The 54,876-nt window shown below is 51.6% G+C and overlaps 2 protein-coding genes across 3 annotated transcripts; both read right to left on the bottom strand.

Annotated features, from left to right (window-relative positions):
• Positions 1–6,492: 6,492 nt before the first annotated feature.
• On the bottom strand, positions 6,493–23,017 carry LOC142089545 (uncharacterized). 2 transcript variants are annotated; one of them, XM_075166138.1, is made up of 13 exons: positions 22,984–23,017; positions 21,761–21,829; positions 20,910–21,050; positions 19,604–19,769; positions 18,777–18,883; positions 16,977–17,204; positions 15,771–15,915; positions 15,343–15,489; positions 14,929–15,159; positions 8,616–8,741; positions 7,732–7,893; positions 7,283–7,372; positions 6,493–6,915 (listed from the first exon to the last, which is right to left on the bottom strand). In XM_075166138.1, the coding sequence occupies exons 6-13, from the start codon at positions 17,174–17,176 to the stop codon at positions 6,772–6,774; spliced, it is 1,245 nt and encodes a 414-aa protein (XP_075022239.1). In that variant the 5' UTR covers positions 17,177–17,204; positions 18,777–18,883; positions 19,604–19,769; positions 20,910–21,050; positions 21,761–21,829; positions 22,984–23,017; the 3' UTR covers positions 6,493–6,771. The 2 variants fall into 2 exon arrangements, with proteins under 2 accessions (XP_075022239.1, XP_075022241.1); XM_075166140.1 differs by lacking the exons at positions 8,616–8,741; positions 22,984–23,017 and having other exon boundaries at positions 21,761–22,020.
• Positions 23,018–31,261: 8,244 nt separating this feature from the next.
• Positions 31,262–53,582, bottom strand: LOC142089908 (uncharacterized). The gene is made up of 10 exons (XM_075167051.1): positions 52,473–53,582; positions 51,167–51,332; positions 50,340–50,446; positions 48,540–48,767; positions 47,334–47,478; positions 46,906–47,052; positions 46,492–46,722; positions 35,460–36,498; positions 31,899–31,958; positions 31,262–31,404 (listed from the first exon to the last, which is right to left on the bottom strand). The coding sequence occupies exons 4-10, from the start codon at positions 48,737–48,739 to the stop codon at positions 31,262–31,264; spliced, it is 1,965 nt and encodes a 654-aa protein (XP_075023152.1). The 5' UTR covers positions 48,740–48,767; positions 50,340–50,446; positions 51,167–51,332; positions 52,473–53,582.
• Positions 53,583–54,876: the final 1,294 nt, after the last annotated feature.

Here is a 54,876-nt window from a genome sequence, read left to right on the forward strand (position 1 = left end):
GCAGGAGAAGCAGATTGGGCCTGATGTTGAAAAACACTCCATACTGCAACTAGTTCCCCTACTTGAGCACTACCTTCCCCTTCAGTAATTATTTGTTCATTAATGTCTACACGGAGTGCCACGGCTCGATATTTCCAGGTTTTTCCTTCCCGCTTGGAAGACGCATCAGTAAACCAAACATTCTGTAACTGCCCGGAAAATGGAGGGGCCACTTGTATTACGGGAGGGAACTCACTCATTTCCCTATCCGGGCCCATCTCCTCCTGAATGGTTAACATCTTTGTGGCTCCCTCAGATACCGTGAAGATGTCGCAGTAATGTTCTATCTGGGCATACCATTTTCGAACAGAAGCTCTCTGGGCCACCCCGTCAGGGGGTGGAGTTCCTGCCAAAACTGTTTTAATCACTTTAAATGGGCCTCTGAGCACTATTGGTTGTTGTCGGATAGTTCGTTCAGCCTCTCTCAAGGCTAAACTGACCACAAACAAACCCTTTTCCCAAGCTGTATATCTTTTTTCAGCATCTTTAAAACTGCGAGAATAGAATCCAATAGGTCGAGTGGGTCCTTTGGGGCCCTTTTGCCACAAATGTATCGATAGCCCAGTTTTGGCAAATCCCCATTCGATATGGACTGGGTCTGTAGGGTGAATAGGACCCAGAGCTTGATGGGCAGTTGCTTCAAACACCAACAACTGCAATGCCTCTTCATGAGGCCCAGTCCATTCCCACTGTGCCCCTTTTCGCAATAAGTCATGCAGGGGTCTTGCAATAATTGAAAAATCAGGAATGTGTTTTCTCCAAAACACAAGCAGCCCCAGCACATGCTGTAAGTCCTTTTTTGACTCTGGCATCTTAATCTGATCTAGCGAGGAGAGGGTGTCAGGTGGGATACATGTCATTCCTCCCTTCCACCAGATCCCTAAAAACTTTACTTCACTCGAGGGCGTTTGTGTTTTCTCAGGCGGAATCTTCAGTCCCAAACTTTCCAGATGGGAAATTATATTATCTTGGGTTGTCTGAACCCTTTCTACCTTATCCCCTCCCACAAGTATATCATCGATATATTGGTAAACACTGACCTCCTCCTCTACCTGGATTTTTTCCAGCTCCTGCGCCAATGCATGGTGGGCTAATGTTGGGGAATGCTTGTATCCCTGTGGGAGTCGGGTGAAAGTGAATTGCTGACCTTCCCAAGTAAAAGCAAAACGGTCTTGGTCCTCAGATTGTAGGGGGACCATGAAAAACATGTCCTTAACATCCACCGTCGCCATGATCGGGTGGGCTCGTTCCTGGATTGTAGCTATAAGCTCAGCAATATTCGGTACTGCGGCTGTCAATGGACCGGTGTTTGCATTAAGTCTACGATAATCCACAGTTAGTCTCCACTTGCCATTGGGTTTTCGTACTGGCCACACTGGGGAGTTAAAAGGGGAGTGGGTCGGAACCACGATGCCCTGTCCCTTTAAGTCCTCTAACACAGGTGTTATTCCCTCTCTGGCCCCCAAGGGTATCGGGTAAGGTTTAACATTCGTAAGCTTCGAAGGGGGAAGTGGCGGCGCAGCTTGTAGCAGTCGAATGTCTATTGTTGGAGAGCCAAACGACCACTGTCTCCCTTTATTATCAATCCAGGTCCTCCCTTTCAGGACATCAAGCCCCAGGAGGTTGAGTGGAAAATCTCCCACAACCATTGTTACTGTGGTAGCAATATCTTCTCCCGGCAATCGTAGGCTGACCATTGCTAACGCCTGTGGTTGAACTTTGCCAAATGCATCTGCTACAAACAGTCTCTGTTTAGAAAATTTAACCCCACAGCTAGTAGCATCTTTTGTTTTAATAGCCGAAATTTGAGCCCCAGTATCTACCAAAAACGTGACCGGGACTTGTTTTGGACCCACAACACCTGTAATTAGTAAATCACCCTGGCCGTTCTCGGTGAGCTGTCTGATGTACATCCAGCCTTCGCCCCCCCGCTCACCATCAGAGGACGAAGCATCTAGTTTCCCGCCGAATATCGGGGGACATTTGTTTCTGATAAGTCAATTAAAGAGGGTGCACTCGGGGTTATATTTTTAGAACCCGTGTCTTTATCTGCCGATTTATCGGGCCATTCAGACACCAGTTTTTCTAACTTGTCAGTCGGCAATCCATCCATTAAGTCACGCGGGATCCCCTTTTGCCATCCCCTTGCCCACAGACTGCTGCGCTTATTTGGGATGTCCCTCCCTCCAGGTGGTTTAGAGAGGGGTGTTTTTCCATCGCCCTCAGGGCGTGGAACCATTTTTACTCCAGTTCGCCTCAGGCCTCTAGAGTCTGTTTTAGTGGCTGGAAGGTTTACAGGGCCATACTTGCGCCCATAATTGATCAATTCTTGGGCGACCTCCCCCCAAGTCCACATCTTCCTATCCGGGGACCGGCAGTGCCGGTCGGGTGTAAGTCCTTCTAAAGCAGCTGCAACTCTTTCGCCCTGAGGTATTGCTTGTATTTTCCCCTGTAACTGTATACCAATCGGCTTTAAGGAATCGGGAAGTCCCCTTATAAGGGGAGTCATTCGCTCAGGATCTACAGGCATCATCATCGGGGACTCCTGCCTAGGCTCCAACTTCCGATCATACATCATCTGCAAGCAAGCTGCCTTATGCACACTTTCCACCAACTGATCAACAGTCCCCGTGATTGCAAGGGGATCCCCCCTCTCCAAGGGGTTCAATCCCCCCGCCCAATAGGCTGCCCGCTGGGTTAAAGACCAAGGGGCGCGGTAATTCCCGGTAGTTAAAAATACTCCCGGTCCCCAATACCCCTCCGCCTCCTTTTCACTTAACAAAATCTGATCCCCCCCAGATAACGACACTCTCCACACATACTCCGTCTCCGACTCCCTAGGGGTTCGGCCAAAATCCTTTTTTAGCTTTGCCAATTCAGTGGCAGTATAGGGGACCTCCTTGGTTGTAACCTGGGGGAACTGATCCTCCTCATCATCATAAATATACTCGGTCTTAACCAAGGGTCGCAGCGAGGGCGGTTCCAATTTCTCTACTTTCTCTCTTGCTGCCTGCAAGTCGTTAAAAGGATAACCAGTTTCCGATCTTGGGGGTATTTCCTCATGGGCAGTGCCCGCAAGGAGTTGCTCCTTAAGAGCAATCTGCAGATATTTCACCTGGTCTCTCTCTCCTTCAAGCTGTTCCTTTAATTCCGCCACTTGCCCCTGAAGGGACCGAACGAGGTTTTGGAGGGATTCAACAATTAGGGATTCCTCAACGCGACAACGTTCTCTCGCCTCTACAGCAGCGGCTAAACTGGCACCAAGAACAGCACAAACAATCGCTTTTCCTCTTCCAGATCTCACTCTCGCATCCTTTTGCAAAGCACTCGTCCGATCAACCACACTCTGCAAATTATACCAATTTCCCTGAGCCCAATCCATTCCGGGTACAGAGGGTCGTGCATTATGTTTCTCCAAAAACTCAAACAAAACTTCTCTCCCCGAAGGGACAGTTTTAGTATCACTCATCTTTATACAAAGCGGGGAAGCGGTCATCTCAGGAAGGCAGCGCGCAAGTTTCAAACACAAACCCGCCCCCCTTCACTCTCCTGAGAGGTTTCACGTATTTGCAAAACAAAGCGGGGAAGCAGTCTTCTCAGGAAGGCAGCACGTAAGTTACAAACACAGCCCTGCACCCCTTTACTCTCCCGAGAGGTCTCACGTATTTTAGAAAACAAAACAGCACGTAAGTTTTAAACACAGACAAAGCGGGGAAGCGGTCGTCTCAGGAAGGCAGCACGTAAATTTCAAACACAGCAAACACAGACCCGCACCCCTTACTTTCCTGAGAGGTCTCACGTATTTGGGAAATAGTACGGCACTCTCGTCTCAAGGGATCCTGTCCGTGACGCCAATTTAATGTCCCGATCCGATGTCGGGAATGTCCCGATCCGAAGTCGGGGGAGGTTTCGATATGATCCCAAGAGCGAGATTAAGACACAAAACGAGATCAAATGCCGTATACCCAAAACAGCAACTTTTAATATCAAAAGTAGAAAATTAGTAGCGATAGGATAGAATAGAGTAAAAAGACAGAAGTCAAGCAGGTATTCAGGATAGATTTGCAAGAATAGTCACCGCCATGGATCCGTGGCGTCCCGGGGGTCCAAGTCTCTCGGTGTTCCGGCGGTGGGCGGTCGCTCCGGGGTCCGCGGTGTTTCGGCGGGGTCGGCAATCGCGCCGGGGTCCTCTTGGCAGTCCCTTTTATTCTCGTTCGAGGGCTGCAGTTTCCATGGCAACGACATGTCTCCGCATTCCTGAGTCTTGACTGTCCAAGCACGTGCCAGCCGGAGATCTTTCACACCTTACTAGCCGGAGATCTCTGTGGCCTTGCAGCCATTCTTATCATATTCAGCAGCCAAAGGAATCCTCGCCCAGATCTTTCACGCCTTGCAGCTGATCTTATCATATTCAGCAGCCAAAGGAACCCTCGCCCAGATCTTTCACACCTTGCAGCTGATCTTATCATATTCAGCAGCCAAAGGAACCCTCGCCCAGATAAGCAGTCTTTGAGACAAAAGTTCTATAATTCAGTCTTTCACACACGGTCGCCACAATCTCTCGAGCCACCAGTCTAATTTTGTCCCGGCGATTCGCAGGAGAAGGGTCCAAAGGCTCTGCCCCTCTGGCACTGGCAAACAACCTTCCGCTGACCTCACGGGGAGCCCTCCTTAAGACACGGACGGACGGATCCAGCGCCTTCACCCGCTCCAGCACTTCCTGGACCACGGTCTCAGCCATCTCTTTAAGCTCCTCGTCTTCTGCCAGCGTAGCCCGCAGCAGCGTAGGTTGTATGCTGTTAGGCGCTTCTTCTCTGGCACACGTTGGAGACTAAAAGGAGGAGCAGCTGATGAGTGAATGTGTTCCTTCACCTCGGTTTGCTTTCCTCTTCCTCCTCACAAGACCCCTGCCCAGACGAGTCCCTAGCAAGTCAAGCTTGAAAAACTCTGGTTCCTCTGTAGGCCACCTGGCAGGCAGAGGTTTCTGGTCTCCCGTGGCCCGGAGCCAAGGGTTGTGGGCACTTCTCAGAACCAAGCAGGTGCTGTTTTGCTTAGAGCAAAGGGCACTGTAGCCCCCCTGGACCTCAGCACGGTGAACCAGGTGCCACGGGCCCCGAACTGGAAGCTAGCGGCTGCCTGGGTAGCACTGATCATGGCCGGAGGACAGGCCCCAGGGCACAGCGGGCCCCCGCAGAGGCTGGTACCTCCAACGGGCTCGTTGGCTCCCGCCGCGGGAGGCGCTGGGCAGAGTTGAATAGCGGAGGGAAAGCCGTGGAAGGTACTGGAGCGGGCTCTTCGCTCCAGTCTCCTCTGCCACGGGTCCCAGCCGCTCTCGGGGCACTGCTGCCCTGTATCAGGGTGGCCCGTTTGCCCCTCTTCGAGGCAAAATACCAAGAATGGTTGTTTTGAGAGCAGAAGAGGAAACGATCCTTTTTCTTGCGGCACCTGGCTGTCGTCTGCCAGCCCAAGGAAATGTCCTTGGGACAGGAGGCAGTCTGAAAGTCCACCGTGGGCTGCCAGTCTCGTGCAAAGCGGGGGAGAAGTTGCAAGTCAAGAACAGAGCCAGGCAGCAGCCTGAAATTGTCCTCTCCCGTCATTTGCTCTTTTGCAGCTTGACAGCCTGACTGCCACGGCAGAAGGAGCTCAACCCTTCGCCCTGGCATAGGTGCCACCCCACACTATCCGGAAACGCTTCCCGAGAGGCTGTTGCAGGGGATGGAGCCGGGCAACGTTTAACGGGCCCCCCCGCTAATGAGAGTCAGGCAACAGCCGGCTCTCCGCTAACCTAATTGAAGACCTCCTTGAAGAGAAAACCAACCCACGAATGGCCAAGCACCGGCACTGTCAGGTTCAGGGACGCTGCATCTTTGGATGCAGAAGTCGTTGGATGAAAACCAGAGTTTTTCAACCAGACGCAAAACCAGCACCATGGACCGTGCGGCCATTTAGAGCAGCTCACACTTTCGTGCTAAATGTGCGAGTCTGTGCGTGGAAGTGGCCGCTGAGAGTGCCCAGGCACACTTCTGCATCAGAAAGGGCTAGTGCCTCGTGTCCGAGAGACGCAGGAAGGAAAGCGCTCGTTTCTTGGTCTCTGACAGACACCCTCAAACGAGGACACGTCGCACACCAGCCAGGCACCACCTCCTCAGCAACCAAGCACCGCTCGCAAGCCCCGAGCAGCTGTTGTCTGTGGCAGCACCCTCTCCCGAGGCCTGAGTACCAACACACTACCGCACAGCAGAGGCGGCCCCCAGCATCCACCCGGCTCCTACTCACCGGCCCCCCTTCGAGAGCGGACTTTTTGGAGCTGCTCTGGGTGCCTGGCTGTCTCCTCTTTTCCAGCTGCTGCTGCTGTTGGCACTCGGCCTGCTGGAGGAGGCGTTGCTCTTTGTCAAGAGCCTCCAGTCTTTTAATCCGCTTCTTGATCACAGTGAGATGCCTGTCAAGAGAAACGAAGGCAGCTGAGAGGGAGCTGCTCTGTCCATCTTGCCCAGGCCATTTTCCGCTCAGCCACTCCCATCATCCTGCTCCGGGCTGCTTTGCTCCAGTCGTCCCCACAGCAGCTTCCAGCTGCCTGTCCAAGGCTCCAAACACAGACCGTGCCAACGTGTTCGCAGACAGCTCCGGCTCCTTCCACGGCTAGGCTTTGTTTGTTTACTGGAACATGAGGCTCCAGGACTTCTCTTGGGCACCACGGGTCCCCTTCAAGAGCAAGCGTTACTTGGCCTTTTCTTACCTCTGCCGCCTCTTCCTCTCTCCCACTGGCAAACTCTTTGTTTGCTCCTGCAGCAGCCACTCTCGCAGGCGAGAAATGTCACTCCCTCCCGGCAGTTCGGAGGCATCCTCTAATTTGGCCAGGTCACGCCAAAGCTTTTTCTGAAAGGTGACACCAGGTTGTGGCTTGCTGCTGCCTGGACAAGCGCTCACGCCCCTGCGTGCTGAGGCGTCCCGCGGGCCCAGGACAGCGCCCTGCTTCAGCCACGCGACTGGAGCAGCAGAGAAATGCTTCCCTTGGGACTCTGCATGCTTGCAGGTGACTTTCCTGCCCGTGCCCACCCATGCACCCTGCGCTAGCTCAGCTCGCAGCCCAATAGTCCTTTCCCTGCCACAACGCCTGGCCCAGCAGCACAGCCCTCGCCTCTTCTGCACTGACCGCCTCCCCTCCCCAAGATGCCGCAAGTAAAGCCCCAGCCCTCGGCACCCTGCCGCTGACAGGTGTCCACGAACGCTCCGCTTTGCCCACCTCCTCTCGCATGAACATTTTCTCTGCCTCCACCTTGAGCGTGGTCAGATACTGCCTGTACTCATTCAGCTCCTTCAGGGTGCAAACCACCTATGGAGAGACGAGGGGAGAAATCCCCCAAGAACTGTCAAGCCAGCTACATAGACTGCCTTCCACAAAACAGCCCAAACCCAGCGGGCCCCTGACTCCCCCCCAGACAGTGCTGAGCGGTGCTCCTCGCCCCGGCGCCAGGCCTCGCACCGGCTGCCTCCTCAACACTCGGGCAGCGCGGGGCAGCCCGAGAGGAGCTGGAGTGGGAAGTGCCAGAGGGACGCTGGCGCTGCTTCTGCTCCCAGGGAAACCAGCCCCACAGCCCTGTGCCCTCCGCCAGCAACAGGCGGCTTACAGCAAGCGCTCTGGGAACCCCGCGTGATGAGGGCTGGTTTTATCAGCCCGACGTCCAAACCTACTTTGCCGTCACTGGTGATGTAACCCTCCCTCTTCAGCCTCTGCAGGTTGTCCTTGCGTTTGTGGTAGGCCTGCAGATGCGGGTCGTGCAGGCTGTTGTATTCTGTGCTCAGTAGGCGGCAGTACGGATCTCCCAGATTGAAATAACCAGAGGGCTGGTGAAGCTGTAAGAGAGATTTTCCAGAGTATGAAGGAGGCAGGAGAGAGCAGCAAAGAGGTGCCAAGCGGTACTTGGGAAAAGGTAAAGGTAGTTTGAAGAGCAACACTCTTCTCCATCCTTCTGAAGGCACAGAGAACACCACAGCCGGACTGCAGGGCCAGGCTGGACTGGGCTAGGCTGTGATGGGCTGGGCTGGGGGAGAGAAGACAAACCCCACCAGCAAAGTAGGCATCTTAGGCCACGGGGAAGAACTGCAGACCTTGCAGAAAACAACAGAAATGAACCTTCAGAGTGAAAAGTTCAAGCCCGACAGTTCAAACGCAGCAAATGGATAATGCACTGAAAACAGTCTCCTCAGGGTTAGGCAGGCCTAAGGGGTGTGTCATCTAACTCTGCCTCCAGGAGGTCTCTGCCTTGGCAAAAACGCACGGCAAGCTGGAGTAGAAGGAGGACACTGCGTGCATTCCCCAAGCAGAGAAGCCCGAGCTTTTCCAAATACGCCAACAAGGCAAGCAGGAGAAGGCTGGACTCTCCCTCAAGAGAAACCGGACAAGTCCTCCTTTTTGTCTCCGTGCCAGGGAGCCAGGAGGTTCCCTCTACTCCCCAGCGCTGCCAGATTGAAGGGCTGCAGCCCCCACTGTAGAGCAGGTGGCCACAAGGACTTCTTTGAATGACGGGGACCCCGTAAGAGAGGAGAGCTTTTCTACCCCTTTCCACTTCCTTTACCTTTTCCCCCAGCTTTGTCCTGCAGAAGACAGGCTTGGAGCCCGGCAGCAGAGGGATCTTCACCCCAAGTGGGAGGTCCAGCAGCCCAGTACCTCCTTCTGCCAGTGGCTGTCTCCTGTTCCCCAGCTAGAAAGAGGGAGACACTCATGGGCACTCAGGCACTATCTGCATAAGCCTCCTGCACGGGGCACTTGCTAGAAAGTCCCTCGGAAGACTCCAACCAAGAGGAGCGCCAAGAGTGGCGCAGTCAAAAGTTGCTCTCTCTTCCTCACCCCCGTCCCCACAACTCCCATCCCTTCCTCAACCCACGTCCGCGTCCTTTCGCAGCAACCCCTCCCACCTGCTTAGCCGTGAGCCAGGCTGGGCGGAGAGGCAGGACTCCCTGCAAACTCTCCCCGGCCCAACCACCTTTGGGTCCCTCCCAGCTCCCCGGGCACATCCCGAGGCCCCAGAGCAGCCCTGCAGTCCCAGGCTCCCGGGCTGAGCCCTCTCCATCGGCCCGTTGCTCACCTCTCCCCTCTTCCCCACTGCGCTCAGCAGCGCCTCCGCATTTCGGACGCCAGCAGTGAGACGGGGCTCCATGGCTCCTTCCAAGAGCTCTCCTGGAGCTGCGACCCTGCGCTGGCACCTCTCGCTCCAGAGGCGCCCAGCAGCGGCCACCACAGCCGGTCTCCCAGCGAGCGGCTTCATAGAGCAATCGCACATTGTTGCGTCATCGCGTTGCTGCGCCACCACATTGTTGCATCGTCACGTTGCTGCGCCACCACATTGTTGCATCGTCACGTTGCTGCGCCACCACATTGTTGCATCGTCACGTTGCTGCGCCACTGCACTGCTGCATCTCCGTGTTGCCACGCCACTGCCCGGCTGCTGCTAGGCCGCCCCGGGGCCCGCCTGGAGGCCCGTCTGGACATGCACGTGGGCCACCCGCTCTCGCTGACCCCACTTTGAGCAAGGGGCCTCGACTCGGTGCTGACCTGCTGCCCCTTCCTCCTCCTTGTACCTCTTTTTCCCAGCTTTGCGCCACAGCAGGGTAGCGAGTTCCCGTTAGAGAGCGGATTGCTCCCATGGCTCCCCTTTTGCTGAGCCCTGGAACAGGCTGCTTGGACCTGCTCACGTGCACGATTCTGGGCCTCCACAGTATGGCCGTCTCCCTGCTCCAGACAGACCAGACCCAAACGACATGTGGCAGAGCGGTCTCCAGGTGGAGACGCCACTGTCTATCCCAGGAGCAGCGAGAACAAGTACTCGTGCCGAGCTTCTTGGTCTAAGGAGAAAGAGCCCTGAAAAAAGGACCTCAACACGAAGACTGCCATTGTGCTCTGCACATTGGGAAAACCAGGATTCACAGGATGCACCCCCTAACGGTAAAGGTGCACCATGCAGCGAAAGCTGTGTTAACTCAGAGGGGTCATTCCTTATTTACCCCTCAACGTGTGCATCGTTATGAATTGATACTACTAACCGAAACAAATATGACCTTAGAACAGTGTGGCGAGTTAAATCAAACCGCTAACATCTACATAGACTCCAAATCTGCTCTGGGTGTAGCGTTTGCAACCGGACGGATCTGGAAAGAAAGAGGGTTTCTAACGTCAGCGAGACATAAAATAGCACAACGAGAACAAATTTTGGATCTTCTACACGCTCTAGAAAAAACAAAACAGGTAGCACTGTTATACCATGAAGCCCTCCAGCGAGATACTTCTGCTCTGACTGAAGGAAACAATCTTGCCGACGGTGCGGCTAAGGCTGCAGCCTTACAACCCTTACGGTCCAACCAAAAATACAGGAAGAAATGCTAATGACCGTATCTGAAGTAGACTTAAAAAAGGAACATGAACCTTTCCTCACAGAAGAAACTGAAAAATGGACACATTGACGAGCAAAACGAGTAAATGGAACCCGGACATTAGAAGGAAAACCTTTTCTCCCCAGGACTATGTTGATACCGTCGGTCAGAGAACTTCACCATCGGACGCGTGGAGGAGCACCTTATCTAGGAAATCAAGTCTCTCCACCACGGGTGGCACCTGGATTGACCCTGGCAATATTACAGGTCACAGAAGGATGTTTGATATGTGCAGAATATAATGCAAAGTCCAAGACAGAGGAAAAAATCAAAAGGCCCCACCCTTGGGCCTAGATGCCGTCCCAGAAACTACAAATTGACTTTGCAGATATGCCTCCAAAAGACTGACTAAAACACCTATAATGGATCAATTACCCCGTTGGGTAGAGGCATTCCCTACTCGAAAAGCAACTGCTCAAGTGGTTGTTAAAGCTTTACGGAAAGATCTCATACCGTGTTTCGGAGTGGCTGAAGAAATAGACGCGGATAAAGGATCACGTTTGACAGCTGAAATATTAGAAAACCTGTATAAAGCTTTCAGCATTCGACCAAGACTGCATGCACCTTACCACCCCCAATCCTCAGCTCAGGGAGAGAGAATGAACTGCACTTAAATATTACACTGGCAAAAATTTGTAGAGAAACTCAATTAAAATGGACAGAAGCTTTACCATTAGCACTGTGGGAATTAAGGCAATGCCCAAACCCACGCCATAAATGAACTCCTTTTGAGATCTTATTCGGAAGACCAGACTGAATTCCAGGATCCTTTGCTCCAGCACACACAAGCCTTTTGGCAGAGGATGAAGCAGTTACCCAATATGTCTGATATCTACAAGATAGTTTTAAAAAGAAACGGTCTGAAGCGGTAATTACACAAGCTTTCCCTTTAGGAAACTCTTGCATCCGTATCGACCCGGGAGATTATGTGACGATAAAGGTCTGTAAGACTAAGGATGCATCACAAGCCAAGCGCGAGGGTCCTGTGCAAGTGCTGTTATGTACTTATTCTGCTCTTAAAGTTGCAGCTAAAGACGCATGGATCCACCACTCTCAGGAGAAAGCTGCACCGAACTCCCGGTCATGACCCTCCTTTAGCTGCTGTTCAGACCATCATGAGGTCTTGAGGGGACGAGAGAATAAATGCACAGAACAAGGCGCAGCCTTCAACAGCACCTACATATGGGACTCGCATAAGGCGTGAGTATAGCTTTACAGAGCTGGACCAGCCCCTCCAACAGCCCGGCCGCCAAGCCTTCTAAACAGGGCAAAAACGTTGGCTACTTTTCTCTTCCCTACTTAAGACTCCCTGTAAAACTGGGTCTTAGCCTGACCCAGGCTGTAGGAGGGAGGAAGACGAGGGAAAACATTGCAGGGAAAATGCCCAGGCACAGTACGGCCTGGCGTGAATAAGTGTAGGCACAAGCAAGGCCTCGGGAACAAACTCTTTATTCTCTGCCTGGGGGAGCTCCCCGGTGGCTCTGCGGCCCTGGAGCCGCACACCTCCTCAGGACACCCTCCACAAGGCTCCCAGCTACCGCCCTCTTTAATCACTCGGGCTGCACGGGCTCCTCCAGGAAAAGGAGGCTCCCAGGCTGAGAGAGGCCATTGGCCCGTTGCTCACCTCTCCCCTCTTCCCCACTGCACTCAGCAGTACAACATCTGGCAAGAATAGTTGCTACAGCCCAATAATTGACAAAACATAATTCAGCTGGATCAAATAAGAGAAGCTGGAGCTCAGAAGAAGCAGCAGCTCTCAAGAAACAGACTGAGTGAAAATGGTGTTAGCAACCTTGCTAACAACACATTCTGGAGTGGTAAAGCGTAAAAGTCAAGCAGTATGACAAACAATCTATAAAACATCATTTGTACAGCTCTGCAAGTTCAGGAGTCTTCTAAGAAACACCTAAGAGGAGGTCAAACATCTCTATACCTTGGGTTGTTTTTTGGGATTTTTTTGGAAAAGCAGAACTTGTCGCATTTGATCTTAGAAACCCGATACAGCAGGACAGAGTCTTGCTCCTTCCCTGTATAACTTCTCCATGACATGTGTCTCTAAACAGCATGCGGTAAGGAGTACAGAACCCAGACATCAATGATGGGCAAGAATTCCTGAAGACTGGCGAGAATTCAGAAGAGTTTTCCCTGCTGCTGGTGTAAGCAACTCTAGGTCCTCACCATAGGGAACAAGAGTTAGCTTAGAAACAGAAGGATTTTCAAGATTTTCAGCATGAGCCTCTAGCTTCACCCTAAATGGCAGTGTCCTACTCACAATATCTGCATGTAATAGCCTTAAATTCCGAAGATCCAAACTACTTGGTAAGGAAAGATCTATGTTCAAATGCACAGAACAAGGAACCAAAACCAGAGAGAAACTTCAGGCTTCACTAAACATCTGCATGGTTTAATTATTACTCAATGCACAGCCAAGGTACCAATACTGAGGAATTATATTGGCTTGCTTTGGACTTCACAGGAATGTGCAAGGGGGCATAAACATGAGCCCAAGGCTCACGAGAGCTTTGCTAGCTTTAGCTGTCAGAAAAATAACATTCAAATCATGGTATACTGTTGGGTTTTTTTTGCTCGAGATTCGTCCATTTTCTGTCCATGGACAACGAAAGCATCTGAAAAGCACACAGGATGCAATAAATCCTCGTGTAATGATTACCACCTTTATAATTGCAGATGTTAAATAATGTCCTGCCTAGGGTCTCCTCCCTGCCTTTACCTCGCCTCTGCCAGCTGTTCTGAAAGACCTTGTCTGTCCCGCTCCATGGCTGCCAGTCGCACCTCTAGGGCAGCCTTCTCATGCACCAGGAATTCCTTCTCTTTGGACACCTTGGCCAGTGTATGCCCTTGGCAAGAGGACCCCTGGCGCAACTGCTCTAGACCACTGCTAGCTGAACTCTTGCTGGCGGTAAACCTGAAAGTGGGACAAAATACAGTTAGAGTCCTTTCTGTGCAGAGCCAGCCAATGTCACTTCTGAATCAGCTAGAGGAGAAAGAGATCCTGTACGGTGGGCTGAAAGTTTAAGGGCACCTGCTGTATACTGCACTAGTACCCTGGGCTGCCAAAAGGCACTGGGACTGTTAACTTGGAAGTGATGTGTAAGGCTCTACTGGGTTGCCTGGGGCCAGACAGCTCCTTCAGGACAAACGTATGTACCCCAGACTACATGTTTTCATGCAAAAGTACTGCATTTTCCAGAACTGCCACCTTGCAAACTAGAATTCTATCAGAATCTATTCCAGTGCTGGAAATTTTCAGGAAAGTTTGAGCAAAAGCAACTTTGCTCGCTGAAGAAAGTGAAAATACATGTGGTTTCTCCTTTTAGAAGAAAAAAAAAAATATCGAAGTGTCACCTACTTCAGTGTGTAAAGCAGTTGGATGCAATGAGGTGACACTTGGCAGGGAACAGCCCTTGTGGTAAGCACTGTCATATGAAAGTCTGGCTGATGTGGCCAAAGAGATGTTAGACTCTATTTGTACAGTACTTCATGTCAACAACACTGTTTACTTGTCTTATACAAAGAAGTTGCCTAACATACCTTGCTGGTATTCAAGCTTGAAGATTAACCATGATTTTTTAGCTTTTTTCTTCAGTATAACACCTCTGCTGGGTATTTGCCAAACATACCACCTACTCCAAAACTAAGACTGTCTAACAGAGAACAGACCATCAGAAACAAACAATGTTCCTCTCAAAGTTATCCCATAATACCCAAGATTGTACATGATGAAACTGACGCTTAAATGATGGCAGACTCCCTAGTCTCCTCCAGTGATATGATTCTTGCAAGCTCTTTTTCGACTGTACCAAAATCAGTTAGTCCAGAGTAAACCGTCTTGCGTGACCACCTATTTCTCATCTTCTTCCTCAAAGCCTAAAGAAGGTCAGGCAATTCAAAGCTGCATGTATGTCTTAAAATACAATTTCAACAATTTCAAGATGTCATTCCCATTCTTAGCAGTACAAGACAGAAGACATTGACTTGCAGCTTTGTCCCGCTCTCTAGGCTCGAACAAATGCAGTTTTGAAAGTTGCAGACTTCACAACAAAAAGTATAAATAGAAACATGCACCCCTGGTTTTTTTTGCCTCAGAAAAAGGGTGAAGAGCTACGCTCTTTGCTTCTTTTGCCACATGTGAGAGTAGTAGCCTTATTCAGATCCATGGGCAAGACAAATCATCTCTCTGCAGCTTAGCAAAAGCCAAAAAAGAGGCCAACACAGACAGGTGGATTAAAGCAATCTGTAGAAGCAGAGAACAACTCAGAGAATTGCAGAACATCTCTGCAAGCCATCAACACATTTCCAAAAAGAAGTAAACAAAGCCTTCTGACCTCCAGGACTACCAAGTGTCTCCTTGACAAAAACACTGCAGAATCCAACAGATGCAGCTTCACTGAGCTAAGTAGCCAAAAGTCCACCCAGAAAGCACCAGGTTTTTGGTCTCACCTCATCGAGTTTCTCTTGGGTTTCTGCCTTCTCCTCTACCAGTATCCTCAGCTCTACCTGCAGCCCTTCCTGTTGCTCCTCTGCTTTCTTCAGCAGCTGCTCCAGGTGGCCTTTCTCTGTGCAGAGCTCTTCATTTGTTCTTTCACACAAGTTCAGCTTCTCCTGGTCAGAGATCTTTGCTCTCTCCATCTTGTCCACTTTAGCTGACAGAACATCATTCTCTTGCTCCAGCTACAATCACAGAAACACAGAGGAAATAAAAGACAGTAAGATTTACTATGTAGAAGGTTTGGCTTGGACAGAAAAAGGAACATTTCCATATTCAGACAGTCACACTGTCTGAAGGCAAGAGATCTGAAAAGAAGCAGCAGCTGGAGACGAACACCTCGCAAGATCTTTGGCAACTCTGCTCACCTGCAACACAAGTTTCTTCAGTTGCACTTTATCCAACACAAGGGCTTCGTTAATACTGCTCATCTTCACTGTTGCAACATGTAGATCAGCTACTTCAGCACTCCGCTTATTCGGAGCCCCTGCCAACTCTGCTACTGACTGCTCTGCCTGAAGAGACAAAAGAACAACATGAAAACAAAGACAGGAAAATCCCTGACTTTAAGCAGCAACTCCAGATCCCCTTCTGTGTCTCTGACATACTCCCAGTTCAGTGTTCCCGATAAGCACGTGGGACCTAACTACACCAAAGAGCCTATGTGATCTGATCACCATTTTGCAGGAAGGAGAACTGTCTCCCTGTCTTCTACTGCCAGAAACAGCGTCTGTGGTGGTCCTGCTATCACAACTCCCTCTCCCCTAAGTGCTGCCTAGGAATAAGGTGACCATACCTTTTCCAGTGCCCTTGTAAGCTCATGTTTCTCTTGCTTCAGCAGATCCCTCTGAAGGTGCGATTCCTCCAGTGTCTCTCTTGCGACTACCAACTCACTCTGTAACAATGAACGTTTTCCTTCAAGTGCAGCTAAGTCCTTCAGTCTATGAGAAGGGGAAAGACAAACAAGTTTTTAATGTAAAAACAGTCTCATTTCCGAAACCAAGAGTATAGAATCATAGAATCCTTTAGGCTAGAAAAGACCTTTAAGAGCATCGAGTCCAACCGTTACCCTAACACTGCCAAGTCCACCACTAAACCATGTCCCTAAGCACCACATCTACACTTCTTTTAAATACCTCCAGGGATGGTGACTCAACCACTTCCCTGGGCAGCCTGTTCCAATGCTTGAGAACCCTTGCGGTGAAGAAATATTTCACGATATCCAATCTAAACCTCCCCTGGCGCAACTTGAGGCCATTTGCTCTCGTCCTATCGCTTGTTACTTGGGAGAAGAGACCGACACCCACCTCACTACAACCTCCTTTCAGGTAGCTAACAACTTCCTGCCTGCTAGTTCTCTCTCTCCTCTTTCATACGTTGGATATAAGGCTTTCCAAAGTTCTTCCTTAGGTAAGACAGACTTTTAAAGTCCAGATTACTATTCCCACAATTACTTTTGCCTTTCAGCAGTGAATTAATGAAAGAGCTTGCAATCTGTTTGGGGAGATGTGTATGAATTTCCAATCCAATAATCATAGGACCACAGGATGATTCAGGTTAATGAGAGTGATGTGGCAAAATAGCACTTCTTGCCCCAAAGGCCTTCTGCACTCAGTCTTGCAAGGAAACATCAGTACAGAGGTCTATATGACAGTCCTGTGCAAATTCCTCCCAACTCCCTTTAGCACAGCCCTGGGTAGCAAAAGGGCTGTACAAGAGACAGAGCTCTCTTTACGCTGGTCTCAATTTCTCACCAAGAATCAGTTAGTAGCAAAAACATTGAAATATGCAATCTCTTTTCCAGTCTTGTCCTACTCAGAAGAGCTTCTGTCAGTCAGATGTTTTTTTCTATCCGTTCTGTTGAAGGCAATAGTTTGACTAGGGACAGAAACAAGGCTGTGCAGAATGGGTGTGTTTTAAACATGAACACAGCCAATCTACGAATCCAAGAAACAACCACAAAAGATATCGTTGGTAATAGCAAAGTTTAAAACACCTTTACCTGTCCTGAAGCTCCTTCTTCTCCAGGTCCCCCTTGACCTGTAAGCACATCACTTCCCAAGTCTTCCAGCTTATTTCCTGTTCCACTTGCTGCTGTGCCTGATCCTTTAGGACAGGTCTACCCAGAGTGACGGACTCCCAGAGCTGTATCCCAGAGTTTAGGGGGGAGCAGTTTACAAGTATAGATCCAGAAAGCCTCATTTGCTCTGCCTTCAGCTCTTACAAATCTCTGAAGAATAATAAAGAAAGAGATAATGTTCACACCACCATCTTTACCAGCTGACTCACTTTGAAGCACGTAATTGCACAACAGTAAAACCTGGCAGGAAAGATGGCATCTTCGTTGGGGACAAATCATTCATCTGACATTTTGGGATCAGGACACATCTTGATAGTTGAGCAATAGGTCTGTTTGATGGTTGAGGAATGAGTCTATTTTCTCCTCAGAGATAAGAAGAAATGTATAGAACAGCCAGAAGGCTTCAAGAATTAACTAGTAGGTCAGGCATACTCTACACATTAAGGAAACCTTATAATCAAATAAGGTACATGGCTGACAGTAACCCAGGGTTTGAAACTGCGTGCTGATACCATGTCCTGGTTTTGGCTGGGATAGAGTTAAATTTTTTTCCTAGTGCTGTGTTTTGGATTTAGCATGAGAAGAATGTTTATGACACATTGACGTTTTTAGTTGTTGCTAAGTAGTCGACTAGTCAAGGACTTTTCAGCTTCCCTGCTCTGCCAGGTGCACAAGAAGCTGGGAGGGAGCATAGCCAGGACAGCTAACCCAACTGGCCAATGGGGTATTCCATACCATATGACATCATGCTCAATATATAAATCGGGGGTGTGATCCAGGAAGTAGCGATCATGTTTTGGGTATCGGTCATTGGGTGGTGAGCAATTGCATTGTGCATCACTCATTTTGTATATTCCATCATCATTATTAATTATTATTACTATTATTATTCCCTTCCTTTTCTGTTCTATTAAATTGTCTTTATCTCAATCCACGAATTTTACTTTTCTTTTCTGATTCTCTCCCCGATCCCACTGTGGGAGGTGGGGGAGTGAGCAAGCAGCTGTGTGGTGTCCGGCTGCCTGCCGGGTTAAACCATAACACACCAGAAGAAGGTACTATTACGGCTACCTATTTTTGTTTGCATAGAAGGCAACTGTGAGAAAGGAACCTCAGAAAGCCCAAGAACAAGAAAACAATCATAAAAAGGAGGTATCAAACTAAGCAAAATAAATTTGATAAATGCAGTAACAGCATAGAGAAGCTATTCTTTCACCAATGTTGGTACAGGAATAAGTGGATGCAAATGGACCAGAATAAATGTAAGCTGGAAATAAGAAAAAAAAACACCCATATATTCATGAATGATCTTTCCATCAGGAGCAGTGGGAAAAGAAAGCCAGTGAGATTTAAGGCAGATTTTAATCACTCTGTAAAAGGGACTGCTCTACATGCCGCGTGCATAGCTTTGGTGAGTCTCTTCCAACGTGTCCACATATGCCTGTGTCTGTGTTAATATGCCCAAAGATCAACACAGTCAAGTTCATCTGTTCAGGGCCTCTGCATTGCTTATAGTCCGAGCCCCTCAGTTTTATCTGAAAACCAGCATCGAACAAAATGATTCTGAAAATAGCCTAAAGCACGCTTAATGGCATTGCTTCAGACTACCAAAGGAAAAATCATATCCTTAGCCGCAACTAAAGTAACATCAAGGCTCAAAAAGCAGGTGTGAAGGGAAGCTACATTTTTTCTGCAAGAGATCTAGCCTTAACCTCTACTCACCGGTCAGTGGCAGTCTTCATTTGCAGGAAATGACAGCGGAAGTTTACCACCTGACACCATAGGCTGAGGAGATGGTTATGTTCATCCCTTAAATAGCTGTCATAAAGCTAAACATGCAAAACCAAAAAGAAATGCCAATTCAGTCTTTGCTGTCACTGTACAAGTCTTTCAGATAGGAGAGAGTACAACCATCACCACCAGGTCTCCTTTAATAACAATTCCAACAGGGGCATCAAGGACTGAAGAAGCACCACAGAAACATCCTCAGTGACCTGCCACCTGACTTCAAAGAAGGGAACATCCACGCTTCTCCTGCAGGAGTGATATCAGCAAAGCAAACTGATCACGATTCATCATCTCGCCTTGCAGAGGTGTCTAACAGTCTTGGTGGAGGAAGACAAAAACAAGCCCTTCCAAGACCAGGGTCAGATTTGCTTACAACAGGCTGTTGGTAAGGGAGGCCTGTCTTGATCTTCTGTTGCCTACTCCGAATCTGAAAACACACAGACCTCTCTGGTCTCCACTGCTGTAGAGAGATATTTAGGAACTCTTGAAAAGACAAGCGTTCATGTGACTGCCCTACAGTGCCCAGCAACAGAAAGCATTGGCCTTTAAGACCAAGCAGTATGGTCACAGCAGGTGGGTATCGGCTATCACCACAATTTGCTGACACTCCTCCATCTCACACCCCTGTCTTCTGCTAGTCAACACCAATACATCCTCAATGTAGCCACAACTTTCACACAGCAAGTCCTCTATGCCAGAAATAAAATGCATTCTCGTTCCACTCTGGCATCACGTCTGACATTCCCGTAGCCTATCCTTACCTCACGTTCATTGTGCCATTCACCCTCCTTCAATTCCAGCTCCTCCTGGGCCCTCATCCAATCCACCATCAGTTTTTCAACACCTTCTCTCAGGGCTAAATTAACCTCATTCGCTTTATCTAGGTGCTCCCGCAGGACAGCGTTCACTGCTGCCAGATTCTCACACCTTGGAAAAGGAGAAACAGCAATAAGAGGTCAGTGAACAATTGCTATCCACAAGCAGCATCCCCGTGATTTTCCAACTTCTTCAACACTGACTTTGTTGTCAAACTGAGAGGTAGTAAAAGTGCTTTCTAAGATTCAGTAAGATCTCTCTGTAATGGCAAATTCATTTGCTTCTCCTTGCTTTGAGCCTTCAATTTCCATCTACAATTTCAGTTGTCCCTTCCTCTTCATCTTTGATGATGCCCACAGTTAACGTCTTGCCTCCCCTTCGTGCTGTCTGATCACTGGATGCATCACCTTTCTCTATCATTGTCCTGATATCCTCTTCCTCCACACTTCTAAGTTTCCACGTCCTTTTCCCTTGCAATGTTGAACCCACTGCTGCCCTCACCTTCTTGTTAAGCTTCTCCCTGTCTTTGTCCTATACACTGTGTAAGACCTGTAGCAAAGACCCCCACCTTGTCGATCCAGTAAACTGCACACCACAAAGACAGCACCATATACGTAGGGGAAATAGCTTTATACGAAACTTTCAACTGAAAACTGAAAGGTCAAGCACTGCAGGTTAATGACTTTGGGGCCACAGACGAATATTTCACCCAGGAAACATTTAATGAACAAAATTTCAAGAACTTCTGCCCTCCTGAAACTCAGTTTCTGGACGAAAACAGGAGTTGCGCTACTCCCACCTTAGCTTGCAACATAAGTAACACAGCACACAGATGCCTTCTACACCACACACAATTACCTCTTGGGCAGAGGAAAAAAGAAAAGCAGAGAAAGAAATATGGCAGAAGATGCCTGTGGTGCCAAGTACTCTACTGGAAGACTCCGACACAAGCACAGGATATGCTACTCAGATAAAACCAAACAGGAAAACTCCTGCGCTGTGAAATGTTCAGGATGTCAGGGCTTGATTCTCAACCTAAAATGGGGCTCTGCTGAGTAGCTCACCTACTGAATCATAGAATAATTTAGGCTGTAAAGAGACCTTTGGAGGTCACCCAGAACAACCCCCAGCTCAAAACAGAGCCATTCAGCACACACCACTATTACTGCACCACAGAACAGATTGTGGACCTTTCTCCTTTCAAAACAGCTTGCCCAACTTCTTCCCTTGGGGAGACTAGGTAGCACTAACAGGTTTTCCCTCACTTCCATGAGCGTCCAGGATACTAAGGATGAGGTAACACGTCTTCCTTTGATGCTCCTCTTCCAACTGAAGCAATGCTTTCTCCAGGCTGGGGTCTTCTGTGGCTTCCCATCTGCCTGGAAGGGATCCCTTAAGAAGAAAGGAAATGTTTAGTCAAATTCTTGGTTCCCTTCACTACTGTTAGCATCCATCGCTTTCCCCTCCATTTGTTTGGTATCTCAGGAGCTCGTGGGCTCCTTCCAGACATAACAGTGTCGTGACCACACGAAGGAAGGGAGGGGAAGAGTCTTACTCCATGTGAGTAGCTCTCCTCAGTCTCCCAATGTTGCACTCTCCCAGCTGGATAGCCTCAGCTCATGACCGCAAGTGCTCACTTCCACTTGAAGCCTGGGAATATTCTCCTACCCTTCGTTTCCTAGATTTACTTTAGCCATGAAGCAGAAAGAAAAGCACAGAGCCAGGTCTGTATGTTGAATGCCAGCATTCTTGCCTTCCAAAATGCTATGTTTCAACCAATTCTTTTTCAGAGACAGCCATATAATTTAACAGGCAGTACAGCCCTCTCCTGAGACCTAGGACAAATGTTACTCCAGCAATAAAGCACTCTTTCACAAAATTAAAATCCTTCTTGATAGGGTTTTCTGGACTGGCATTTCTGGGACTACTGGCTGCTCTAAGAATGGCAACTGGACGAAACACTGACGGGCAAACTTTACAGTGCTTCTTTAAATCCTCAGGTAGCAAAATCTTGTTTTCCTCTGTCATTGCTTTGGGGAGCTTTTTGTCTGCATTAACGAATGCTACGTACACTGTCTTTAGATAGCAACCTGCACACTCACCCCTCCTGCTTCCGGCTGCTGCTCCAACTCTCGACATCAAGTTCGGTACTGCAGTACCTAGATGGATACCTAGGATGAAGATGAGCGAATGCAGCTTATGACAGACTTGGCTTCTCCTGCATTAGCTTTTCTATTTAGCAAGTAAAGCTAGTTCTGACCACAGTCCTGCTGCAGAACACAGATTTCTGTTCAGCTGCAGAAGGCGAGCACCGGTGTCGTGGTTTAACCCCAGCCAGCAAATAAACCCCATGCAGCTGCTCGCTCACCCCCCCCCCCCCCCTCCGGTGGGATGGGGGAGACAATCGGGAGGGCACAAGTAGGAAAGCTCCCGGGTTGAGATAAAAACAGTTTAATAATTGAAATAAAACAAAGTAGAACAGTAATAGTAACAATGAGAACAACAACAACAATAACAGAATAAACAAAGCAGGCAATGCACAATGCAACTGCTCGCCGACCGCGTGTCACGAACGGGGGGGGGGGGGAGGGGGGCCGAGCCCTCCCCCCGCCCCCCCACCTGGTTTTTATACGGAGCATAACGTCACATGGTATAGAACACCCCATTGGCCAGCTGGGTCCACCACCCCGGCTGTGCTCCTCCCGGTGCAAGCACCGCCCAGCAACAGCCAAAGCATCAATGGGCCATCAACGCTCCTTTCACACTAAACCCAAAACACAGCACACCCCCCAAGCTACTGGGAAGAAAGTTAACTCTGTCCCAGCCGGAACCAGGACAACAGGCCAGAAAAGCAGGAGGACCTCACAGCAGCGCCGTGCCCACCGTCGGGCACCGGGCCGGGCAGGGCGCGGCCTGCCCCGACCCCCCGCCCGGCTCTGGCACCCTCCTCGTTGCCGCCGCTCCTGCGCCCCGCGCGAACCCGGCCAGAGCTGCCCGCCTCTGCCCGGGGACGCCCAAAAGCGGCCCCGCCGACTCGACCCCTGCCGCGGGACAGCCCCCTGCTAGCGGGGCCGGAGAAAGGGTTCGCAAGCCAGGCATCTTTCTCCAAGTACGGAAACGACCCAGCGAGAGGCGCGGCAGGGCCACAGCGGCAGCGCCCGGCGCCCAGCGCGCCTGGGCGGGCCGGGCCGGGCCGGGCTCGGCGCCGTCCCGCCCGCGGCAGCGCCGGGGAGGGCCCCGGGGAGGGCCCCGCTGGGGCCGCGCGTTGGCCCCTCTCAGCGCGGCCCCGGGCAGCTCCCCCCGGGCCGGCGCCCCCGCTCCTCACCTTCGCCTGCAGCTTCCGCACCAGCACCGCTTGGGTCCGCGCCGCCATGCCCCCGCTCGCCAGCCGGGCCCGCCACCCGCGGGGCTCCGGGGCGGGAGAGCCGGGTTCGCTCGGGGCCGCTCTGTGGCAGCCGTTCCCTTCTCGCTCCTCGCTGACGGTGCCGCGCCGGGCTGCGGTTTTGCCGCGGGGGAGAGGCCGCGCGGCAGCGGCTTGCTCCAACGAGTTCTGCTCAGAGACGGTGAACGGCCCCGGAGAACGCAGCTAAAGACGCATGCATCCACCACTCTCAGGAGAAAGCTGCACCGAACTCCCGGTCATGACCCTCCTTTAGCTGCTGTTCAGCATGATCGGAGGCATTCCACTCCAACACCTAACTCCGAGTTTCAGCTGGTGGCTGTTATTACCAAAGACTGCCTTAAATGATTCACCCTGCAGGCCTACCTATAATTACATACCCAAAAATGCAGCCAGGGGCCCGTGCACACTTGGAAGACTCACAGTCTCCCCGCTAAAAAGAAATGCCTCAGCCAAATATAACACAAAAAGAAGGAGAAGGAGCCTATCTCCGGCTCTACCACCAGATTGTGACTCAAATGTAAATCTGTTGAGCAAAGCGGACGCAGTAGCATTGAGCCTGTCGTTAGTGGGAGTCCCTGCACTAGCACTAGGTGCCGACCTCCAACTGACAGAGGTGGCCTGTACGCTAGCAAAAACTCTGAATGCCACCTCCACTTTGATTGCATTACTACAAGAGGAACAACATTTGAACAGGGAAGCAATCCTACAAAATAGAGCAGCTATAGATTACTTGTTACTTAGGGCCAACCATGGGTGTGAAGATTTGGAAGGACTTTGTTGTTTCAGTCTCACAGATAACAATAAACCAATAGAAGCCCAACTGAAAAAAGCTTTAGTACAAAACGTAAGACAGGACTCAAAAGGAATAGAATCGTGGAACTGGTTGTCAAATCTATTTCCTTCTATCACCCCAATACTGAAACCATTTATCAGTTTGGTATTAACGATTATTAGGAGCTTTACTTATTGTAGAGATCAGAGTCTTCTGTTTTGCTCAAGCGTGCCCAACCCGATTTGCTCAAATTTGTGGATACAAATGCTATTCTGCTCCAATTTAAAGTGTGCAGGTATGCGCAAAGCAAAAGGAGGGAACGTTACTTAAGACGGGCCCGCCTGGAGGCCCGCCTGGAGACGCACATGGGCCACCCGCTCTCGCTGACCCTGCTTTGAGCAAGGGGCCTCGACTCGGTGCTGACCTGCTGCCCCTTCTTCCTCCTTGTACCCCTTTTTCCCAGCTTTGGCCCTCAGAGGGCAGGGCTGGAGCTGGGCTGCCCGCAGGCTGCTGCTGCTGCTGCTGCACTGGCTTTGGTAGACCATTTTTAGACCATTGCCCTGTCACGGGCAAAGCAGCCTCAACTCGAGAAACTGCACTGACTTGGCCACCCCACGCCCAAACCGCCATTTGTGCCCCGTTCCTCCCCCAGCTTTCACTTGTAGGGGACAGGGTGGGAGGCCACTCCAGCCAGTCTTGAGGGGAAAAGGGGATAAAAGGGGTTCCCGGGGCATCGAGAAAGGCAGAGGGAGGGCTCTGGGTAGCACCCAGTGGCACACAGAGGGCCGTGGTGGGTACCCAGCGGCACGCAAAGGGCTCGGGCTGGGCACCGAAAGGCACACGGAGGGCTCTGGGCCACACCAAACGGCACATCTAAAGCTGCGGGCTGCACCAAAGGGCTAACCGAGGGCCCTAGGAAGCTCAAAAAGAGAAATGGAGGGCCTTGGGAGGCACCAGAAGGTGGTCCCTCGGTTGCCCCGAAAGGCCCTGAAACGGTCCCTAGGGGACATGGAAAGGCAAAGAGAGATGCCTTGAGGAGCCAGGAGGAGGAGTCCTCTGGGAAAGATGAAAAGCTGAAGGACGGCCCCTTGGCGGGACAGCGAAAGGCCCACCGCGGGTGGGAACCCAAAGGCCCATCACGAGGTCTTGAGGGGACGAGAGAATAAATGCAAAGAACAAGGCGCAGCCTTCAACAGCACCTACATATGGGACTCGCATAAGGCGTGAGTATAGCTTTACAGAGCTGGACCAGCCCCTCCAACAGCCCGGCCGCCAAGCCTTCTAAACAGGGCAAAAACGTTGGCTACTTTTCTCTTCCCTACTTAAGACTCCCTGTAAAACTGGGTCTTAGCCTGACCCAGGCTGTAGGAGGGAGGAAGACGAGGGAAAACATTGCAGGGAAAATGCCCAGGCACAGTACGGCCTGGCGTGAATAAGTGTAGGCACAAGCAAGGCCTCGGGAACAAACTCTTTATTCTCTGCCTGGGGGAGCTCCCCGGTGGCTCTGCGGCCCTGGAGCCGCACACCTCCTCAGGACACCCTCCACAAGGCTCCCAGCTACCGCCCTCTTTAATCACTCGGGCTGCACGGGCTCCTCCAGGAAAAGCTTTAAACGCTCTGGTCTGTGCCGAGCTCCTGCCTGGCTGGGAGGCTTCGGACCCACTGGAGGCATGGGCTGCCTTGGAAACCGCGGGCCCGTGGAGGGGAGGGTGCCTGCGGTGCTCCCTGGCCTGAGTATACGCAGAGTTTCCCATGCAGGCACAGAAGACCTTGCTGTGCCTCCGGAGGTGTCGTCCCGGGACTTCTGAAGGCCTTCTGTTGGCCGGCGAGCATGTTGCTCGGCACCTCGGAGGACAGATGGGAGGAGAGTACGTGAGCGCTCCTCTTTGAATTCTCCTGCTTCCTCTGAAGGCGTGACTATTGCAGGGAGGCTGAGAGGTGGTTGAAGCTTCTCTGATTTTTGCTTGGACTTCCTGTCTTCCTCCAACTTCTTCCTCACGGTTTCCAGAACTTCAAGGACAATGGTCTTGGCATAGCCGATCAATTCTGCCTCCAGCTGCTGAATTCTGGAGACGGCTTCTTGGATGCTCTCCTTGGCAATCTGGCGACTCACTCGTGAGACGTAAGCAGCGTTTTGCAATGGTTGCAACACGGGCAACTTTGCTCTCCTGCTTGCTTCTGGGATCTGCCATTCCAATGCTCTGGGTGGTCCTTGTCCTTCTGTCACGCCCTGAAGCTTCAGGATCTCAGAAAACTGACAGCAAAAGTCCTGCTCAAACTGAGAAGCTACAAAGGATGACAAGGTGGAGCAAACGCTTTCAACAGCCTCTTTGGTCGTTTTGTCAATAGAAGACTGTGAAGATGCTCTGTCAGAAGTTGCTAGTTCCGCCTCCCTCCACCTCTCTTCTCCGGATTTGCCCGCTCGGGTGGCTCTTCCGGCAACGAGCTCTGACAGCTTCTGCCTGGCCGCCAGCCCCGGCTCAGCTGCATCAGACGTGCCGGATACCAAATGCTCCCCAAAGCTCTCCAACACGGTCGCCACAATCTCTCGAGCCACCAGTCTAATTTTGTCCCGGCGATTCGCAGGAGAAGGGTCCAAAGGCTCTGCCCCTCTGGCACTGGCAAACAACCTTCCGCTGACCTCACGGGGAGCCCTCCTTAAGACACGGACGGACGGATCCAGCGCCTTCACCCGCTCCAGCACTTCCTGGACCACGGTCTCAGCCATCTCTTTAAGCTCCTCGTCTTCTGCCAGCGTAGCCCGCAGCAGCGTAGGTTGTATGCTGTTAGGCGCTTCTTCTCTGGCACACGTTGGAGACTAAAAGGAGGAGCAGCTGATGAGTGAATGTGTTCCTTCACCTCGGTTTGCTTTCCTCTTCCTCCTCACAAGACCCCTGCCCAGACGAGTCCCTAGCAAGTCAAGCTTGAAAAACTCTGGTTCCTCTGTAGGCCACCTGGCAGGCAGAGGTTTCTGGTCTCCCGTGGCCTGGAGCCAAGGATTGTGGGCACTTCTCAGAACCAAGCAGGTGCTTAGAGCAAAGGGCACTGTAGCCCCCCTGGACCTCAGCACGGTGAACCAGGTGCCACGGGCCCCGAGCTGGAAGCTGGCGGCTGCCTGGGTAGCACTGATCGTGGCCAGAGGACAGGCCCCAGGGCACAGCGGGCCCCCGCAGAGGCTGGTACCTCCAACGGGCTCGTTGGCTCCCGCCGCGGGAGGCGCTGGGCAGAGTTGAATAGCGGAGGGAAAGCCGTGGAAGGTACTGGAGCGGGCTCTTCGCTCCAGTCTCCTCTGCCACGGGTCCCAGCCGCTCTCGGGGCACTGCTGCCCTGTATCAGGGTGGCCCGTTTGCCCCTCTTCGAGGCAAAATACCAAGAATGGTTGTTTTGAGAGCAGAAGAGGAAACGATCCTTTTTCTTGCGGCACCTGGCTGTCGTCTGCCAGCCCAAGGAAATGTCCTTGGGACAGGAGGCAGTCTGAAAGTCCACCGTGGGCTGCCAGTCTCGTGCAAAGCGGGGGAGAAGTTGCGAGTCAAGAACAGAGCCAGGCAGCAGCCTGAAATTGTCCTCTCCCGTCATTTGCTCTTTTGCAGCTTGACAGCCTGACTGCCACGGCAGAAGGAGCTTAACCCTTCGCCCTGGCATAGGTGCCACCCCACGCTATCCGGAAACGCTTCCAAAGAGGCTGTTGCAGGGGATGGAGCCGGGCAACGTTTAACGGGCCCCCCCGCTAATGAGAGTCAGGCAACAGCCGGCTCTCCGCTAACCTAATTGAAGACCTCCTTGAAGAGAAAACCAACCCACGAATGGCCAAGCACCGGCACTGTCAGGTTCAGGGACGCTGCATCTTTGGATGCAGAAGTCGTTGGATGAAAACCAGAGTTTTTCAACCAGACGCAAAACCAGCACCATGGACCGTGCGGCCATTTAGAGCAGCTCACACTTTCGTGCTAAATGTGTGAGTCTGTGCGTGGAAGTGGCCGCTGAGAGTGCCCAGGCACACTTCTGCGTCAGAAAGGGCTAGTGCCTCGTGTCCGAGAGACGCAGGAAGGAAAGCGCTCGTTTCTTGGTCTCTGACAGACACCCTCAAACGAGGACACGTCGCACACCAGCCAGGCACCACCTCCTCAGCAACCAAGCACCGCTCGCAAGCCCCGAGCAGCTGTTGTCTGTGGCAGCACCCTCTCCCGAGGCCTGAGTACCAACACACTACCGCACAGCAGAGGCGGCCCCCAGCATCCACCCGGCTCCTACTCACCGGCCCCCCTTCGAGAGCGGACTTTTTGGAGCTGCTCTGGGTGCCTGGCTGTCTCCTCTTTTCCAGCTGCTGCTGCTGTTGGCACTCGGCCTGCTGGAGGAGGCGTTGCTCTTTGTCAAGAGCCTCCAGTCTTTTAATCCGCTTCTTGATCACAGTGAGATGCCTGTCAAGAGAAACGAAGGCAGCTGAGAGGGAGCTGCTCTGTCCATCTTGCCCAGGCCATTTTCCGCTCAGCCACTCCCATCATCCTGCTCCGGGCTGCTTTGCTCCAGTCGTCCCCACAGCAGCTTCCAGCTGCCTGTCCAAGGCTCCAAACACAGACCGTGCCAATGTGTTCGCAGACAGCTCCGGCTCCTTCCACGGCTAGGCTTTGTTTGTTTACTGGAACATGAGGCTCCAGGACTTCTCTTGGGCACCACGGGTCCCCTTCAAGAGCAAGCGTTACTTGGCCTTTTCTTACCTCTGCCGCCTCTTCCTCTCTCCCACTGGCAAACTCTTTGTTTGCTCCTGCAGCAGCCACTCTCGCAGGCGAGAAATGTCACTCCCTCCCGGCAGTTCGGAGGCATCCTCTAATTTGGCCAGGTCACGCCAAAGCTTTTTCTGAAAGGTGACACCAGGTTGTGGCTTGCTGCTGCCTGGACAAGCGCTCACGCCCCTGCGTGCTGAGGCGTCCCGCGGGCCCAGGACAGCGCCCTGCTTCAGCCACGCGACTGGAGCAGCAGAGAAATGCTTCCCTTGGGACTCTGCATGCTTGCAGGTGACTTTCCTGCCCGTGCCCACCCATGCACCCTGCGCTAGCTCAGCTCGCAGCCCAATAGTCCTTTCCCTGCCACAACGCCTGGCCCAGCAGCACAGCCCTCGCCTCTTCTGCACTGACCGCCTCCCCTCCCCAAGATGCCGCAAGTAAAGCCCCAGCCCTCGGCACCCTGCCGCTGACAGGTGTCCACGAACGCTCCGCTTTGCCCACCTCCTCTCGCATGAACATTTTCTCTGCCTCCACCTTGAGCGTGGTCAGATACTGCCTGTACTCATTCAGCTCCTTCAGGGTGCAAACCACCTATGGAGAGACGAGGGGAGAAATCCCCCAAGAACTGTCAAGCCAGCTACATAGACTGCCTTCCACAAAACAGCCCAAACCCAGCGGGCCCCTGACTCCCCCCCAGACAGTGCTGAGCGGTGCTCCTCGCCCCGGCGCCAGGCCTCGCACCGGCTGCCTCCTCAACACTCGGGCAGCGCGGGGCAGCCCGAGAGGAGCTGGAGTGGGAAGTGCCAGAGGGACGCTGGCGCTGCTTCTGCTCCCAGGGAAACCAGCCCCACAGCCCTGTGCCCTCCGCCAGCAACAGGCGGCTTACAGCAAGCGCTCTGGGAACCCCGCGTGATGAGGGCTGGTTTTATCAGCCCGACGTCCAAACCTACTTTGCCGTCACTGGTGATGTAACCCTCCCTCTTCAGCCTCTGCAGGTTGTCCTTGCGTTTGTGGTAGGCCTGCAGATGCGGGTCGTGCAGGCTGTTGTATTCTGTGCTCAGTAGGCGGCAGTACGGATCTCCCAGATTGAAATAACCAGAGGGCTGGTGAAGCTGTAAGAGAGATTTTCCAGAGTATGAAGGAGGCAGGAGAGAGCAGCAAAGAGGTGCCAAGCGGTACTTGGGAAAAGGTAAAGGTAGTTTGAAGAGCAACACTCTTCTCCATCCTTCTGAAGGCACAGAGAACACCACAGCCGGACTGCAGGGCCAGGCTGGACTGGGCTAGGCTGTGATGGGCTGGGCTGGGGGAGAGAAGACAAACCCCACCAGCAAAGTAGGCATCTTAGGCCACTGGGAAGAACTGCAGACCTTGCAGAAAACAACAGAAATGAACCTTCAGAGTGAAAAGTTCAAGCCCAACAGTTCAAACGCAGCAAATGGATAATGCACTGAAAACAGTCTCCTCAGGGTTAGGCAGGCCTAAGGGGTGTGTCATCTAACTCTGCCTCCAGGAGGTCTCTGCCTTGGCAAAAACGCACGGCAAGCTGGAGTAGAAGGAGGACACTGCGTGCATTCCCCAAGCAGAGAAGCCCGAGCTTTTCCAAATACGCCAACAAGGCAAGCAGGAGAAGGCTGGACTCTCCCTCAAGAGAAACCGGACAAGTCCTCCTTTTTGTCTCCGTGCCAGGGAGCCAGGAGGTTCCCTCTACTCCCCAGCGCTGCCAGATTGAAGGGCTGCAGCCCCCACTGTAGAGCAGGTGGCCACAAGGACTTCTTTGAATGACGGGGACCCCGTAAGAGAGGAGAGCTTTTCTACCCCTTTCCACTTCCTTTACCTTTTCCCCCAGCTTTGTCCTGCAGAAGACAGGCTTGGAGCCCGGCAGCAGAGGGATCTTCACCCCAAGTGGGAGGTCCAGCAGCCCAGTACCTCCTTCTGCCAGTGGCTGTCTCCTGTTCCCCAGCTAGAAAGAGGGAGACACTCATGGGCACTCAGGCACTATCTGCATAAGCCTCCTGCACGGGGCACTTGCTAGAAAGTCCCTCGGAAGACTCCAACCAAGAGGAGCGCCAAGAGTGGCGCAGTCAAAAGTTGCTCTCTCTTCCTCACCCCCGTCCCCACAACTCCCATCCCTTCCTCAACCCACGTCCGCGTCCTTTCGCAGCAACCCCTCCCACCTGCTTAGCCGTGAGCCAGGCTGGGCGGAGAGGCAGGACTCCCTGCAAACTCTCCCCGGCCCAACCACCTTTGGGTCCCTCCCAGCTCCCCGGGCACATCCCGAGGCCCCAGAGCAGCCCTGCAGTCCCAGGCTCCCGGGCTGAGCCCTCTCCATCGGCCCGTTGCTCACCTCTCCCCTCTTCCCCACTGCGCTCAGCAGCGCCTCCGCATTTCGGACGCCAGCAGTGAGACGGGGCTCCATGGCTCCTTCCAAGAGCTCTCCTGGAGCTGCGACCCTGCGCTGGCACCTCTCGCTCCAGAGGCGCCCAGCAGCGGCCACCACAGCCGGTCTCCCAGCGAGCGGCTTTATAGAGCAATCGCACATTGTTGCGTCATCGCGTTGCTGCGCCACCACATTGTTGCATCGTCACGTTGCTGCGCCACCACATTGTTGCATCGTCACGTTGCTGCGCCACCACATTGTTGCATCGCCACGTTGCTGCGCCACTGCACTGCTGCATCTCCGTGTTGCCACGCCACTGCCCGGCTGCTGCTAGGCCGCCCCGGGGCCCGCCTGGAGGCCCGTCTGGACATGCACGTGGGCCACCCGCTCTCGCTGACCCCACTTTGAGCAAGGGGCCTCGACTCGGTGCTGACCTGCTGCCCCTTCCTCCTCCTTGTACCTCTTTTTCCCAGCTTTGCGCCACAGCAGGGTAGCGAGTTCCCGTTAGAGAGCGGATTGCTCCCACGGCTCCCCTTTTGCTGAGCCCTGGAACAGGCTGCTTGGACCTGCTCACGTGCACGATTCTGGGCCTCCACAGTATGGCCGTCTCCCTGCTCCAGACAGACCAGACCCAAACGACATGTGGCAGAGCGGTCTCCAGGTGGAGACGCCACTGTCTATCCCAGGAGCAGCGAGAACAAGTACTCGTGCCGAGCTTCTTGGTCTAAGGAGAAAGAGCCCTGAAAAAAGGACCTCAACACAAAGACTGCCATTGTGCTCTGCACATTGGGAAAACCAGGATTCACAGGATGCACCCCCTAACGGTAAAGGTGCACCATGCAGCGAAAGCTGTGTTAACTCAGAGGGGTCATTCCTTATTTACCCCTCAACGTGTGCATCGTTATGAATTGATACTACTAACCGAAACAAATATGACCTTAGAACAGTGTGGCGAGTTAAATCAAACCGCTAACATCTACATAGACTCCAAATCTGCTCTGGGTGTAGCGTTTGCAACCGGATGAATCTGGAAAGAAAGAGGGTTTCTAACGTCAGCGAGACATAAAATAGCACAACGAGAACAAATTTTGGATCTTCTACACGCTCTAGAAAAAACAAAACAGGTAGCACTGTTATACCATGAAGCCCTCCAGCGAGATACTTCTGCTCTGACTGAAGGAAACAATCTTGCCGACGGTGCGGCTAAGGCTGCAGCCTTACAACCCTTACGGTCCAACCAAAAATACAGGAAGAAATGCTGATGACCGTATCTGAATTAGACTTAAAAAAGGAACATGAACCTTTCCTCACAGAAGAAACTGAAAAATGGACACATTGACGAGCAAAACGAGTAAATGGAACCCGGACATTAGAAGGAAAACCTTTTCTCCCCAGGACTATGTTGATACCGTCGGTCAGAGAACTTCACCATCGGACGCGTGGAGGAGCACCTCATCTAGGAAATCAAGTCTCTCCATCACGGGTGGCACCTGGATTGACCCTGGCAATATTACAGGTCACAGAAGGATGTTTGATATGTGCAGAATATAATGCAAAGTCCAAGACAGAGGAAAAAATCAAAAGGCCCCACCCTTGGGCCTGGATGCCGTCCCAGAAACTACAAATTGACTTTGCAGATATGCCTCCAAAAGACTGACTAAAACACCTATAATGGATCAATTACCCCGTTGGGTAGAGGCATTCCCTACTCGAAAAGCAACTGCTCAAGTGGTTGTTAAAGCTTTACGGAAAGATCTCATACCGTGTTTCGGAGTGGCTGAAGAAATAGACGCGGATAAAGGATCACGTTTGACAGCTGAAATATTAGAAAACCTGTATAAAGCTTTCAGCATTCGACCAAGACTGCATGCACCTTACCACCCCCAATCCTCAGCTCAGGGAGAGAGAATGAACTGCACTTAAATATTACACTGGCAAAAATTTGTAGAGAAACTCAATTAAAATGGACAGAAGCTTTACCATTAGCACTGTGGGAATTAAGGCAATGCCCAAACCCACGCCATAAATGAACTCCCTTTGAGATCTTATTCGGAAGACCAGACTGAATTCCAGGATCCGGGGGAGAGGCCGCGCGGCAGAGGCTTGCTCCAGCGAGTTCTGCTCAGAGACGGTGAATGGCCCCAGAGAACGCAGCTAAAGACGCATGCATCCACCACTCTCAGGAGAAAGCTGCACCGAACTCCCGGTCATGACCCTCCTTTAGCTGCTGTTCAGCATGATCGGAGGCATTCCACTCCAACACCTAACTCCGAGTTTCAGCTGGTGGCTGTTATTACCAAAGACTGCCTTAAATGATTCACCCTGCAGGCCTACCTATAATTACATACCCAAAAATGCAGCCAGGGGCCCGTGCACACTTGGAAGACTCACAGTCTCCCCGCTAAAAAGAAATGCCTCAGCCAAATATAACACAAAAAGAAGGAGAAGGAGCCTATCTCCGGCTCTACCACCAGATTGTGACTCAAATGTAAATCTGTTGAGCAAAGCGGACGCAGTAGCATTGAGCCTGTCGTTAGTGGGAGTCCCTGCACTAGCACTAGGTGCCGACCTCCAACTGACAGAGGTGGCCTGTACGCTAGCAAAAACTCTGAATGCCACCTCCACTTTGATTGCATTACTACAAGAGGAACAACATTTGAACAGGGAAGCAATCCTACAAAATAGAGCAGCTATAGATTACTTGTTACTTAGGGCCAACCATGGGTGTGAAGATTTGGAAGGACTTTGTTGTTTCAGTCTCACAGATAACAATAAATCAATAGAAGCCCAACTGAAAAACTTAAAAGCTTTAGTACAAAACGTAAGACAGGACTCAAAAGGAATAGAATCGTGGAACTGGTTGTCAAATCTATTTCCTTCTATCACCCCAATACTGAAACCATTTATCAGTTTGGTATTAACGATTATTAGGAGCTTTACTTATTGTAGAGATCAGAGTCTTCTGTTTTGCTCAAGCGTGCCCAACCCGATTTGCTCAAATTTGTGGATACAAATGCTATTCTGCTCCAATTTAAAGTGTGCAGGTATGCGCAAAGCAAAAGGAGGGAACGTTACTTAAGACGGGCCCGCCTGGAGGCCCGCCTGGAGACGCACGTGGGCCACCCGCTCTCGCTGACCCTGCTTTGAGCAAGGGGCCTCGACTCGGTGCTGACCTGCTGCCCCTTCTTCCTCCTTGTACCCCTTTTTCCCAGCTTTGGCCCTCAGAGGGCAGGGCTGGAGCTGGGCTGCCCGCAGGCTGCTGCTGCTGCTGCTGCACTGGCTTTGGTAGACCATTTTTAGACCATTGCCCTGTCACGGGCAAAGCAGCCTCAACTCGAGAAACTGCACTGACTTGGCCACCCCACGCCCAAACCGCCATTTGTGCCCCGTTCCTCCCCCAGCTTTCACTTGTAGGGGACAGGGTGGGAGGCCACTCCAGCCAGTCTTGAGGGGAAAAGGGGATAAAAGGGGTTCCCGGGGCATCGAGAAAGGCAGAGGGAGGGCTCTGGGTAGCACCCAGTGGCACACAGAGGGCCGTGGTGGGTACCCAGCGGCACGCAAAGGGCTCGGGCTGGGCACCGAAAGGCACACGGAGGGCTCTGGGCCGCACCAAACGGCACATCTAAAGCTGCGGGCTACACCAAAGGGCTAACCGAGGGCCCTAGGAAGCTCAAAAAGAGAAATGGAGGGCCTTGGGAGGCACCAGAAGGTGGTCCCTCGGTTGCCCCGAAAGGCCCTGAAACGGTCCCTAGGGGACATGGAAAGGCAAAGAGAGATGCCTTGAGGAGCCAGGAGGAGGAGTCCTCTGGGAAAGATGAAAAGCTGAAGGACGGCCCCTTGGCGGGACAGCGAAAGGCCCACCGCGGGTGGGAACCCAAAGGCCCATCACGAGGTCTTGAGGGGACGAGAGAATAAATGCACAGAACAAGGCGCAGCCTTCAACAGCACCTACATATGGGACTCACATAAGGCGTGAGTATAGCTTTACAGAGCTGGACCAGCCCCTCCAACAGCCCGGCCGCCAAGCCTTCTAAACAGGGCAAAAACGTTGGCTACTTTTCTCTTCCCTACTTAAGACTCCCTGTAAAACTGGGTCTTAGCCTGACCCAGGCTGTAGGAGGGAGGAAGATGAGGGAAAACATTGCAGGGAAAATGCCCAGGCACAGTACGGCCTGGCGTGAATAAGTGTAGGCACAAGCAAGGCCTCGGGAACAAACTCTTTATTCTCTGCCTGGGGGAGCTCCCCGGTGGCTCTGCGGCCCTGGAGCCGCACACCTCCTCAGGACACCCTCCACAAGGCTCCCAGCTACCGCCCTCTTTAATCACTCGGGCTGCACGGGCTCCTCCAGGAAAAGCTTTAAACGCTCTGGTCTGTGCCGAGCTCCTGCCTGGCTGGGAGGCTTCGGACCCACTGGAGGCATGGGCTGCCTTGGAAACCGCGGGCCCGTGGAGGGGAGGGTGCCTGCGGTGCTCCCTGGCCTGAGTATACGCAGAGTTTCCCATGCAGGCACAGAAGACCTTGCTGTGCCTCCGGAGGTGTCGTCCCGGGACTTCTGAAGGCCTTCTGTTGGCCGGCGAGCATGTTGCTCGGCACCTCGGAGGACAGATGGGAGGAGAGTACGTGAGCGCTCCTCTTTGAATTCTCCTGCTTCCTCTGAAGGCGTGACTATTGCAGGGAGGCTGAGAGGTGGTTGAAGCTTCTCTGATTTTTGCTTGGACTTCCTGTCTTCCTCCAACTTCTTCCTCACGGTTTCCAGAACTTCAAGGACAATGGTCTTGGCATAGCCGATCAATTCTGCCTCCAGCTGCTGAATTCTGGAGACGGCTTCTTGGATGCTCTCCTTGGCAATCTGGCGACTCACTCGTGAGACGTAAGCAGCGTTTTGCAATGGTTGCAACACGGGCAACTTTGCTCTCCTGCTTGCTTCTGGGATCTGCCATTCCAATGCTCTGGGTGGTCCTTGTCCTTCTGTCACGCCCTGAAGCTTCAGGATCTCAGAAAACTGACAGCAAAAGTCCTGCTCAAACTGAGAAGCTACAAAGGATGACAAGGTGGAGCAAACGCTTTCAACAGCCTCTTTGGTCGTTTTGTCAATAGAAGACTGTGAAGATGCTCTGTCAGAAGTTGCTAGTTCCGCCTCCCTCCACCTCTCTTCTCCGGATTTGCCCGCTCGGGTGGCTCTTCCGGCAACGAGCTCTGACAGCTTCTGCCTGGCCGCCAGCCCCGGCTCAGCTGCATCAGACGTGCCGGATACCAAATGCTCCCCAAAGCTCTCCAACACGGTCGCCACAATCTCTCGAGCCACCAGTCTAATTTTGTCCCGGCGATTCGCAGGAGAAGGGTCCAAAGGCTCTGCCCCTCTGGCACTGGCAAACAACCTTCCGCTGACCTCACGGGGAGCCCTCCTTAAGACACGGACGGACGGATCCAGCGCCTTCACCCGCTCCAGCACTTCCTGGACCACGGTCTCAGCCATCTCTTTAAGCTCCTCGTCTTCTGCCAGCGTAGCCCGCAGCAGCGTAGGTTGTATGCTGTTAGGCGCTTCTTCTCTGGCACACGTTGGAGACTAAAAGGAGGAGCAGCTGATGAGTGAATGTGTTCCTTCACCTCGGTTTGCTTTCCTCTTCCTCCTCACAAGACCCCTGCCCAGACGAGTCCCTAGCAAGTCAAGCTTGAAAAACTCTGGTTCCTCTGTAGGCCACCTGGCAAGCAGAGGTTTCTGGTCTCCCGTGGCCTGGAGCCAAGGATTGTGGGCACTTCTCAGAACCAAGCAGGTGCTGTTGTGCTTAGAGCAAAGGGCACTGTAGCCCCCCTGGACCTCAGCACGGTGAACCAGGTGCCACGGGCCCCGAACTGGAAGCTAGCGGCTGCCTGGGTAGCACTGATCGTGGCCGGAGGACAGGCCCCAGGGCACAGCGGGCCCCCGCAGAGGCTGGTACCTCCAACGGGCTCGTTGGCTCCCGCCGCGGGAGGCGCTGGGCAGAGTTGAATAGCGGAGGGAAAGCCGTGGAAGGTACTGGAGCGGGCTCTTCGCTCCAGTCTCCTCTGCCACGGGTCCCAGCCGCTCTCGGGGCACTGCTGCCCTGTATCAGGGTGGCCCGTTTGCCCCTCTTCGAGGCAAAATACCAAGAATGGTTGTTTTGAGAGCAGAAGAGGAAACGATCCTTTTTCTTGCGGCACCTGGCTGTCGTCTGCCAGCCCAAGGAAATGTCCTTGGGACAGGAGGCAGTCTGAAAGTCCACCGTGGGCTGCCAGTCTCGTGCAAAGCGGGGGAGAAGTTGCAAGTCAAGAACAGAGCCAGGCAGCAGCCTGAAATTGTCCTCTCCCGTCATTTGCTCTTTTGCAGCTTGACAGCCTGACTGCCACGGCAGAAGGAGCTCAACCCTTCGCCCTGGCATAGGTGCCACCCCACACTATCCGGAAACGCTTCCCGAGAGGCTGTTGCAGGGGATGGAGCCGGGCAACGTTTAACGGGCCCCCCCGCTAATGAGAGTCAGGCAACAGCCGGCTCTCCGCTAACCTAATTGAAGACCTCCTTGAAGAGAAAACCAACCCACGAATGGCCAAGCACCGGCACTGTCAGGTTCAGGGACGCTGCATCTTTGGATGCAGAAGTCGTTGGATGAAAACCAGAGTTTTTCAACCAGACGCAAAACCAGCACCATGGACCGTGCGGCCATTTAGAGCAGCTCACACTTTCGTGCTAAATGTGCGAGTCTGTGCGTGGAAGTGGCCGCTGAGAGTGCCCAGGCACACTTCTGCGTCAGAAAGGGCTAGTGCCTCGTGTCCGAGAGACGCAGGAAGGAAAGCGCTCGTTTCTTGGTCTCTGACAGACACCCTCAAACGAGGACACGTCGCACACCAGCCAGGCACCACCTCCTCAGCAACCAAGCACCGCTCGCAAGCCCCGAGCAGCTGTTGTCTGTGGCAGCACCCTCTCCCGAGGCCTGAGTACCAACACACTACCGCACAGCAGAGGCGGCCCCCAGCATCCACCCGGCTCCTACTCACCGGCCCCCCTTCGAGAGCGGACTTTTTGGAGCTGCTCTGGGTGCCTGGCTGTCTCCTCTTTTCCAGCTGCTGCTGCTGTTGGCACTCGGCCTGCTGGAGGAGGCGTTGCTCTTTGTCAAGAGCCTCCAGTCTTTTAATCCGCTTCTTGATCACAGTGAGATGCCTGTCAAGAGAAACGAAGGCAGCTGAGAGGGAGCTGCTCTGTCCATCTTGCCCAGGCCATTTTCCGCTCAGCCACTCCCATCATCCTGCTCCGGGCTGCTTTGCTCCAGTCGTCCCCACAGCAGCTTCCAGCTGCCTGTCCAAGGCTCCAAACACAGACCGTGCCAACGTGTTCGCAGACAGCTCCGGCTCCTTCCACGGCTAGGCTTTGTTTGTTTACTGGAACATGAGGCTCCAGAACTTCTCTTGGGCACCACGGGTCCCCTTCAAGAGCAAGCGTTACTTGGCCTTTTCTTACCTCTGCCTCCTCTTCCTCTCTCCCACTGGCAAACTCTTTGTTTGCTCCTGCAGCAGCCACTCTCGCAGGCGAGAAATGTCACTCCCTCCCGGCAGTTCGGAGGCATCCTCTAATTTGGCCAGGTCACGCCAAAGCTTTTTCTGAAAGGTGACACCAGGTTGTGGCTTGCTGCTGCCTGGACAAGCGCTCACGCCCCTGCGTGCTGAGGCGTCCCGCGGGCCCAGGACAGCGCCCTGCTTCAGCCACGCGACTGGAGCAGCAGAGAAATGCTTCCCTTGGGACTCTGCATGCTTGCAGGTGACTTTCCTGCCCGTGCCCACCCATGCACCCTGCGCTAGCTCAGCTCGCAGCCCAATAGTCCTTTCCCTGCCACAACGCCTGGCCCAGCAGCACAGCCCTCGCCTCTTCTGCACTGACCGCCTCCCCTCCCCAAGATGCCGCAAGTAAAGCCCCAGCCCTCGGCACCCTGCCGCTGACAGGTGTCCACGAACGCTCCGCTTTGCCCACCTCCTCTCGCATGAACATTTTCTCTGCCTCCACCTTGAGCGTGGTCAGATACTGCCTGTACTCATTCAGCTCCTTCAGGGTGCAAACTACCTATGGAGAGATGAGGGGAGAAATCCCCCAAGAACTGTCAAGCCAGCTACATAGACTGCCTTCCACAAAACAGCCCAAACCCAGCGGGCCCCTGACTCCCCCCAGACAGTGCTGAGCGGTGCTCCTCGCCCCGGCGCCAGGCCTCGCACCGGCTGCCTCCTCAACACTCGGGCAGCGCCGGGCAGCCCGAGAGGAGCTGGAGTGGGAAGTGCCAGAGGGACGCTGGCGCTGCTTCTGCTCCCAGGGAAACCAGCCCCACAGCCCTGTGCCCTCCGCCAGCAACAGGCGGCTTACAGCAAGCGCTCTGGGAACCCCGCGTGATGAGGGCTGGTTTTATCAGCCCGACGTCCAAACCTACTTTGCCGTCACTGGTGATGTAACCCTCCCTCTTCAGCCTCTGCAGGTTGTCCTTGCGTTTGTGGTAGGCCTGCAGATGCGGGTCGTGCAGGCTGTTGTATTCTGTGCTCAGTAGGCGGCAGTACGGATCTCCCAGATTGAAATAACCAGAGGGCTGGTGAAGCTGTAAGAGAGATTTTCCAGAGTATGAAGGAGGCAGGAGAGAGCAGCAAAGAGGTGCCAAGCGGTACTTGGGAAAAGGTAAAGGTAGTTTGAAGAGCAACACTCTTCTCCATCCTTCTGAAGGCACAGAGAACACCACAGCCGGACTGCAGGGCCAGGCTGGACTGGGCTAGGCTGTGATGGGCTGGGCTGGGGGAGAGAAGACAAACCCCACCAGCAAAGTAGGCATCTTAGGCCACGGGGAAGAACTGCAGACCTTGCAGAAAACAACAGAAATGAACCTTCAGAGTGAAAAGTTCAAGCCCGACAGTTCAAACGCAGCAAATGGATAATGCACTGAAAACAGTCTCCTCAGGGTTAGGCAGGCCTAAGGGGTGTGTCATCTAACTCTGCCTCCAGGAGGTCTCTGCCTTGGCAAAAACGCACGGCAAGCTGGAGTAGAAGGAGGACACTGCGTGCATTCCCCAAGCAGAGAAGCCCGAGCTTTTCCAAATACGCCAACAAGGCAAGCAGGAGAAGGCTGGACTCTCCCTCAAGAGAAACCGGACAAGCCCTCCTTTTTGTCTCCGTGCCAGGGAGCCAGGAGGTTCCCTCTACTCCCCAGCGCTGCCAGATTGAAGGGCTGCAGCCCCCACTGTAGAGCAGGTGGCCACAAGGACTTCTTTGAATGACGGGGACCCCGTAAGAGAGGAGAGCTTTTCTACCCCTTTCCACTTCCTTTACCTTTTCCCCCAGCTTTGTCCTGCAGAAGACAGGCTTGGAGCCCGGCAGCAGAGGGATCTTCACCCCAAGTGGGAGGTCCAGCAGCCCAGTACCTCCTTCTGCCAGTGGCTGTCTCCTGTTCCCCAGCTAGAAAGAGGGAGACACTCATGGGCACTCAGGCACTATCTGCATAAGCCTCCTGCACGGGGCACTTGCTAGAAAGTCCCTCGGAAGACTCCAACCAAGAGGAGCGCCAAGAGTGGCGCAGTCAAAAGTTGCTCTCTCTTCCTCACCCCCGTCGCCACAACTCCCATCCCTTCCTCAACCCACGTCCGCGTCCTTTCGCAGCAACCCCTCCCACCTGCTTAGCCGTGAGCCAGGCTGGGCGGAGAGGCAGGACTCCCTGCAAACTCTCCCCGGCCCGACCACCTTTGGGTCCCTCCCAGCTCCCCGGGCACATCCCGAGGCCCCAGAGCAGCCCTGCAGTCCCAGGCTCCCGGGCTGAGCCCTCTCCATCGGCCCGTTGCTCACCTCTCCCCTCTTCCCCACTGCGCTCAGCAGCGCCTCCGCATTTCGGACGCCAGCAGTGAGACGGTGCTCCATGGCTCCTTCCAAGAGCTCTCCTGGAGCTGCGACCCTGCGCTGGCACCTCTCGCTCCAGAGGCGCCCAGCAGCGGCCACCACAGCCGGTCTCCCAGCGAGCGGCTTTATAGAGCAATCGCACATTGTTGCGTCATCGCGTTGCTGCGCCACCACATTGTTGCATCGTCACGTTGCTGCGCCACTGCACTGCTGCATCTCCGTGTTGCCACGCCACTGCCCGGCTGCTGCTAGGCCGCCCCGGGGCCCGCCTGGAGGCCCGTCTGGACATGCACGTGGGCCACCCGCTCTCGCTGACCCCACTTTGAGCAAGGGGCCTCGACTCGGTGCTGACCTGCTGCCCCTTCCTCCTCCTTGTACCTCTTTTTCCCAGCTTTGCGCCACAGCAGGGTAGCGAGTTCCCGTTAGAGAGCGGATTGCTCCCATGGCTCCCCTTTTGCTGAGCCCTGGAACAGGCTGCTTGGACCTGCTCACGTGCACGATTCTGGGCCTCCACAGTATGGCCGTCTCCCTGCTCCAGACAGACCAGACCCAAACGACATGTGGCAGAGCGGTCTCCAGGTGGAGACGCCACTGTCTATCCCAGGAGCAGCGAGAACAAGTACTCATGCCGAGCTTCTTGGTCTAAGGAGAAAGAGCCCTGAAAAAAGGACCTCAACACGAAGACTGCCATTGTGCTCTGCACATTGGGAAAACCAGGATTCACAGGATGCACCCCCTAACGGTAAAGGTGCACCATGCAGCGAAAGCTGTGTTAACTCAGAGGGGTCATTCCTTATTTACCCCTCAACGTGTGCATCGTTATGAATTGATACTACTAACCGAAACAAATATGACCTTAGAACAGTGTGGCGAGTTAAATCAAACCGCTAACATCTACATAGACTCCAAATCTGCTCTGGGTGTAGCGTTTGCAACCGGACGGATCTGGAAAGAAAGAGGGTTTCTAACGTCAGCGAGACATAAAATAGCACAACGAGAACAAATTTTGGATCTTCTACACGCTCTAGAAAAAACAAAACAGGTAGCACTGTTATACCATGAAGCCCTCCAGCGAGATACTTCTGCTCTGACTGAAGGAAACAATCTTGCCGACGGTGCGGCTAAGGCTGCAGCCTTACAACCCTTACGGTCCAACCAAAAATACAGGAAGAAATGCTAATGACCGTATCTGAAGTAGACTTAAAAAAGGAACATGAACCTTTCCTCACAGAAGAAACTGAAAAATGGACACATTGACGAGCAAAACGAGTAAATGGAACCCGGACATTAGAAGGAAAACCTTTTCTCCCCAGGACTATGTTGATACCGTCGGTCAGAGAACTTCACCATCGGACGCGTGGAGGAGCACCTCATCTAGGAAATCAAGTCTCTCCATCACGGGTGGCACCTGGATTGACCCTGGCAATATTACAGGTCACAGAAGGATGTTTGATATGTGCAGAATATAATGCAAAGTCCAAGACAGAGGAAAAAATCAAAAGGCCCCACCCTTGGGCCTGGATGCCGTCCCAGAAACTACAAATTGACTTTGCAGATATGCCTCCAAAAGACTGACTAAAACACCTATAATGGATCAATTACCCCGTTGGGTAGAGGCATTCCCTACTCGAAAAGCAACTGCTCAAGTGGTTGTTAAAGCTTTACGGAAAGATCTCATACCGTGTTTCGGAGTGGCTGAAGAAATAGACGCGGATAAAGGATCACGTTTGACAGCTGAAATATTAGAAAACCTGTATAAAGCTTTCAGCATTCGACCAAGACTGCATGCACCTTACCACCCCCAATCCTCAGCTCAGGGAGAGAGAATGAACTGCACTTAAATATTACACTGGCAAAAATTTGTAGAGAAACTCAATTAAAATGGACAGAAGCTTTACCATTAGCACTGTGGGAATTAAGGCAATGCCCAAACCCACGCCATAAATGAACTCCTTTTGAGATCTTATTCGGAAGACCAGACTGAATTCCAGGATCCTTTGCTCCAGCACACACAAGCCTTTTGGCAGAGGATGAAGCAGTTACCCAATATGTCTGATATCTACAAGATAGTTTTAAAAAGAAACGGTCTGAAGCGGTAATTACACAAGCTTTCCCTTTAGGAAACTCTTGCATCCGTATCGACCCGGGAGATTATGTGACGATAAAGGTCTGTAAGACTAAGGATGCATCACAAGCCAAGCGCGAGGGTCCTGTGCAAGTGCTGTTATGTACTTATTCTGCTCTTAAAGTTGCAGCTAAAGACGCATGGATCCACCACTCTCAGGAGAAAGCTGCACCGAACTCCCGGTCATGACCCTCCTTTAGCTGCTGTTCAGACCATCATGAGGTCTTGAGGGGACGAGAGAATAAATGCACAGAACAAGGCGCAGCCTTCAACAGCACCTACATATGGGACTCGCATAAGGCGTGAGTATAGCTTTACAGAGCTGGACCAGCCCCTCCAACAGCCCGGCCGCCAAGCCTTCTAAACAGGGCAAAAACGTTGGCTACTTTTCTCTTCCCTACTTAAGACTCCCTGTAAAACTGGGTCTTAGCCTGACCCAGGCTGTAGGAGGGAGGAAGACGAGGGAAAACATTGCAGGGAAAATGCCCAGGCACAGTACGGCCTGGCGTGAATAAGTGTAGGCACAAGCAAGGCCTCGGGAACAAACTCTTTATTCTCTGCCTGGGGGAGCTCCCCGGTGGCTCTGCGGCCCTGGAGCCGCACACCTCCTCAGGACACCCTCCACAAGGCTCCCAGCTACCGCCCTCTTTAATCACTCGGGCTGCACGGGCTCCTCCAGGAAAAGGAGGCTCCCAGGCTGAGAGAGGCCATTGGCCCGTTGCTCACCTCTCCCCTCTTCCCCACTGCACTCAGCAGTACAACATCTGGCAAGAATAGTTGCTACAGCCCAATAATTGACAAAACATAATTCAGCTGGATCAAATAAGAGAAGCTGGAGCTCAGAAGAAGCAGCAGCTCTCAAGAAACAGACTGAGTGAAAATGGTGTTAGCAACCTTGCTAACAACACATTCTGGAGTGGTAAAGCGTAAAAGTCAAGCAGTATGACAAACAATCTATAAAACATCATTTGTACAGCTCTGCAAGTTCAGGAGTCTTCTAAGAAACACCTAAGAGGAGGTCAAACATCTCTATACCTTGGGTTGTTTTTTGGGATTTTTTTGGAAAAGCAGAACTTGTCGCATTTGATCTTAGAAACCCGATACAGCAGGACAGAGTCTTGCTCCTTCCCTGTATAACTTCTCCATGACATGTGTCTCTAAACAGCATGCGGTAAGGAGTACAGAACCCAGACATCAATGATGGGCAAGAATTCCTGAAGACTGGCGAGAATTCAGAAGAGTTTTCCCTGCTGCTGGTGTAAGCAACTCTAGGTCCTCACCATAGGGAACAAGAGTTAGCTTAGAAACAGAAGGATTTTCAAGATTTTCAGCATGAGCCTCTAGCTTCACCCTAAATGGCAGTGTCCTACTCACAATATCTGCATGTAATAGCCTTAAATTCCGAAGATCCAAACTACTTGGTAAGGAAAGATCTATGTTCAAATGCACAGAACAAGGAACCAAAACCAGAGAGAAACTTCAGGCTTCACTAAACATCTGCATGGTTTAATTATTACTCAATGCACAGCCAAGGTACCAATACTGAGGAATTATATTGGCTTGCTTTGGACTTCACAGGAATGTGCAAGGGGGCATAAACATGAGCCCAAGGCTCACGAGAGCTTTGCTAGCTTTAGCTGTCAGAAAAATAACATTCAAATCATGGTATACTGTTGGGTTTTTTTTGCTCGAGATTCGTCCATTTTCTGTCCATGGACAACGAAAGCATCTGAAAAGCACACAGGATGCAATAAATCCTCGTGTAATGATTACCACCTTTATAATTGCAGATGTTAAATAATGTCCTGCCTAGGGTCTCCTCCCTGCCTTTACCTCGCCTCTGCCAGCTGTTCTGAAAGACCTTGTCTGTCCCGCTCCATGGCTGCCAGTCGCACCTCTAGGGCAGCCTTCTCATGCACCAGGAATTCCTTCTCTTTGGACACCTTGGCCAGTGTATGCCCTTGGCAAGAGGACCCCTGGCGCAACTGCTCTAGACCACTGCTAGCTGAACTCTTGCTGGCGGTAAACCTGAAAGTGGGACAAAATACAGTTAGAGTCCTTTCTGTGCAGAGCCAGCCAATGTCACTTCTGAATCAGCTAGAGGAGAAAGAGATCCTGTACTGTGGGCTGAAAGTTTAAGGGCACCTGCTGTATACTGCACTAGTACCCTGGGCTGCCAAAAGGCACTGGGACTGTTAACTTGGAAGTGATGTGTAAGGCTCTACTGGGTTGCCTGGGGCCAGACAGCTCCTTCAGGACAAACGTATGTACCCCAGACTACATGTTTTCATGCAAAAGTACTGCATTTTCCAGAACTGCCACCTTGCAAACTAGAATTCTATCAGAATCTATTCCAGTGCTGGAAATTTTCAGGAAAGTTTGAGCAAAAGCAACTTTGCTCGCTGAAGAAAGTGAAAATACATGTGGTTTCTCCTTTTAGAAGAAAAAAAAAAATATCGAAGTGTCACCTACTTCAGTGTGTAAAGCAGTTGGATGCAATGAGGTGACACTTGGCAGGGAACAGCCCTTGTGGTAAGCACTGTCATATGAAAGTCTGGCTGATGTGGCCAAAGAGATGTTAGACTCTATTTGTACAGTACTTCATGTCAACAACACTGTTTACTTGTCTTATACAAAGAAGTTGCCTAACATACCTTGCTGGTATTCAAGCTTGAAGATTAACCATGATTTTTTAGCTTTTTTCTTCAGTATAACACCTCTGCTGGGTATTTGCCAAACATACCACCTACTCCAAAACTAAGACTGTCTAACAGAGAACAGACCATCAGAAACAAACAATGTTCCTCTCAAAGTTATCCCATAATACCCAAGATTGTACATGATGAAACTGACGCTTAAATGATGGCAGACTCCCTAGTCTCCTCCAGTGATATGATTCTTGCAAGCTCTTTTTCGACTGTACCAAAATCAGTTAGTCCAGAGTAAACCGTCTTGCGTGACCACCTATTTCTCATCTTCTTCCTCAAAGCCTAAAGAAGGTCAGGCAATTCAAAGCTGCATGTATGTCTTAAAATACAATTTCAACAATTTCAAGATGTCATTCCCATTCTTAGCAGTACAAGACAGAAGACATTGACTTGCAGCTTTGTCCCGCTCTCTAGGCTCGAACAAATGCAGTTTTGAAAGTTGCAGACTTCACAACAAAAAGTATAAATAGAAACATGCACCCCTGGTTTTTTTTGCCTCAGAAAAAGGGTGAAGAGCTACGCTCTTTGCTTCTTTTGCCACATGTGAGAGTAGTAGCCTTATTCAGATCCATGGGCAAGACAAATCATCTCTCTGCAGCTTAGCAAAAGCCAAAAAAGAGGCCAACACAGACAGGTGGATTAAAGCAATCTGTAGAAGCAGAGAACAACTCAGAGAATTGCAGAACATCTCTGCAAGCCATCAACACATTTCCAAAAAGAAGTAAACAAAGCCTTCTGACCTCCAGGACTACCAAGTGTCTCCTTGACAAAAACACTGCAGAATCCAACAGATGCAGCTTCACTGAGCTAAGTAGCCAAAAGCCCACCCAGAAAGCACCAGGTTTTTGGTCTCACCTCATCGAGTTTCTCTTGGGTTTCTGCCTTCTCCTCTACCAGTATCCTCAGCTCTACCTGCAGCCCTTCCTGTTGCTCCTCTGCTTTCTTCAGCAGCTGCTCCAGGTGGCCTTTCTCTGTGCAGAGCTCTTCATTTGTTCTTTCACACAAGTTCAGCTTCTCCTGGTCAGAGATCTTTGCTCTCTCCATCTTGTCCACTTTAGCTGACAGAACATCATTCTCTTGCTCCAGCTACAATCACAGAAACACAGAGGAAATAAAAGACAGTAAGATTTACTATGTAGAAGGTTTGGCTTGGACAGAAAAAGGAACATTTCCATATTCAGACAGTCACACTGTCTGAAGGCAAGAGATCTGAAAAGAAGCAGCAGCTGGAGACGAACACCTCGCAAGATCTTTGGCAACTCTGCTCACCTGCAACACAAGTTTCTTCAGTTGCACTTTATCCAACACAAGGGCTTCGTTAATACTGCTCATCTTCACTGTTGCAACATGTAGATCAGCTACTTCAGCACTCCGCTTATTCGGAGCCCCTGCCAACTCTGCTACTGACTGCTCTGCCTGAAGAGACAAAAGAACAACATGAAAACAAAGACAGGAAAATCCCTGACTTTAAGCAGCAACTCCAGATCCCCTTCTGTGTCTCTGACATACTCCCAGTTCAGTGTTCCCGATAAGCACGTGGGACCTAACTACACCAAAGAGCCTATGTGATCTGATCACCATTTTGCAGGAAGGAGAACTGTCTCCCTGTCTTCTACTGCCAGAAACAGCGTCTGTGGTGGTCCTGCTATCACAACTCCCTCTCCCCTAAGTGCTGCCTAGGAATAAGGTGACCATACCTTTTCCAGTGCCCTTGTAAGCTCATGTTTCTCTTGCTTCAGCAGATCCCTCTGAAGGTGCGATTCCTCCAGTGTCTCTCTTGCGACTACCAACTCACTCTGTAACAATGAACGTTTTCCTTCAAGTGCAGCTAAGTCCTTCAGTCTATGAGAAGGGGAAAGACAAACAAGTTTTTAATGTAAAAACAGTCTCATTTCCGAAACCAAGAGTATAGAATCATAGAATCCTTTAGGCTAGAAAAGACCTTTAAGAGCATCGAGTCCAACCGTTACCCTAACACTGCCAAGTCCACCACTAAACCATGTCCCTAAGCACCACATCTACACTTCTTTTAAATACCTCCAGGGATGGTGACTCAACCACTTCCCTGGGCAGCCTGTTCCAATGCTTGAGAACCCTTGCGGTGAAGAAATATTTCACGATATCCAATCTAAACCTCCCCTGGCGCAACTTGAGGCCATTTGCTCTCGTCCTATCGCTTGTTACTTGGGAGAAGAGACCGACACCCACCTCACTACAACCTCCTTTCAGGTAGCTAACAACTTCCTGCCTGCTAGTTCTCTCTCTCCTCTTTCATACGTTGGATATAAGGCTTTCCAAAGTTCTTCCTTAGGTAAGACAGACTTTTAAAGTCCAGATTACTATTCCCACAATTACTTTTGCCTTTCAGCAGTGAATTAATGAAAGAGCTTGCAATCTGTTTGGGGAGATGTGTATGAATTTCCAATCCAATAATCATAGGACCACAGGATGATTCAGGTTAATGAGAGTGATGTGGCAAAATAGCACTTCTTGCCCCAAAGGCCTTCTGCACTCAGTCTTGCAAGGAAACATCAGTACAGAGGTCTATATGACAGTCCTGTGCAAATTCCTCCCAACTCCCTTTAGCACAGCCCTGGGTAGCAAAAGGGCTGTACAAGAGACAGAGCTCTCTTTACGCTGGTCTCAATTTCTCACCAAGAATCAGTTAGTAGCAAAAACATTGAAATATGCAATCTCTTTTCCAGTCTTGTCCTACTCAGAAGAGCTTCTGTCAGTCAGATGTTTTTTTCTATCCGTTCTGTTGAAGGCAATAGTTTGACTAGGGACAGAAACAAGGCTGTGCAGAATGGGTGTGTTTTAAACATGAACACAGCCAATCTACGAATCCAAGAAACAACCACAAAAGATATCGTTGGTAATAGCAAAGTTTAAAACACCTTTACCTGTCCTGAAGCTCCTTCTTCTCCAGGTCCCCCTTGACCTGTAAGCACATCACTTCCCAAGTCTTCCAGCTTATTTCCTGTTCCACTTGCTGCTGTGCCTGATCCTTTAGGACAGGTCTACCCAGAGTGACGGACTCCCAGAGCTGTATCCCAGAGTTTAGGGGGGAGCAGTTTACAAGTATAGATCCAGAAAGCCTCATTTGCTCTGCCTTCAGCTCTTACAAATCTCTGAAGAATAATAAAGAAAGAGATAATGTTCACACCACCATCTTTACCAGCTGACTCACTTTGAAGCACATAATTGCACAACAGTAAAACCTGGCAGGAAAGATGGCATCTTCGTTGGGGACAAATCATTCATCTGACATTTTGGGATCAGGACACATCTTGATAGTTGAGCAATAGGTCTGTTTGATGGTTGAGGAATGAGTCTATTTTCTCCTCAGAGATAAGAAGAAATGTATAGAACAGCCAGAAGGCTTCAAGAATTAACTAGTAGGTCAGGCATACTCTACACATTAAGGAAACCTTATAATCAAATAAGGTACATGGCTGACAGTAACCCAGGGTTTGAAACTGCGTGCTGATACCATGTCCTGGTTTTGGCTGGGATAGAGTTAAATTTTTTTCCTAGTGCTGTGTTTTGGATTTAGCATGAGAAGAATGTTTATGACACATTGACGTTTTTAGTTGTTGCTAAGTAGTCGACTAGTCAAGGACTTTTCAGCTTCCCTGCTCTGCCAGGTGCACAAGAAGCTGGGAGGGAGCATAGCCAGGACAGCTAACCCAACTGGCCAATGGGGTATTCCATACCATATGACATCATGCTCAATATATAAATCGGGGGTGTGATCCAGGAAGTAGCGATCATGTTTTGGGTATCGGTCATTGGGTGGTGAGCAATTGCATTGTGCATCACTCATTTTGTATATTCCATCATCATTATTAATTATTATTACTATTATTATTCCCTTCCTTTTCTGTTCTATTAAATTGTCTTTATCTCAATCCACGAATTTTACTTTTCTTTTCTGATTCTCTCCCCGATCCCACTGTGGGAGGTGGGGGAGTGAGCAAGCGGCTGTGTGGTGTCCGGCTGCCTGCCGGGTTAAACCATAACACACCAGAAGAAGGTACTATTACGGCTACCTATTTTTGTTTGCATAGAAGGCAACTGTGAGAAAGGAACCTCAGAGAGCCCAAGAACAAGAAAACAATCATAAAAAGGAGGTATCAAACTAAGCAAAATAAATTTGATAAATGCAGTAACAGCATAGAGAAGCTATTCTTTCACCAATGTTGGTACAGGAATAAGTGGATGCAAATGGACCAGAATAAATGTAAGCTGGAAATAAGAAAAAAAACCACCCATATATTCATGAATGATCTTTCCATCAGGAGCAGTGGGAAAAGAAAGCCAGTGAGATTTAAGGCAGATTTTAATCACTCTGTAAAAGGGACTGCTCTACATGCCGCGTGCATAGCTTTGGTGAGTCTCTTCCAACGTGTCCACATATGCCTGTGTCTGTGTTAATATGCCCAAAGATCAACACAGTCAAGTTCATCTGTTCAGGGCCTCTGCATTGCTTATAGTCCGAGCCCCTCAGTTTTATCTGAAAACCAGCATCAAACAAAATGATTCTGAAAATAGCCTAAAGCACGCTTAATGGCATTGCTTCAGACTACCAAAGGAAAAATCATATCCTTAGCCGCAACTAAAGTAACATCAAGGCTCAAAAAGCAGGTGTGAAGGGAAGCTACATTTTTTCTGCAAGAGATCTAGCCTTAACCTCTACTCACCGGTCAGTGGCAGTCTTCATTTGCAGGAAATGACAGCGGAAGTTTACCACCTGACACCATAGGCTGAGGAGATGGTTATGTTCATCCCTTAAATAGCTGTCATAAAGCTAAACATGCAAAACCAAAAAGAAATGCCAATTCAGTCTTTGCTGTCACTGTACAAGTCTTTCAGATAGGAGAGAGTACAACCATCACCACCAGGTCTCCTTTAATAACAATTCCAACAGGGGCATCAAGGACTGAAGAAGCACCACAGAAACATCCTCAGTGACCTGCCACCTGACTTCAAAGAAGGGAACATCCACGCTTCTCCTGCAGGAGTGATATCAGCAAAGCAAACTGATCACGATTCATCATCTCGCCTTGCAGAGGTGTCTAACAGTCTTGGTGGAGGAAGACAAAAACAAGCCCCTCCAAGACCAGGGTCAGATTTGCTTACAACAGGCTGTTGGTAAGGGAGGCCTGTCTTGATCTTCTGTTGCCTACTCCGAATCTGAAAACACACAGACCTCTCTGGTCTCCACTGCTGTAGAGAGATATTTAGGAACTCTTGAAAAGACAAGCGTTCATGTGACTGCCCTACAGTGCCCAGCAACAGAAAGCATTGGCCTTTAAGACCAAGCAGTATGGTCACAGCAGGTGGGTATCTGCTATCACCACAATTTGCTGACACTCCTCCATCTCACACCCCTGTCTTCTGCTAGTCAACACCAATACATCCTCAATGTAGCCACAACTTTCACACAGCAAGTCCTCTATGCCAGAAATAAAATGCATTCTCGTTCCACTCTGGCATCACGTCTGACATTCCCGTAGCCTATCCTTACCTCACGTTCATTGTGCCATTCACCCTCCTTCAATTCCAGCTCCTCCTGGGCCCTCATCCAATCCACCATCAGTTTTTCAACACCTTCTCTCAGGGCTAAATTAACCTCATTCGCTTTATCTAGGTGCTCCCGCAGGACAGCGTTCACTGCTGCCAGATTCTCACACCTTGGAAAAGGAGAAACAGCAGTAAGAGGTCAGTGAACAATTGCTATCCACAAGCAGCATCCCCGTGATTTTCCAACTTCTTCAACACTGACTTTGTTGTCAAACTGAGAGGTAGTAAAAGTGCTTTCTAAGATTCAGTAAGATCTCTCTGTAATGGCAAATTCATTTGCTTCTCCTTGCTTTGAGCCTTCAATTTCCATCTACAATTTCAGTTGTCCCTTCCTCTTCATCTTTGATGATGCCCACAGTTAACGTCTTGCCTCCCCTTCGTGCTGTCTGATCACTGGATGCATCACCTTTCTCTATCATTGTCCTGATATCCTCTTCCTCCACACTTCTAAGTTTCCACGTCCTTTTCCCTTGCAATGTTGAACCCACTGCTGCCCTCACCTTCTTGTTAAGCTTCTCCCTGTCTTTGTCCTATACACTGTGTAAGACCTGTAGCAAAGACCCCCACCTTGTCGATCCAGTAAACTGCACACCACAAAGACAGCACCATATACGTAGGGGAAATAGCTTTATACGAAACTTTCAACTGAAAACTGAAAGGTCAAGCACTGCAGGTTAATGACTTTGGGGCCACAGACGAATATTTCACCCAGGAAACATTTAATGAACAAAATTTCAAGAACTTCTGCCCTCCTGAAACTCAGTTTCTGGACGAAAACAGGAGTTGCGCTACTCCCACCTTAGCTTGCAACATAAGTAACACAGCACACAGATGCCTTCTACACCACACACAATTACCTCTTGGGCAGAGGAAAAAAGAAAAGCAGAGAAAGAAATATGGCAGAAGATGCCTGTGGTGCCAAGTACTCTACTGGAAGACTCCGACACAAGCACAGGATATGCTACTCAGATAAAACCAAACAGGAAAACTCCTGCGCTGTGAAATGTTCAGGATGTCAGGGCTTGATTCTCAACCTAAAATGGGGCTCTGCTGAGTAGCTCACCTACTGAATCATAGAATAATTTAGGCTGTAAAGAGACCTTTGGAGGTCACCCAGAACAACCCCCAGCTCAAAACAGAGCCATTCAGCACACACCACTATTACTGCACCACAGAACAGATTGTGGACCTTTCTCCTTTCAAAACAGCTTGCCCAACTTCTTCCCTTGGGGAGACCAGGTAGCACTAACAGGTTTTCCCTCACTTCCATGAGCGTCCAGGATACTAAGGATGAGGTAACACGTCTTCCTTTGATGCTCCTCTTCCAACTGAAGCAATGCTTTCTCCAGGCTGGGGTCTTCTGTGGCTTCCCATCTGCCTGGAAGGGATCCCTTAAGAAGAAAGGAAATGTTTAGTCAAATTCTTGGTTCCCTTCACTACTGTTAGCATCCATCGCTTTCCCCTCCATTTGTTTGGTATCTCAGGAGCTCGTGGCTCCTTCCAGACATAACAGTGTCGTGACCACACGAAGGAAGGGAGGGGAAGAGTCTTACTCCATGTGAGTAGCTCTCCTCAGTCTCCCAATGTTGCACTCTCCCAGCTGGGTAGCCTCAGCTCATGACCGCAAGTGCTCACTTCCACTTGAAGCCTGGGAATATTCTCCTACCCTTCGTTTCCTAGATTTACTTTAGCCATGAAGCAGAAAGAAAAGCACAGAGCCAGGTCTGTATGTTGAATGCCAGCATTCTTGCCTTCCAAAATGCTATGTTTCAACCAATTCTTTTTCAGAGACAGCCATATAATTTAACAGGCAGTACAGCCCTCTCCTGAGACCTAGGACAAATGTTACTCCAGCAATAAAGCACTCTTTCACAAAATTAAAATCCTTCTTGATAGGGTTTTCTGGACTGGCATTTCTGGGACTACTGGCTGCTCTAAGAATGGCAACTGGACGAAACACTGACAGGCAAACTTTACAGTGCTTCTTTAAATCCTCAGGTAGCAAAATCTTGTTTTCCTCTGTCATTGCTTTGGGGAGCTTTTTGTCTGCATTAACGAATGCTACGTACACTGTCTTTAGATAGCAACCTGCACACTCACCCCTCCTGCTTCCGGCTGCTGCTCCAACTCTCGACATCAAGTTCGGTACTGCAGTACCTAGATGGATACCTAGGATGAAGATGAGCGAATGCAGCTTATGACAGACTTGGCTTCTCCTGCATTAGCTTTTCTATTTAGCAAGTAAAGCTAGTTCTGACCACAGTCCTGCTGCAGAACACAGATTTCTGTTCAGCTGCAGAAGGCGAGCACCGGTGTCGTGGTTTAACCCCAGCCAGCAAATAAACCCCATGCAGCTGCTCGCTCACCCCCCCCCCCCCTCCGGTGGGATGGGGGAGATAATCGGGAGGGCACAAGTAGGAAAGCTCCCGGGTTGAGATAAAAACAGTTTAATAATTGAAATAAAACAAAGTAGAACAGTAATAGTAACAATGAGAACAACAACAACAATAACAGAATAAACAAAGCAGGCAATGCACAATGCAACTGCTCGCCGACCGCGTGTCACGAACGGGGGGGGGGGGGGGGGGGGCGGGCCCTCCCCCCGCCCCCCCACCTGGTTTTTATACGGAGCATAACGTCACATGGTATAGAACACCCCATTGGCCAGCTGGGTCCACCACCCCGGCTGTGCTCCTCCCGGTGCAAGCACCGCCCAGCAACAGCCAAAGCATCAAGGGGCCATCAACGCTCCTTTCACACTAAACCCAAAACACAGCACACCCCCCCAAGCTACTGGGAAGAAAGTTAACTCTGTCCCAGCCGGAACCAGGACAACAGGCCAGAAAAGCAGGAGGACCTCACAGCAGCGCCGTGCCCACCGTCGGGCACCGGGCCGGGCAGGGCGCGGCCTGCCCCGACCCCCCGCCCGGCTCTGGCACCCTCCTCGTTGCCGCCGCTCCTGCGCCCCGCGCGAACCCGGCCAGAGCTGCCCGCCTCTGCCCGGGGACGCCCAAAAGCGGCCCCGCCGACTCGACCCCTGCCGCGGGACAGCCCCCTGCTAGCGGGGCCGGAGAAAGGGTTCGCAAGCCAGGCATCTTTCTCCAAGTACGGAAACGACCCAGCGAGAGGCGCGGCAGGGCCACAGCGGCAGCGCCCGGCGCCCAGCGCGCCTGGGCGGGCCGGGCCGGGCCGGGCTCGGCGCCGTCCCGCCCGCGGCAGCGCCGGGGAGGGCCCCGGGGAGGGCCCCGCTGGGGCCGCGCGTTGGCCCCTCTCAGCGCGGCCCCGGGCAGCTCCCCCCGGGCCGGCGCCCCCGCTCCTCACCTTCGCCTGCAGCTTCCGCACCAGCACCGCTTGGGTCCGCGCCGCCATGCCCCCGCTCGCCAGCCGGGCCCGCCACCCGCGGGGCTCCGGGGCGGGAGAGCCGGGTTCGCTCGGGGCCGCTCTGTGGCAGCCGTTCCCTTCTCGCTCCTCGCTGACGGTGCCGCGCCGGGCTGCGGTTTTGCCGCGGGGGAGAGGCCGCGCGGCAGCGGCTTGCTCCAGCGAGTTCTGCTCAGAGACGGTGAACGGCCCCGGAGAACGCAGCTAAAGACGCATGGATCCACCACTCTCAGGAGAAAGCTGCACCGAACTCCCGGTCATGACCCTCCTTTAGCT

This window comes from Calonectris borealis, chromosome 17, assembly GCF_964195595.1.
Source record: "Calonectris borealis chromosome 17, bCalBor7.hap1.2, whole genome shotgun sequence".
NCBI classification, from domain to species: Eukaryota; Metazoa; Chordata; class Aves; order Procellariiformes; family Procellariidae; genus Calonectris; species Calonectris borealis.

Excerpts from the sequence above, each read along its gene's own strand:
- LOC142089545 (XM_075166138.1), bottom strand. The coding sequence starts at position 17,176 with ATGAGGCTTTCTGGATCTATACTTGTAAACTGCTCCCCCCTAAACTCT. Across the intron at positions 15,160-15,342 it reads TGAAGAAACTTGTGTTGCAG|CTGGAGCAAGAGAATGATGT; the intron begins GTGAGCAGAGTT and ends CTGTGATTGTAG. Across the intron at positions 8,742-14,928 it reads CCCAAGAGAAACTCGATGAG|CTGGGGAACAGGAGACAGCC; the intron begins GTGAGACCAAAA and ends CCCTCTTTCTAG.
- LOC142089908 (XM_075167051.1), bottom strand. The coding sequence starts at position 48,739 with ATGAGGCTTTCTGGATCTATACTTGTAAACTGCTCCCCCCTAAACTCT. Across the intron at positions 36,499-46,491 it reads CCCAAGAGAAACTCGATGAG|TCTCCAACGTGTGCCAGAGA; the intron begins GTGAGACCAAAA and ends TCCTCCTTTTAG. Across the intron at positions 31,405-31,898 it reads AGTCTATGTAGATGTTAGCG|CTGGGAAAAAGAGGTACAAG; the intron begins GTTTGATTTAAC and ends TGTGGCGCAAAG.